At 40.5% G+C, this 60948-nt stretch overlaps 2 protein-coding genes across 3 annotated transcripts; both read left to right on the top strand.

Annotated features, from left to right (window-relative positions):
• Positions 1-367: 367 nt before the first annotated feature.
• Positions 368-15457, top strand: prpf6 (PRP6 pre-mRNA processing factor 6 homolog (S. cerevisiae)). Its single transcript, XM_047377123.1, has 21 exons — positions 368-597; positions 1600-1762; positions 2928-3046; positions 3135-3213; positions 5137-5313; positions 5697-5825; positions 5929-6023; positions 6129-6285; positions 6504-6666; positions 8871-8989; positions 9485-9703; positions 10524-10646; positions 11684-11805; positions 11950-12088; positions 12209-12328; positions 13030-13206; positions 13324-13457; positions 13753-13844; positions 14349-14463; positions 14600-14726; positions 14900-15457. The coding sequence occupies exons 1-21, from the start codon at positions 410-412 to the stop codon at positions 15050-15052; spliced, it is 2910 nt and encodes a 969-aa protein (XP_047233079.1). The 5' UTR covers positions 368-409; the 3' UTR covers positions 15053-15457.
• Positions 15458-29374: 13917 nt separating this feature from the next.
• Positions 29375-35388, top strand: aar2 (AAR2 splicing factor). 2 transcript variants are annotated; one of them, XM_047381593.1, is made up of 4 exons: positions 29375-29529; positions 29771-30538; positions 30624-30853; positions 35076-35388. In XM_047381593.1, the coding sequence occupies exons 1-4, from the start codon at positions 29523-29525 to the stop codon at positions 35241-35243; spliced, it is 1173 nt and encodes a 390-aa protein (XP_047237549.1). In that variant the 5' UTR covers positions 29375-29522; the 3' UTR covers positions 35244-35388. The 2 variants fall into 2 exon arrangements, with proteins under 2 accessions (XP_047237549.1, XP_047237634.1); XM_047381678.1 differs by having other exon boundaries at positions 29377-29529; positions 29633-30538.
• The last annotated feature ends 25560 nt before the right edge of the window (positions 35389-60948 follow it).

Raw genomic sequence — 60948 nt, 5'->3', positions numbered from 1 at the left:
CAGAATTCATTTTTTTATATTTTTTAAAGTAATCTCGTGACTTAGTTCAATACTTTTAAAATTAACACATTGACTGAAGTAAAGCCTTTTGATCTTGTTTAAGGGATGTGACGCCCCCTTGTGGCTACTTCAAAACGCGGTTGACATACGTGTGTGAATAAATAGTTTTCCTTACTAAAAGTAATCACTCACCGAGCCACAAAAACACGTCAGGAAAAAATAACATACCGTGCCCACGCATGTTATTTTAAGGTTGAATTTCTAGGTTGAATGAAATGGGGAAACAAACCGCCTGACCTGTTGGGGCGCTGTTTTTAACACACCTTGTTTTAAACCTACTCGCCGTTCCTTTGAAGCGGAAGTTAGGCTGTTATTCATCCGCCAGTGAAGCTTCTTCGTTACAGGAACGATGGCTAGCACTGCTGTGAAACAAGCCTCTAAAATTGTCCCCAAAACAGCAGCGGGAGGCACTGCGGCTGCGGGGGCCAGTGGAGGACCCCCTATAATGCCCCTTGCTTCCCCGCTCATGGGGAAAAAGAAGAAGCCGTTTTTGGGGATGCCCGCTCCGCTGGGCTACGTTCCCGGTCTGGGCAGAGGGTGAGCTAAGCTAGCTAGCTAAGCTATGTTGATATGTAATACTACGTAACAACTAAAACCAAATTCTGTAATGTTTGAGTCAACTTGTGAACTAATATCTACTTGCCTGTTTATTATAACAAATGTGGGCTTAGTTATATCTAATAACAATTTAGTTAAATTAAACTATCATTTTGACATTTCACTGATTGGTTCATGAGGTTAAACGTTAATTATCTCGAGCTGAAAGTCAGAAGCTTTCGTGTTCATCGAATAAATTTATTTCAGTTTGTTTAAAGTATACAAATCCACGGCAAAAGTCATCTCAATGCACCATATAAGACAAGCCTAGTTTATTCAAGACTAGTTCGGTGTAAATTCAAATTACCTACAGTCTGATTCAACCCAAATTGTAATCCAAAACAGATTCAACATCCAATACTAATTGGTGAAAATGTGTTACAAGTTACATGGCTATACGTAGTAATTTGACCAACAATTTAAGCATGAGTAAATGTCTATGGATAGGTTTGTAAAAGAAAAGGCAGAAAAATACTTTTCCACTGATGTTAGGTTTGCTAGCAAAAATCTGTAAGAGTTGTTAGTTTAAACAAACGATTTCCACTGATAGAGCATTAATAGTGGAAACTTTCAAATTACATAGAACTTATGTGTAGATTAACAATTTAGTCATTTAGAGGTTTTAAAGCTTAAATTATTAGGTGATCTATGTATTTATTTGAAATAGAAAAAAAAGCTGTGACCCTCCATCACAGAATTGACTGAATCTTTGATGAATGTTTTGCCTTCTTAGTTGGTTAAAATAAATTGTTAATTGGCTTATAATAATCCATTTATTCTGAGGAAAATCCTGTGATTTTGTTTTTTACCACTAGAAGCAGAGACATAGAAAATTATTTTCAGAAACAAAAACATTCTGCTTATTTTCTTTTTGTCAAAGCAAAACGCCTTAATTTCTCTGATCTGAATGTTGGAAGGTTTTAATCAGTATCTGTGTTCTAGTGCTACTGGTTTCACCACACGGTCGGATATCGGTCCTGCCCGTGACGCCAATGATCCAGTGGATGACCGTCATGCACCTCCGGGGAAAAGGACGGTTGGGGACCAAATGAAAAAGAATCAGGATGATGATGACGAAGACCTGAACGACACCAACTATGATGAGGTTTCTATGACTCAATCTTTTGTGTTTAGACTTCATCAGACATTTTACGTTGTTAAGTTTAATATGTATTTAAATAGCCTATGCAATGTATGTGGGAATAGGAAAATTGTGGTATTTGCAGATGACACTAAATTGTTTTTGGTTGCAGATGATCTGGAACAATTCCTCAGGGATGTAACAAAAAAATGGACAAAATTGTGGTTTAATGGGAAAGGGTTTCCCTTAAATCTAACCCAAGCAATAATATTGCTATTCGGGAACTGTAGGTCACACATAGGAATCCAAATACAGCTAAATGGAGTAAATGTACATGAATACAAATTTCTTGATGTTATTACTGATGATAAAATAAACTGGAAACCTTAAATTAGAAACACACAAAGTAAACTGTGAAAAGGTATCTTTACATTGAATAAAGTCAAACATGTCCTGGAGGAAAAAGATCCCCATATTCTTTACTGTGTCCTAGCTTACCTTTACTGAGTTACTTTGCAGTAGTTGCAGTAGTTATCTGATATGGTGCAGTAGTTACAAAACTTCACTACAGTCATTAATAACATTGCAAAAACGAGCAAGAAGAGTAATCAGTAAAGTCGATTATTTGAATCACACCAACGCACTATTCATTCTGACGTAGCGGAACTACAAACAGTTATTATCTTGTTTAAAGCCTAAAATAAATTCTTACCTGGAAACATTCAAACTTGTTTAAAACTTGCAAAGTCAGAACTACAACAAAGAGCTTTAGTATATTGGTACATGGGGTGAAGCGATGGCACGGTAAAAATGTCCAAACATTTTAAACAGTTTAAAGCATTATTCAAAAGATGGTCATCACCAGCATATAAACATGATAAATAATTATTCGGCTATTATTACTTTTGTTGTTGTATTTAGTCATTGACACTATTAGTTATTATTGTTAATATCATTAGCACACACAAATAATCATGAGTGAAAATACTGGTGCTTTTTTATACTGGCATTCTTCTTCTGTATTGTTTTTTTTTTTTCATCTTTTTCTTTTGTAATACATTTAATAAAGATTCAAAATTCCATTTGATTTAAGTAATTTACTTGAAAATGTAAGAGGAATTTACAGTAATTGCTTTTCCATGGCAAACTGTTCAGTTAATAATTTTTTCTGTTTCATTTATTCCTAAAGTTTAACGGGTATGCAGGTAGCTTGTTCTCCAGCGGCCCCTATGAGAAAGATGACGAAGAAGCAGATGCTATATATGCAGCTCTGGACAAGAGGATGGATGAAAGACGCAAAGAAAGAAGGTTACGGATGAAATTAGAACAAAACACTCACTTGTAAACAAAATGTTGCATGTGTACCTAACATTGCTTGCTTTATGTGCATTTATAGGGAACTGAGAGAAAAGGAAGAAATTGAGAAATACCGTATGGAGCGACCAAAAATCCAGCAGCAGTTCTCAGATCTGAAGGTGTGAAATTTTCTCTAAAGTGTCTAAAATTTTGAATGACTTGTTTGGATTTTACATAAAAAAAGGCCACCGCTTTGTAGTTTGTATTTAATGTAATTATACAATGTGCAGATTGATTGATTGATTACTTTATTCAACAGACTCATGGTCCACAAGAAAACAACAACACGACATATAAAAAGAGAAGAGAGAGAAAAAAAATTTTTTTTTATAAAAGACTTGCATACCAATGTTTCCACAGAGCCGACTGGTATCTTAGCGCACTAAGAGATGGATGTGTAAACATTACAATAAGACTGTTCAATGAGCTGCACAAACGACACATAAACTTATATATCAGATTTCTCACAAGTGCCTGGAATGTTCTGACATGTGCATCACAAAACATCTCACTTGCTCTGCTGAACCTGGGTTTCTTGAGCAGAATTCTCAAAGAGTCATTATAGGCAACCTTAAGCTTCTGCATACTAGCTTTTTTAAATTTACACCACAAAGGAGCTGTATACAAAGATGTACAGTAAGCTTTAAATAGGCTTATTTTTACCTCATCAGTGCACATATGGAATTTCCTCCCCAGAATGTTTGCCTGGGCGTACAACTGCCGATAAATGTCATCATCATCACAGAGCTGGTCTGTGATGTAGTGACCCAGATATTTAGTTTTGGAACAAACATTTAACTTTTGCCCTGACAGAAAAAAATCAGGGAAGCAAAGTTGTTTGTCAGCTTTAGTCCTACAAACTAGTACAACAGTTTTCTTAGCATTATAATGCACATCAAAACTGCAGAATGACAGACTACACAAGTATCAATGCTTTGTAAATTGTAAGATACACAGGCTAGCAAAAGCTGTTTTAAGAAATTGTGATGATTTGAATAAAAAAAAAGCCTGTGCAAACTCACACTGGCCAATCACAGCATCCATTTAATCTAAATTTGACACCTGACATTATTGTCTTGCACATCACAGTTAGGAATGGGTACGGAATCCGGTACTTTTATTGGTACCCACCAAATTCCGTCAGTACTACCGAGTACCGATTCACGTAAAATCAAACGGTACCATGTTTCGGTACCTAAACGCATCATTGTGACACTGAGGGAGTGGAAGAGTGGGCGGTTTTCCATGCTGGACATGAACACAGCGTTGCATGCACAAAAGCGTAATGACGTCAGTAGCTGCTGGTACCGTCAACTAAGCATGGTTGAAGGAAAGCCTTTTAAAGTATGGCTCCACTTTTAAAATGTGATGGAGATTACACTTGCTGCTATATTTGTGATGAAGTGCAAGGCCAATAACAGGAATGCTTCTAATCTGAGGAAACGGCAGGGTTCAGCTTTCATTTTCAATTGTCAATTATACAGCTATCCTGTTTGTTCTGAAGGCATGCCAAGACAGGTTTATCCTTCAAACCTGGATTTTTACAATTGAGATTTACAAATCAAAATTTTGTTTTTCTCCTGTGTTAAAACAGAAAGTTACTTTTGACGTTCCTCACTCCGCACTTTCTGCACATGACTTTGTGATAACATGACTGGATATTTAAATTTTTTTTTCTGAAGTAATTCTCAGCTCTGATATTGTTTTTCCTGTGACCCGTTTTCCCTTCTCTTATGACATGACAATTTGCAGGAACACGGTTGTTTTCTCTTAACTTTATTGGCTGTTCTACAGTTGCATTAGTACATTGTACTTGTTTTTATTAATGAGAATCCTGGAAATAATGTTTATATGCAGAGGAAATAGAGCTGTTATACTCTTGTAGTTGCTTGGGTGATGCTTGCTTTAAGAGGCAGATTAGACGAAGTTCCAGGAGTGAACTTTTTTTCAAGTTTGTGCATATGGAGGTTTTGTCTTATTTTGATTTCTCCCCTAATAGTTGTGATTATATGATGTTGGACATTTTTCCTATTTATTCACAGAGGAAGCTGGCAGAGGTGTCAGAGGAGGAGTGGCTGAGCATCCCTGAAGTTGGAGATGCACGGAACAAGCGTCAAAGGAATCCCCGCCATGAGAAGCTGACCCCCGTCCCTGACAGCTTCTTCTCGAAACATCTGCAAAGCGGGGAGAACCACACTTCTGTTGATCCGTTGCAGGGGGTCAGTATTTATGCACATCCACATATGTTCAAATAAAAGCCTATGACTGAACATTATTTGTTGTAGTTACAACAAGTTCCAGCAGGAGGCAGAATATCTCAGAGAAAACTGCCATATATTATGTTGACAACAGATGCTTGCGGAATGTGACACGGTCACATACTTTCTTAATAAAACATAAAAAAGGCAAATTGATTGGTTGAGCTGGTGCCTGCATATGTAAGTTGCAGCATACCTTATCATAAAGAAATGCAAACACAAAGTAAAAAGTTTCAGCACATTCTTTTAGCACTCATGTCTGTGTTTAATATGTTGTTTTGTTATGCACAAAGAAAATGTTTATAATGTTTCAATTCATTATTATGGCTTCCCATCTTTGCTAGCTGGGAGGCCTGAACACCCCATATCCAGGAAGCATGACTCCAGGTCTGATGACTCCAGGGACAGGAGAGCTGGATATGAGGAAAATTGGCCAAGCCAGAAACACACTCATGGATATGAGGCTCAGTCAGGTGACCTTTTAATAAATTCTGAAATAGGCCATTGTTTCAATGCCCTGTTGATTTTTAGATTTAAAATGTTTATTCCTATTTTCTCTCTTTGTTCACCCAACAGGTTTCTGATTCAGTCAGTGGACAGACAGTTGTTGATCCCAAGGGTTACCTCACAGATCTCAACTCCATGATTCCCACCTATGGAGGAGACATCAGGTATGGAAGCTGCTCTTAACAACATGTGATCTGAGAGAATTTGTTTGAAATAGGCTTTTGTTTGTGTTTTCTTGGTTGACGATTCGTGTTTGACTGTATATCTAGTGACATTAAAAAGGCTCGTCTACTGCTGAAATCCGTGAGGGAGACCAACCCCCACCACCCACCTGCCTGGATTGCTTCTGCTAGGCTGGAAGAGGTGACAGGCAAGCTGCAGGTGGCCAGAAACCTGATCATGAAAGGCACAGAGATGTGTCCAAAGGTAAAGATAATGAATAGATTGAAAACAGATTCAGTTTATACATTAAAGGGTCATAGACATTTGGAATAGTATCTTTAAAATAAGTTATATTTCACTGGTTACAGTTTTCAGTGACTAGTTGAGACAAGTTAAGGCTTGCTATTGTTGCTGTAGAAAAATACATTTTGTGCAACTGTCCATACCTTTCTGCTGAGACGAGCATTTATGTTCTGAACCAGAGTGAGGACGTGTGGCTGGAGGCTGCAAGGCTCCAACCTGGCGACACAGCTAAAGCCGTGGTTGCTCAAGCTGTCCGCCACCTACCGCAGTCCGTCCGCATCTACATAAGAGCAGCTGAGCTCGAGACAGACATCAGAGCTAAGAAACGAGTCCTCAGGAAGGGTAAGGTATTGTTTCTTAGTTCTGAAGGGAAAAGAAACAGGAAACTAATTATTTTTATTTATTTTTGAAGATGTAATGTTGATGCAGAGAATACAAAAAAGAAATGGTGACATGCACAAAACTGATGTAGATATTCAAGGGTTGGGGAGAAGTGTGAACTTATAGTGACCCAGACTCACAACCACAGTGATCTGTACCCAATTACATGAAGAAATCCTCTTAAAAATGTGCTGAAACTTATACATATTCCTTTTCTATTTTATCTACATATTTACAAGCAACATATCGGCAAGAGTACTACTACCAATAAGAGCCGCAGCAACAACTGCAATAATATCAATAATGTTTTAAGTATGATATCCATTTATAATCCTTTTTTATACCACAATTTAAACTGAGCTTCACACTGAGACTGTTCTAAACTTCACCCCACACACAGAAAAGCAGAACGTTTGCTTTGTTGTTCTGATGAACCTCTTAACTCATAACTTTAAACAGTTCTTGAATGTTTTCTGGTATCTGGTTATTTGGGGCTTTGAACATAATTGGTGATGCTTGTAGTTCAACTATATCCCCAAATCTCCACACAGTAACTGAAATACGGTAAAACTAAGAACAGTACAGAATGTAAAGCACTTTATAATCTAATACGTGTTTGGCTTTGTGCAATACAGAAAGGCTTTTTAAAAGTTTGTTTTCAGCATGTTTGATGTGAGGTTTGCAGTTTAGTTTGTCATCAATAATACCAAGAAATTTGTTTTTATGTACCATTTCAATACTCATCTCATTTATCTGTATTTTAGCTCCATGTTTGGCTTCACAGTTCCCAAATCACATTAGTTTTGTTTTATTCAGATTTAAAGACAATTTATTGCTATCAAACCATGATTTTAATAGATGTATTTGTGTAATTAAATTCTTTAACAGTTCCAAGTTATTTTTTCGACACAGAAAATGTTTGTGTTATCAACTAATTACACAAACTTCATTATTTCAGATATTTTGCATGTCATTTACATACAGTATATTATGAAGAACATGGGTACCAGTACTGATCCCTGAGGAACACCACACGAGCAATGTCCAAACACTCAGAGCATGCATCTCCCAGTTTTACGTTTTTCCATTTTCTACACTCATTTTCCTGTGATCCAGTTGTTTTGAAAATATACATTGCTGTTGTTAGGTTGCTGTGCCTTCGCAGCACGGCGTGTGTGACTGAGTTGGATTCTGCTGCCTAAAGGAAGACACTAATTTCTGCAGGGCTAACATTCAAGGCCAGTCTCAATCTGTTGATTGTCTCATAAAAGAGCCCACACAACGCTATCACAGTAACATTTGGCAGCCGTGTTGCTGGCTCGCCTTCAAGGCCAGGCCCTATATTTAACCATAGTGTCAATGCCCCAGCACACACATGCACGCACAGGCACACATGCACCAGTGTTTCCCAGCAGCATACTCCACTGACAGAGATGGATCAAAGCTGTTTCTGAGGAGGAACTTTTTCCGCCTCTACATGTTAGAATGCCTTTGCTCTTGTTTCCTTCATTACATGCATACTACCTCTTTTTCTGCTTCCCACCCAACTCGACTACAATCGTGCTACATGAACTGCTCTCACACATGGAGTGTTTTTCAGATTTGGTAATTTTGGTAATCAGTCTGTCCCTTTCATGTCTTAAAGAGCAGCCTGATGTCTGTTCATTAAAAAAAAAAAAAACGTTTGTGGAAATTTTTTTTTAGGTACAAACTAATACAAGTGTAAGTCTCACATGCATGCAGAGACAATAGCACATCTTTAAAGGTGGAATTGAAAGTTAGCACATGTCTAAACATACGTAGTAAAACCCTTATGGGAAATAAGAAATACTCTTGATTCCCCAATTTGGCGAGTGTTCACAAGTAACATCAGGTTTCTTTAAAACACAGACAACCAACTAGGTATTGTGTATAGAGCTGTTTATTGTTGCACTGAAATTGCAAACCCAGTTTTCAAACTCTTGATCATTGGATTTTGAGCTTCCAGCTCTACATTCCTACACGGCTTGTTTGGTCCAGTATTAAAGCTCATCAGTGGCTTTCCTCCGAAAACTGGCAGCTTTTTCTGACCGACTAAAGATTGTTGAAGACAATACATGTATGTGTATACTGTGTCAAAGTGTTTTATATGCTGTCATCACACAGTGTGTACTTGTCTCCCTCAGCTTTAGAGAATGTATCAAAGTCAGTTCTACTGTGGAAGGCAGCTGTTGAGCTTGAAGAGCCAGAAGATGCTAGGATCATGCTCAGCAGAGCTGTTGAGTGTTGCCCTACAAGTGTCGAGGTATGCTTTAAAAATGCTAACATGATAGTTGGTTTATACATTTTCTGTTCACTGGAATCGATGGGTTTATCAGCTTGATCGTCCCCGACCGGTAAGCAGTCTGAAAATAAAAATATCTGATCTTTTTTCAGTCAGTTAATTCACCATACACCAGTTTTACACTCTTCAGAGTGGCTTCTGTTGCTGAGTGAAGAGAGTATATTTATTCATTTTCAGTAGCAGTGAGCTTTAGGAACCTGTTTAAAAGAAAACTCTGTCCTCGGTTATCCTGAGCCGGAAAGGTTAAAAACGTGTATAATTTTTATCCAGTTCCTATTTCTTCTTGTGTTTTAGTTCTTGAGCAGAAATCGGCATCAGCAAGTCAAAGCTTTGCAAAAACTGGAAATTAGCCACAGAATTCTAAACTATGCATCTTCAGTATTAACATTTTATGTAAAACTAGATTTTATACAGCACCTTACAAATATTAACGTTTACCTCATTTGTTTTAATCAGCTGTGGCTGGCTCTGGCCCGCCTAGAAACCTATGAGAACGCCCGCCGTGTCTTGAATAAAGCCAGAGAGAACATCCCCACCGATCGCCACATCTGGATCACTGCTGCCAAGCTGGAGGAGGCCAATGGCAACACTCAGATGGTGGATAAGATCATTGACAGAGCCATCACTTCTCTGCGGGCCAATGGTGTGGAAATCAACAGAGAGCAGTGGATACAGGTCGGTTGGTCATTATATATCAGATGAAACAGGTTTCAGATGGCTCAGCAGCTTCCTGACCCTCGGTTTGCTTGGCCAATCATTCTTTATTTTATAAAGATGCCCAACTTTCTGAAAAATTTATAGAAGCTATAACGTTTTAGACATGTAGCGCACATTAACTTGAAATGCATCTCAATAAATTTTTATGTACAGTCACAAAAAAACTTGTTGATCATTAAATTTGTATTTTCCGTGTAAACCCCAGCCTATCATATCATAAAGTGTCAAATACTGTGACTGCACCTTTAAACCTCGGAAGGGGAACTGTGCCATGCTTGGATTCTTTCTGATTTGACAGTATGCCAGGATATTGGCTAAGTGGTCCTCTGTTACTTCATGTAGAAGCAACTAAGCATGCCAGCACGCTGACATTTATGTTTAGCGTTCAGTTATTTTGCAATCACCGACTGCTGATTTTTTTTTTTTTTTGTAAAGTAACTGGCTTTTTCTATCTTGCTACATTTAGTTTGAAGTTTAAATGATGAAAAAATAACCAGTAATGTAGCCTGTAAAACAGTTTTATGTTAAACAGAACCTTATCTCATGGTGCCCTAAAGTAGTCCTTCTGTAAAAGACGGATCATATATATATATATATATATATATGCCCCTTACACCAGGTGTGTAAATACTCCCGTTTAGATTTTGTCATAATTCCAGTCTGATTGCTAGATTAAAATGGGTGCCGGGGGTTCATGCCTGCATTTTTTCTTTTTTTTAATTCTTCCTCCTCACCCAGACATGTTTCTCTGTCTTAAATGTTTCTACTTGTCCCACAGGATGCAGAAGAGTGTGACAAAGCAGGCAGCGTGGCCACCTGCCAAGCGGTGATAAGGGCTGTCATAGGGATCGGCATCGAGGAGGAGGACCGCAAACACACGTGGATGGAGGATGCAGACAGTGTACGTTTAGGAAAAAAGATTTTAGTTTTTATTTCTTTTACACTGGGCATTTTCTTATTCTGACACTAAGAAGATTAATCGGAGGTTTACACAATCCATCATCATTATGAATATCACTTTAATTTGGAGCTTTTTATAACGCATTTTAACTCTTGGTTTTGTTTGGGTGGGGTGAGATTATTGAACAAATAGCTTGACAGAATTTTAAAGCAGTTTTGTGTACATGTTAGAATTTATTAATGATTTTCTCTGATCCAGACAGGTTGAAATATACTAGGTTTTTAAGCATGGATCATACATTTTTAGTGGGTTGAGGTCAGGGCCATTCCAGAACCTAGGTGTCATTTTTCTTTATCTCAAAACATGTTTTTATATGTGATTAGGATCATTGTCAACCCTATTGTGTCCAATTTTCAAACATATAGTTTATCAGTGGTGAAGTTGAAGAACTTGGATGTAGTCCTCCTTGTTTTGCTGTGCACCAACAGAACTGACAGAAAAAAAGTCCCTCGTCATGATGTAACCACCACCATGCCTGACATTTATTGTCATTCGGTTTGAAAGCTGCACTTTGACTTCTCTAAACTTAATGAACCCAAACACACACCGAAGCAAAGTTTGAAATGGATAAAAGCCGGCTAACATTTAACTTCTCGAATGGTCCTGACTTCAAATCAATAATTATGCTTAAATGCTGCGTCCATGCCAGTAATCCAACCAGTTTTTAGTGTGCTCTGTCATCCTTGAAGAAGAGAGGTCAATATCCTGCTAAATGGGTTGTTTGTCTGTTCCTGGCTGAGGGACCAAATATTAATGGGGGTTACATATCTGAACCTTTATATATAATTTTAAACCTGAGTGCATTGGAGGTATTCTTCATTAGATTCAAACTTGTGCATCAACTCATACAAATTATTTGTTGTATCATCAGTCCACCCTGGAAAAATGATTCAAAAGCATCACTAAAATCCCTATAATGAATGACCAGTACAGTAGATGCTGTTTGCTGTTTGAGTTTGAACTTGTTTGCTCTACAGTGTGTGGCCCACGGAGCATTGGAGTGTGCCAGAGCCATTTATGCCCATGCCCTGCAAGTGTTTCCTAGCAAGAAAAGTGTTTGGCTTCGAGCAGCCTACTTTGAGAAGAACCACGGCACCAGGTGATCTGCTTTGTTTTTGCTTTTTTTTTTTTCTACAACAGTAGCCAGAATGTAATTCTCATTTGCTTAATAATCAAATTTTTCTCTTCCTTTATTCTCACGGGTCACATCAAATGCTTCTGTGTCTCCATTCATCCCTCTTAGAGAGTCTTTGGAAGCCCTTCTGCAGAGAGCAGTAGCTCACTGTCCCAAAGCAGAGGTCCTGTGGTTGATGGGCGCCAAGTCTAAGTGGCTGGCCAATGACGTTCCAGCTGCAAGAAGTATCCTCGCTCTTGCTTTTCAGGTGACAACAAAATCATTACAGTCTTGACCTGTCACACTTTGTTGTTGAACTTGTGTGTTCCTGTGCTACATTCAGCCCTCACCCCACGTCCTCTGTCCTGCTCCTTACTGTTTATTCTAGGCTAACCCTAACAGTGAAGAGATCTGGCTTGCTGCCGTCAAACTGGAGTCGGAGAACAATGAGTACGAAAGAGCACGTCGACTGCTGGCCAAGGCTCGCAGCAGCGCTCCAACTGCCCGGGTGTGTGAGAGTTAGTGTGTGAAAGAGGGTGTTGAACTAACAAGCAGCCATATGATTGTGACTTCGATTTAAAAGATGAACCTTAAAACGGTGCATTTGTTTTTCAAAGTCCCTCATTTTAACAACATTGCTTGTCTGGGTTAGCATGCTTTCACCATAACCTGTACAACCCACTCTATTACGATTAGTAGAGATTTTCAGAGATCCTTGGTTCACAAATGACTTGATAATAATATTTTAATTTATTTCCTAGACAGCCATGTTTAAAAGTAGGTTATTAGTGATTCGTCTTTCATTTGGCTTGTACATTCTGTCCTCTTCAGGTTCAGGCTTGCAGTGTTTCTTTACTTACAAACATCCAGGAACACTCAGGTTGACAGATGCTCATAGCTGAGCTCACTACCAATCAACCCATCTGTTTGACCTGGCTACATTCCTTTTGATTGCTGCATTATAGGCTCACAGAGATGGCTTAATGTTTTCTGTTCTCATTCAGTTGTCAGATGAGACATCTTTATGGGTTAATGACTCTGTTAAACTCTTAACAAGGATATCAGATTATTTTACAACGTGGTTTTTCTCTTTTATGGTATTTGTTGATCTCTGCCAAGTGCATTGCAAGGTCAAATGGGAGTTTCATGGGAATGCAGCTATCCTTATGTTTCTGACTGAAAATAATCTTTTCTCTTTAATATTCACAGGTATTCATGAAATCAGTGAAACTGGAGTGGGTGTTGGGAAACATCGAAGCTGCACAGGAGTTGTGCACTGAAGCTCTGAGACACTATGAGGACTTCCCCAAGCTGTGGATGATGCGTGGCCAGATAGAGGAGCAGTGTGAAAATATGGACAGGGCCAGAGAGGCTTATAACCAAGGGGTAAGGCAGAGAAAATGCTGCGCTTATGATTGTTAACAAGTCTTTTACCTGTGCTTACACTAAAGGTGAGTGTGTTCTTGTAATTAGAGCTGTTGTTTATTGTTTTTGCTGCTGCAGTTAAAAAAATGTCCCCACTCGGTTCCTCTATGGTCGCTGCTCTCTCGTCTTGAAGAAGGAGTGGGCCAGCTGACCAGAGCCAGAGCCATTCTGGAGAAGTCACGACTGAAGAACCCACAGTCCCCTGAGCTGTGGTGAGAAAACACAAGTGAAATGGTTTCTCTGAGGTTAAGCTGGAAAGGATCACCTTTGACGTCTTTTATATTTTGTGTTATATCTTTTAGACCTCGCATTGACTTGAAGAAGTTATTGTTTTTTTCTCCTTAAGGCACCATGTTTTTTATATATATATATATATATATATATATTTTATTTTATTTTATTTTATTTTTATTTTTTTTGCCGTTATCCTGCAAGCCATATTTTCCAAAAAAGAAAACATGTTTACCCCGGAAACCCTAAAATAACTGAAGTATTTGTGTTTTCCAGGCTAGAGTCTGTCAGGCTGGAGTACAGGGCCGGACTGAAGAATATAGCCAACACACTAATGGCCAAAGCCCTGCAGGAGTGCCCAAATTCAGGTAAAAATAAAAGCCACACCACCTTGTCTTTCATAAATAAATGTTCTGTCTTAGAATTAAAAAAAAGATCTGTTTTGGTTATTCAATATTATTGAATAAATGTAATAGAAATGACCTCAACTAGTGTGTGTCTTTAGCAGATTTGTGTTCCGAAGCAATAGCAAACATTATATTATACCTTTTATTTAGAGCTTTTATTTCCTTTGGTCAAACATCTCATTAGATCTTTAAATGAGTCCAAATATAAAAAAACTTAAACTGGGTTTAGTGACTAGAGTTTTACTCGTTTCCACTGGAATAAAATTTATTTAAAAAAATAAAAGCGTATTCCCAGAAGTTCCCCAATAATTATGTTTTTGGGAAGTAGTTTTTAATTTTGTCACTGCTATTTTTGCTTTGACAGCAGAATAGACATAACAAAATCTGATTTCTTTCAGTTTGCTTTATATAAAGTTTTAGAATGTCAAATTATCTTTTTTCTCTTTCTCCAATTTCCTTTGTTAGGTATCCTGTGGGCCGAGGCAGTGTTCTTGGAAGCCAGGCCCCAGAGGAAGACCAAGAGCGTGGACGCTTTGAAGAAGTGTGAACATGATCCTCATGTCTTGCTCGCCGTGGCAAAGTATAACTGCAACTTTTTTTACTGCTTCCTTCTTTAGTCTTGGAAGCAATATATCTTTTCTAACTGCCTTAAAGTTCTCAGAAAACGTTTATGAGATATTTGACGGTTTTCAAATGTAAACTTGTGCAAACCTCAGGCTGTTCTGGAGTGAACGTAAAATCACCAAAACCAGAGAGTGGTTCCTCAGGACGGTTAAGATTGAGCCTGACCTGGGAGATGCTTGGGGTCTCTTCTACAAGTTTGAGCTGCAGCACGGCACAGAGGTACAGATCTCCCACTCAGACTTGTGCTACCTTGTGAATGTTAATATCTAAATTTAAGCTACATTTCTCTGTTAACCACCAAACGCTTTTAAGAATAACGAGTGACCCTTAAACAGTTCATGACTTGTCCCCGTGTTCTATTGTGTTTAACTTTAATGCTCTGCATCCATCAGGAGCAACAGGAAGAGGTGAGAAAACGATGTGAGAACGCAGAGCCGCGCCACGGAGAGCTTTGGTGTGCCGAGTCCAAACACGTCCTGAACTGGCAGAAGAAGACAGGAGAGATTTTAGCACTGGTAGCCAGCAAGATCAAGAATACTTTCTGAAACCTGAAGGTTTCCCTGGAGGACTCTGGCAGTCACCAGTCGAGCCAGGAGCAGCTATGGACACGCTTGTTCTCTACCTGGATTTGCCCATCTCACACAAAATACATTTTTTTTTTTTTTTTTTTTAGTCTTTGTCATTTCACAAACATGAGTCGTTTTTTGTAATGGCAGAAAATAATGATTTAATGTTGGTCTGAGAATGACAAATTTTAAGTTGTTACTCCTCTAAATGCAACTGTGTTGCAACAACATCTGATAAAAAGCTATCGAGTTTTTGTGACATACTCATTAAGAACCTTTCAGCACCACATGGATTAAGGTCTTTGCTCAGACGTTTAAGGCCGTCATTTTTGTAGGCTTTTGTCATGTTTGTCTTGTTGCATAGTAAACCTCTTCTGCAATTTACCTAACAACAGCTTAAAGGTGTCCTCTGTCTCTTTTTTTTTTTTTTTCTTACAATTATTTAAAGGTCTTCCTGGAAAACGTTTCAAGGTCCGGTCCTCAGCATGATGTTGCCATCACCAGGCAGCCTACCAGAGATGAATTATGTATAGGAATGAGAGATTCATAAACAGTGGGCCATGATGTTATATATTTAAAAATCTAATTACTCTCATTAATAAAATGTAGTTTTTCTCAACAGTCTGAAATGATCAAAAATCGCTTCTGGACTAAATCTTTTTACTTCATCTAATCTATGATAATTAAGTGCATACTTTATGAAAGGAATGAGATCTATTTATTGCAAAAAAATACATATTTTTTCAAAATCACAATATTTATTTTACAATTGAAATTAAATGATTTTATTGGACTTAGTCACTTATCAAATCAATAATCTATTTGTAATCATAGTCGCATCTTAAATAAATTTGAACGTGAAATCTAAAGGTGGAATTTTGAAGGAATTCAGAATGATTATTTTTAGCTGATTAAACATCTAACTTTATTAAAGTAATCAACAGTGTGTCTCTCTTGAACCTAAACCCAAAAGTCTATATATGAGTTCCAAAAACCTGTCTTTAAGGAACAGTTTTGAGAGTAAAAGGAGAACGAACTCCCTTTGTATTTCATCTTTAACAAACGGCTTATATGCCCTGATCAAATAGCTTTTTTTCAATTTCATGCTACTTGTGAAAATGATGAAGAATATTCTAATCCAAATGAGCCACCTATTGTGGTTACAATAGCTGATTATCAGTCTCCTTATTCTGGTCTGGAATCAGACTGTAGTGTTAAAGGAGGAGGAGGATGGTTGGCATACTGCTAATATGTTGCAAGATTTGGTCTTAACAAAAAAAAAAAAAAAAAAGCATCTTGGAAAAATTGTTATCTTTGGAAAAAGCCCTAGCTGCTGTTCTTCTCCAGCTGAAGGCACCCTAATATTTCTGCAAAATTCATAAACATACGAAGGGAAGACAACGTTGATCACATAGGCTTACACTGTGTGCAAAGCCACAGTTAAGAAAAGTTGATTTAACATGAGTATTATGGGATTTCAGGTAAAGATATAAACACAAGATAAGAAGAGGGTGTCGTTGTTTGCTTTGACGACGTGCTCACCTTTTACCTGCTTGATCTGCAAGTAGGTGAATCAAGTCATAAACAGCCTCAGGCGGCTTTGACTCGTGAACTGAAATTTCTGCGTCACCATAATTATTTGGATTTTTCATCAAAAACAATAAACCACATCTATTTAATGACATGGAAGTAGAAACAAATGTACAGTAATGTCTATTTTGTATTGTATTGCACTGACTACGCCAAAACAAATTCCTTGTATGTCCAAAAACGTACTTGGCAATAAAGCTTTTCTGATTCTGATTCTGATTCTGATTTTCTGATGCCTAGTATCTAATTTACTTTTAAATCCCTCTCCCTTCACAATGTGAAAGACAAAAGATTGGTCACTGAATTTTACAGATATAAAGGAACACTCAGTTGTTTTATCCTATTACCCTGGTGTGTTTTTTTAACTTTTTTTTTCTAGCCGTCTCATACATGTAGATGATTATGTCTTGTATGAGAAACCAAGGTGTATTGTGGCAAAGGCAGTTTTCCCCAAGCAAGTCATATTATTTGGCATTTGTTGGGATTTAAATGTCAAATTGTGTTTGAAAGCACAATGGCTTCATTTAGTAGGAAGCTTTCCCAGACCTTTGAGTCTGGCCTTAACCCCCCCCCCTCCCCAAGCAGTTCCCATACTTTTTTGTTGGATATTTGTGGCTTGGCTGAAACTCGGCTTCATTGTGTGATGTTTATTATTTTATTTAGTAATATTCCGAAATCACCCAAGAGAAAAAAAGAAAACAAATCATTTTAAGAGTTTAATTGCTCCATCAAACCTAAAACGACCCTGTGGAAGTGTAAACTCTTAGCAGCGCTTAAAAAAAAACCCAACAACCTGTGTTTTGGGGTCGCGTCTTTCAAACGAAACCGAAAGGATAAAGTCGAGTGATTTATTGCAAACGTTTTCCTCGACTTGATCGGACAGGAGTTTGGAGAAACTCTAAGCCCATCATCACCCATCCATGACGGGGATGGAAATAGGAGCAGCTGTTACGTTGGGGATGTTGAAAACCACGGAGCACCACGCTGGACTGTTCGCAGCGACATTAACCTCTGCACCGGAGGGAGTGCAAAAATACTAAGGAGGGGTGAAAGAAAAAAAAAAGCAGGTTTGGTTACAATGAGCCCTGCCGAATCCAAGGCTATTCTTCGGAACTCCCAGTTGCTGACAGAGATGGGTTTGCTCGTCTGAGGATCCTGCAGAAGATCATGATAAATGGTGAGTGGGGCGCATGAATTGACAAGCCCAGATCTTTCAATGTTCCGCCGTTCATGGATATTTTTTGTCTTTAGTGACCTTGATGAGGAGCAAGCTGAGCTGTGAAGATTTGTTTCCTCTCATTGTCCATCTAGCAATGTATGTAGTTAGTTTTTTCTTTACACGTCTCTCTCTTCCTTACAGTGTCTGACCGGATCTTTGCTCCGTAGTGTCCTGGTGCTTCTTGTTTTGGCCAACTGTTGTGGTAAACGTAGATGTGACTATAAAGAAATACTGGACTCCTACCGAGAGGTCATCTTCGTTGAGTTGCAAAATCTGGTATGATCAAACTACACAAAGGACTCCTAAGGGTTTGCTTGTTTTTAATTATTTTATTGGCTTTTTTATCAGCTTTGACTTTCAGCTGTCATTTTACAGCATGAGTTCATACTTGGTTTTTAATGATAGGCTGCCCTCCAGCGTTAGATAAACAAGTAAAGCTTAGGGATCTTTAGTTTTCTTCTTCATGACAAGCCAAATACACAATTACTATATCTGGTTAACTCTAATTTTGTTTCATCCTGCAGAATTTGACTGGCTCAGCCACTACGTTCAAAGAGAGAGACCCCTGTCCCTCAGGAAGAGTAAGTGGCAACACACCAAGCAAGCACAGTAACATTTCAGAAAGCAAAACAACAAATACCAGAGGATACCTGATAGTGCTTTTCATTTTCTCTTTATTTTACCTTTTTAAAAACAAGAATGAAAACATCTGAACATTTATTTACTTATATGTATATTTATTTAGTGTTATTTGTAATAAGAAAATAATTAGATTTATTTAGATTTTTACTTAAATTATTTTATTCTTTCCTGTTAATTTTTATTGTTCAGTCACTTGTTTTTTTTTTAACACAGTGTATAAATATGCATATTTTTCTTTCAATTTTTCAGCCTTTTTCTCGTATAGTAAAGACAATGTTTCCTCCTCTGCAGCTTACTTCCAAGTAGTTGATTAAGTTGTTTATTATTGTGTCTACATGTTTTTTGGTATGCAGGAAGGTTTTTTTCTGCATATTTGTTTTCCAAGTCTCATTTGGGTGAGGGATTTGTGTTTAATCTACAATGCATTTAGCTTTACTTTAATAAAGTGCCATATATTAGAAATTTTTATTGACTGATTAAACTATAACAGTCTGTCATTATAGTCTGTTTCGTTATTGGACTTCTGTGCTAGTCACGGATTGTCCATAATGAACACCATGTTCAAACATAAGGGCATCGGTGCACTTGGCACCAGGACACCCTAGGCAGGAGGTCAATGATCGACTTTGTTGTCGTGTCGTCAGACTTTCAGCCGCATGTTTTGGACACTCGGGTGAAGAGAGGGGCTGAGCTGTCCACTGATCACCATCTGGTGGTGAGTTGGATCCGCTGGAAGAAGAGAAAGCCGGACAGAGTTGGCAGGCCCAAGCGCATAGTGAGGGTCTGCTGGGAACGTCTGGCAGAGCCCTCGGCCAGGGATGTATTTAACTCCCACCTCCGGGAGACCTTTGACCAGATTCCAGGGGATGTTGGAGACTTAGAGTCCAAGTGGACCATGTTCTCCGCATCTATTGTCGATGCTGCTGCCCGTAGCTGCGGCCGTAAGGTCTGCGGTGCCTGTTGCTGCGGCAGTCCCAGAACCTGGTGGTGGACACCGGCAGTAAGGGATGCTGTCAAACTGAAGAAGGAGTCCTATTGGCTGTGGTTGGCTTGTGGGACTCCTGAGGCGGCTGACGGGTACCGTGGGGCCAAGCGTGCCGCGGCCCGGACGGTGGCAGAGGCAAAAACCCGGGCCTGGGAAGAGTTCGGTGAGGCCATGGAGAAGGACTACCGGTTGGCCTCGAAGCGATTCTGGCAAACCGTCCGGCGCCTCAGGAGGGGGAAGCAGTGCTTCGTTAACACTGTTTAGAGTGGGGGTGGGAGGCTGCTGACCTCGACTGGAGAGATTATCGGGCGGTGGAAGGAGTACTTCGAGGATCTCCTCAATCCTGCCATCAAGCATTCCGTGGTGGAAACAGAGGCTGGGGACTCGGGGTTGGACTCTTTCATCACCCAGGCTGAAGTCACAGAGGTGGTTAAAAAGCTCCGCGTTGGCAGGGCTTCGGGGGTGGATGAGATCTGCCCTGAGTACCTCAAGTCTCTGGGTGTTGTAGGGCTGTCATGGTTGACACGCCTCTTCAATATTGCGTGGCGGTCGGGGACAGTGCCTCTGGACTGGCAGACTGGGGTGGTGGTCCCCCTTAAGAACGGTAACCAGAGGGTGTGTTCCAACTACAGGGGGATCACACTCCTCAGCCTCCCTGGCAAGTGTATCGGAGAGGACAGTCCGGCTGATAGTCGAACCTCGGCTTCAGGAGGAGCTGTGTGGTTTTCGGCCCGGCCGTGGGACACTGGACCAGCTCTATACCCTCTACAGGGTACTCGAGGGTTCATGGGAGTTTGCCCAACCAGTCCACATGTGTTTTGTGGACCTGGAGAAGGCATTCGACTATGTCCCTCGTGATGCCCTGTGGGAGGTGCTCCAGGAGTACATAGGTGGGGACACTTTATTAGGGGCCATCCGGTCCCTGCACAAGCGGAGCAGGAGTTTGGTCCGCTTTGCCGGCACTAAGTCGGACCTGTTCCCGGTGCATGTTGGACTCTGGCAGGGCTGCCCTTTGTCACCGGTCCTGTTCATAACTTTTATGGACAGGATTTCTAGGTGCAGCCAAGAGCTGGAGGGGGTCTGGTTTGGGGACCAGTGGATTTCGTCTCTTCTTTTTGCAGATGACGTAGTTTTGCTGGCCCCGTCTAGCCAAGACCTACAGCATGCGCGGGGGTGGTTCGCAGCCGAGTGTGAAGCGGCTGGGATGAGGATCAGCTCCTCCAAGTCCTAGGCCATGGTTCTTGATCGGAAAAGGGTGGCTTGTCCTCTTCAGGTTGGAGGGGAGTTCCTGCCTCAAGTGGAGGAGTTTAAATATCTTGGGTCTTGTTCACAAGTGAGGGAAGAATGGAGCGGGAGATTGACAGACGGATCGGTGCGGCTGACACAGTAATGGGGGCAGTGTGCCGGTCCGTTGTGGTGAAGAGAGAGCTGAGCCATAAAGCGAAGCTCTCGATTTACCGGTTGGTCTACGTTCCTACCCTCACCTATGGCCATGAACTTTGGGTCATGACCAAAAGAATGAGATCCCGGATACAAGCAGCTGAAATGAGCTTCCTCCGTAGGGTGGCTGGACACTCCCTTAAAGATAAGGTGAGGAGCTCGGCCATCCGGGAGGGGCTCGGAGTAGAGCCGCTGCTCCTCCACAGCGAGAGGAGCCAGTTGAGGTGGCTTGGGCATCTATACCGGATGCCTCCTGGACGCCTTCTTCGGGAGGTGTTCCAGGCACGTCCCACCGGGAGGAGGCCCAGGGGATGGCCGAGGACACGTTGGAGGGACTATGTCTCTTGGCTGGCCTGGGAACGCCTTGGGCTCCCCCCGGAGGAGCCTGGAGGAGGTGTCTGGGGAGAGGGACGTCTGGGCGTCTCTGCTGAGTCTGCTGCCCCGCAACCCGGTCCCAGATAAAGCGGAAGACAATGAGTACAAATCTGTCATTAAACACTATAACCTGACAGAACAAATACAAGTTTAGTAAAAGATTCATGGTGTTAAATAAATACAGTAGGTTCTGTCAAAGCATTAGAGAGGGACTCAACAGGCTTTCAAAATGAATCATTTGAATCTTTGTTCGGTTAGTTTTTTGTTAGTATTAATATTTACTGCAGAAATGTACATTGTGAGATGCTCTGATCTCTTTGGTTTTGTTATGATTTTTGTTGTGATTGCAACTTAGTTTCAGCACCATGGACAGGGTAGACAAACTGCCCCTGTTTGTAACAGACTTCTAATGTTGGTAAATGTTGAGAAACATTTATCTGAAGATCTCATGTAGTTTGACTTCAACCTGGCATAATCAACTAATTCAAAAGTTTTTCCCTGTTCTTCTCCTGTCATGTTACAACAGGCACGTCGCATCCTGGTGTCCATCTATGGTATGACGCAGCAGATACTGTGTCATAGGAGTGGCAAGCAGACTGACCTGGTAAAGCCAGTTGAGAGCATGGAGCTCCTCATCAGCCACAAGTGCAGTCCTAATTATATGGTAACAAAAAAGACCAGTTTTGAGCCTGCTCTTTAAAGCCTCAACCTCCATTCACTTAGTTCAAGATAGTTAAAATAAATCTGCTGTATTTTCTTGTTCTTTTTTCAGGCAAAGAAAACCTCGTGTTCAGCTGTCAGAAAAATACAAGGAAAAAAGAGGAAGAGGTTGAGGTTAATCAGAGTTATAAAGCTGCTGATCACTTGTTGGGAGAAACTTCACAGTGTCGTCTCTTATTAGGACAAACTGTGCCACCCTTTCTTGAAGATACCAGTTGACTTGCAAGAATGTTCACTACAAAACCAGATGACCGATTTTTTTAATGCACAACTCTCTTTCAAATGCAATACCATGAATGTTTACTGCTGTCAAGTTCTCAGTGTTTTGTGTCTTAACTCTTCTTGCCTTTTGTATCTCAGCAATGCTCCTTGTTAAATGTTAGATTTTCATTATAACCACAGATAAGCTAAAGTATCCACAGTGCATTCAATTACTTTAAGAATATGCATAATTTTAAGGTCTCTCCTGATGTTCCAACATTTATGTATCATGTTTGTAAGCTGTATGTCACCATAACCATAAAATCTTTATACCACATAATAAAAATGCTAAAGACTTGCTAATAGAAGTTCTCTTTGATTGGGATTTCAAATGGACATGGTAATCAAGTTTGTGGGAAATAGTTGTGTTTATTACATAAAGTTGTGGGGGTGTTTAGGTTATTAAACAAGAAGCTCTGCACATCTGACCGAGCATTTAAAAAGAGTACACCACACCATTCAGCTTTAATTTGCAAAACTTTTTTTTTTACCGTGCCCTGTCTGGCAGAGTATCGCTCAATTGTTGTCTGAGTGCCAAGAAATTACCCAACAGATTTACTTTCACAAGTGGAGCATCACAGCTAATGCTTTAAAGCTCTGCTTGATATTTATAAAAGAAACTTTATAATAAACTTCTTTGGGAATATTTCAATTGTTACGGACACGGAGACTGAAATGAAAAAGATAAAAGAAGCTTGAAAAACAGAGAGATGGGGAAAAAGGGGAGGAAAGTGGAGAGAAAGAAGGATGAAGAGAATACAAGATTACACCCTGCTTGCTTATACACCTGCAGCTGTTTTTTTTTTGTTTGTTAACAAAATAGTACACAGTACCTATGAATGTAAAATGTACTTAGTGAGAGGTGCAGCCCAATATAGAACACCTGTGTATCTGTCAACACCTGAAGCTTAACTGTGAGTATGAGTGTGGACGCGCTTTTGTATACAAGGTTTCTCCACAAAAATATGCAATAGCGAGGGTGAGGACCCACAGACCTGCCCCATGGTTCCTGGACGGACACTGAGGAGATCTGAGTCACAGACATCTAAAGCCCCACCAAAGCACAGGAACCCCAGGAGAACCACCGCCGGGACTACCGCAACCCCCCCAGAGAAGAGTAGTGGAGAGTCCCAACCTGTCACAAAAAAAAAAACAGGCACACACAGTCACAATCACCCACTCCCACCCTCATGCATACACATAAAATCATTCGCACCCACCGTAAAAACAAACAACAATGGATGTCATACACTCACTCACACTCCCCATTCATACTCTATACTCCCAGGTCCGGGCGCAGGTGCCCCCTAGGGGCAACCAGCCCCCGGACCCAGGAGGTGGTCTCCTTCCCTCCTGGGGGAGAGACAGGCAGACAGCGCCGGCACCGCCCAGACCCGGGTGACCCCAGCCTGGCCCCTGCCCCCCAGCCCTGAACCCAGTCCCCAACAATCCCCATCCACCTCCGGAGAGGGGGCTGTGTACAAAATAGGGGTCCACATGGCTCAAATCAGCCCGCCAACCGGAGCTGCCCCAGGACGGAGTAGTCCCGACCCCCCAGTGAGCTCTGATCCCAACCACATGAGTCTCCCACCACCAGTGAACCCCAACATAAACCTCCCCACAGGACCACCCCCAACAAGGACACCGATATCGAACACATGCCCCTGAACCCAGACGCCTCGACTCCCCTCCCCCACAGGGGCACACCCCCACAGGTGAACTCCATAGCCAAGAAGCCGATGAAGCCACACCCGTACACAGCGCAAGCTCCACACACAGCCCCGCTCTAAGCACCCCCGCCGCACCCCACTCCCCCACCACATAGCGCGCCACAACGGCAAGGCAAGGGCCCCGCGCAATGCCACCCCCGCCCACTGGTGCAACAGGGCAGACCCCACCGAGCACCGAACCAACAACAGGACCCCCAACCCCGCACTATGACGGGACAAACCCATCCACCAAGAGGTCCCCGGCCAGGCACCCAGGGCCAGTGTCCCCCACCCCCTCAGCCACAAAAAACACTACATCGCTGCCACTGCAACGACAGCCCAGGGAGAAACACTATCCAGCTCAGCTCCACCATCACCGCCCAGCTCCTCCTGCTGAAGGCTCTAAGAATACAGTGACTAAATATGTACAAACGTTTCGTGAGCGCCTCTGTCATGCTAACACCCTGGCTAAGAAACACTTAGCTGATTCTCAGAAGAGAATGAAAAATACTTATGATAAAACATCCGTTAAAAGGGAGTTTCAAATGGGAGATCAGGTTGTTGCTCTCCTTCCTGTTCTTGGCTCAGCCTTATCTGCCAAATTTGATGGACCTTATGAAGTCCTAAAGAAAATAGGGGAGCGTGATTATGTAATTGGTACCCCTAATCGGCGACGCAAGTCTCGTGTTTGCCATGTGAACATGCTCAAGTTGTACCACTCCCGACCTGCATCAGAAACCACTGGGGTGTGTGCTCCGGTTGCAGCTACTGCTCAATTAGAAGTAGATGAACTGGGTGATATTGATGGTATAAAAACGAATTATCTAATCTGTTCTAGTCCTCGACTTACAAATTCAGATATGTTAAAATCTCTGAAGAATCAACTTGACCACTTGTCCCCCAAACATCAGGAGGATGTAGTGAGTATTGTGGCTTTGTGAAACCCTGTTTTGTAATAAATCCTTTTACATTCCACTTGTTTCCTCTGGACACATCATTATGTTACCGCCCCTGAACCCCTAGACCTGTGTGGGCCGTAACATAAGTGGACCCCACGTCCTAGAAGTGGACACAACCCTTCCACCCCACAGGCTGCAGCCCCTCCACGCCATCCCCCAGCCCACCATCCAGATCCCCCCCCAGTCATGACAGCCAGCAGAACAGCACACCTCCAAGATCCAACCCGCCCAGACAGCACCAGCAGCCCCAGCCCACCAGTCCACGAGAGGGATACATGTACCAGCCGGGTACCTGGGCCATGCAGGCCAACCGCTCCAGGCCAACCACAACCCGCCAGCCGCCCCGGTGCAAAACATTTTTAAAGTGATTCTTCGTTTTTCTCATCTGTGCTGGTTTGTGACAAAACAAAATTCCCAATACAATAACTTGAAGTTAATGGCAGTAATGTGACAAAATCTTTAAAAAATAAATTGAAGAGATATAAATAATAAACATATTGCATCGATTCAGAACAAATGTCGTCTCAAGGCACATAAAAAGGCAAACAGATCCAGTCTGCATGCACAATTATGTTGTCAATTCAGTACAATTATATAGACAGATTCAAAGTCAAGTAGGCTAGATTACAATTTGATCCTAGTAATAAAACAAAGCAGTCAAGTTCAATTTATTATGGCAATTAGGAAACAGTTTTTTTATCAGAGGAAATTCAGCTGATTGCATCGAATCACTGACTGGTGTTATCAAAATCTATTATCAATAGAGTGAGATACTGCTTCAATAAATCGATTTCTCCCAAGACTTGTCTTCAGAGTGTTTATTTCAAAGGCTCTCAGCGTTTGAAAGGCACAAAACACAGTTCAGTGAATGCACACTGAAGGCAGTCTTCAGTGCTCCTTTATACATTACAAAGCTAGATAAGAAACAACTCCAAAAAACAGCTCCCTAATTAGAGACAATAGAGTGTTCTTTTCACATGGCCATCCCCTCCTGTCTGAAACTGCCCTGGCAGTTTTTACTCCCTTCCTCTACAAATCTCAGCAAGGTTATAATAACATTTTAATTAACTCTTTTGCATGCATCTATTATAACTGTTGGTTAAAACAAAATCACTTCTTCATACCTAAAGCATGAGACAATTTTTCCACTACATTTCCACCCTTTTGATTATTCATTAATCACAATAAAACAAAAGAAATACTAACAAACAATAAAAAGATATTTGTACAAAAAAAAAAAACCCAATGCACATCATGTCAGCATGACGTAGGCTTCTCCACAAGGATCAGATGCTTTCAGCGCTTTAAGATCACTGTTTCATTAAGTCATGGACATTTTAAGCAATGTAATATTTATCATCCACATCTTCAATGTTTTCTGCAGAACTACGATAGGCAGAAGGTTTAGAGAAAGATAACGTGATATTATACACTATTCTGAGTGGACTGCATCATAAGGCACAAACAGAACATGTGAGTTTACTGTTCTCAAAAGTTATCATCTGGAATTCGTCCTCAGTCATGTTCACAGAGGGATTAATATACTGGGGATCTGAAACATTATAACAGGAGGACACGCAATCCGTAATCTTTCTTTCTCCTGGTACAGCAACATAAGTAGAGGGGAGATGGTGTGTCATACAGATAAAACAGTTTTCTGCTGTGTTAGTTTTAGCTGAAAAGTTTACAAATTGATATCACAAGTTTCATTTCACCCATGTTGCCTCCAAAAGATTTTGCACTGGCCTTGATAAAGCTTTTCGTTCCACTCGACCAATTGGAGGGCCAGTGGAAAATGTGATCATGAAAATGAAGAGGGCAATAAATCCCAGCAGGTTGAAGAAATCTTTAGCCATGATTTGACTCCTCTGGTGGTTCTCCGCTGAACAGCTTGCAATGCAACACGTGGACCCACGTGGATCTTTCAGCAACTTTCACAGCAGTGTGAGTGATGAGGAGCATCTGGAAAGGTCCCTGCCACCATCTGGACTTCCAATGCTTCCTTTGGAGGTCTTTAATCAGCACCCACTGTCCGGGCTTGAACGCATGTCACGGTCCCTCAGCTGGGCTCGGGAGGGTGGTCCTGGTTTTCTGATGAGAAGCACACAAAGACAGTGACAGATTTTGACAATATACCAACATATGTTCGTACAGGAGCATAGAAAAGTCATTCAGTGGTCTAGTTGGGGTGCTTCCCATGTGTGCTGGTCTGCCAAACAATATTAATAGGGACTGAGATTTACCCGTGCTCTTTTTCTTATTCTCATATACATTAGTGCGTGGGGCAAAACTTTTGTCCATGAGAGACCTGTCTCCTCACACATTTTGACAATTTAAGCTAAAGTGTGCCATTCTCTCTCTCTACAGCCTCTTTAGACTGTGGATGATAGGCACAATGTGTTTCTAATGTGAAACCCAGTACTTGGCTTCCTTCCTGTAAAGCTTTATTTTCAAAATTTGTGCCATTATCACCACTAATGACCTCTGGTATTCCTCATCGGGGAATTATTTCAGAGAGTAAGGCCTTTGCTACTACACTGCTGTCTGACTGTTTGCTGGGGAACGCCTCTACCCATTTAGAGAACACGTCTACCACCACTAGACAGGATTTCTTACCTTCAGGTGTTATTTCATAAAAATCTATCATTAAATGTTGAAAAGGGCCTTCAGGTGGAGGATGTGCTGCCAACCTTTTTGTCGGAATTTTAGTAGGATTGTGCAAGGCACAAATAAAACATTTTTTAATGTGATTTTCTGCTACTACTGAAAATCCTTTTGTGAACCACTGTTTTGTTACTATATCAAGCGTTCCCCCTTTGGAGACATGGTCTAACCCATGATTCCACTTTGCAAATCAGGGAAAAAACGTTTGGGGAGGCAAGGTTGTCCATCAACTGAAAACCACCCTTTTTCAGAGTTAAAACATCTATCAAGGTGAGGTCAGAGTTTGGAATAGGTTCATCAGAGCGGTCTGGTCTGGGAGTACAGACTGTCTGTAGCACTTCAGCACAAGAATAAGGGTATCCATCATTAGCAGTTGGAAGGAAAGTGGCTGGGTTGAGAATGGTGCAATGCTTTACAGTAACATTGGGCATGTCAAGAAGGACAGAAGTGTACTGCCGCCAACAAGCAGCTGAAAGATGTGATGATTTTCGTTCAAGGAGAATAATCGATACAGCGTGTGGCACATACACCGTTAAAGGTGAAAAGCCCACAATGTCTGTGGAAGCCAGAACAGCTTTTTCTGCTGCTGCCACAGCTCTGAGACATCCAGGGAGGCCTGCAGCTACTGCATCAAGTTTAGAAGAGAAATAAGCAACAGGACTAAGGTGTCCACCATGTTGTTGTAGGAGGACGGAGGACATGAAACCTTTCTTTTCATCCACCATTTGAATAAAATGTTTTGCAGGATGGGGCAAAGCCAAAGCTGGTGCTTGTTGGAGTGCATTTTTTAAGTCTTGAAATCCTTTTTCTGCCTCAGGTGTCCAGGTAATGCAATCCTGGCAGAGTGATTTTTCCCATAGATCAAAGAAGACAAAGGAATTTCCAGATTAGAGTAACTGGGAATGAATGGAAGGACATCATTTGCTGTTTTGTGCGCGGTTTAGGAATGTTGGCAAGTGCTTGAGTGCACGGTACCAAGGCTTTGTTTACTGCCTGTAAATCTTGCACAAATCACCATTCAGCAGGCTGGCCTTCAGGTCTGATTTTTTTAACAGGAAATAAATGTGCTCCAACTGATGAGGTTGGACATGGCAAAAAAATTTTCACTACACTGCGTAGCAAACACCCTCCAGAAATTAATCAGGTGTTTGTCAGTCTGCATTAATACCAAATACTGCACAATATATAGAACCATAGTATGTGTATTGAGACTAAATTATATAATAAATAACACAGACATAAAAAAACAAACATTGTATTTTGTAATTATTGCTAATAATCATGTGTCAATAGCTTCCTAGATTGGATCAATAAAAATCTCTTACAAATAATCCTTACAGAATATGTGAAAATATGAATGTTTTGTTGATTTTTAGTTTTTTTATTTCTTTATTTCCTTGCAAAAGCATATTACAGGGAGATGTGACCGAGATGGGGAGGATGAAACAATATAACATGTTTTACTGGAATGTAGGAAATATAAGCATGAAAAAAGATATTTATGGAGAGAATTTGAGAGGATTAAAGAAAAGTTTAACATAATAGACACATTGCAAAGAAATTCAGGGAGCAAATATATACGAATTATTATTCGATAAAAAAAAAACGAAATTGATTTATAGAATTTGATTATATAGTAAATACATAAACACACTTGAGATATCAAACCACATTCCATACCAGTTGGTGGCGGTAATGCGCACGTTCAGTTTGTTTTGTTTTGCCAACCGCCTCAAGAAGAAGAAGAAGAAACGGAACACTTTAACGACACAAGTTCCACCCGGAAACAAACCGTATTACGCATGTTACAGCAAACGAACTCCCAACGTTTGAAAAAATCTGCCTAAAGGCTTCGTTTAAAGGTGGTGGTGTATGGAGTTTATGAATGTTCGGTAAGCCCTGTTTGAAATCATTCCCATCGCTTAATATTCATTTTCATAGAGTAAAATAGTAAACTGCGACTAAAGCAAAAGGGTAAACTAAATTTAATTCTAGCTCAATAGGTGAACAGCAGCAGTCTGTGTTTTACATTTCGAGGCGAAATGCTCTGGACATGAACAGCTCATTTCAACCGTGAGACAGACGCCAGTGTTTAAATTTCCCTGCTGGATTCGGTGTGTTGTTCTCAACCAGACATGGCGGGCAGCAGTGGTGTGGACATGGATCCAGATGTCGCTCTGAGGCTGTTTGAGGAAGGAGCTACCCTGGTCCTGCTGGGTGTTCCTCGGGGCACAGAGCTCGGGATTGACCTCAAGAGCTGGCAGGTGGGTCCTCGCTTCCGAGGAGTGAAGATGATACCCCCGGGTCTCCATTTCCTCCACTTTTGTTCCGCTAACTCTCCAAGCTGTGGTGGAGAAATTGGTCCCAAATCAGGCCTCTTCCTCACTCTTAAACCCAGAGAGATTCTGCTGGCCCACTGGGACCCCAAAGAAGAAGATCTGGACTTCTCAGCCTCCAAGAATGACGAGGAGGTAAATCGGATCCGGGACACGTTGCGAGAGCTGGATTCTTACTTGGGTCCCTATCCATTTGAGGTGATGAGGAAGTGGGTTTCCCTCACTGACCAGATCAGCCAGGAGCTGGCTGTTAACTTGCAGCCTCTCTCAGGTCGAGTGTGTGCTTTCAGTGATATCATTCCTGAGGTGCAGTTCAGACACACCAAGGACCGGGCAGAGCAACCAAGGAATGACACAGCCTGTCAAAGCATGAAAGAGGGACTCGACAGGCTTCCAAAGATGAAGCAGAGGGAGGGCACAGAGTTGCGCTTCTCAGTTATTCCTAAGAAGACCTACCCTCCTGGAGCTTCTCCTGCAGAGATCACCCGATGCAGCATGGACCTGAGTTACTCACTGGAGTCGGTGCTGGAGCAGAACTACCCAGAGCAACCTCTTAACCTGCTTGGTATGTTAACTACACTAATTCTTGCTCATGACCATTCTGTTATGTTTCTTTTGAAATGTAAACTCTTAAATCTGACCTCTTCCAGGTGAGCTGCAGTTTGCATTTGTGTGTTTCCTGGTTGGAAATGTGTACGAGGGCTTCGAGCACTGGAAGTGCCTCCTGGCTGTGCTGTGCCGCTCGGAGGAGGCCATGAGGAGGCGGAAGGAGCTCTATCTGGGGCTCATCACTGTGCTCTACCACCAGCTTGGAGAAGTACCCCCCGACTTCTTCGTTGACATCGTTTCACAGAACAACTTCCTCACTAGCACACTGCAGGTAAAGGGGGAGTTCATAAATCTGAAATCTGATTGGATGGAGGAAATATTAGCTTTGTTTTCTAAATCCTGGCTGTCCAAAAGTTGATTAATCATTTATTGGTTGATCGACAGTCTGATTTATTAACTCGCTGAAACACAATGTAGCTTGAATTTTACAGCTCTAATTTCTTTGATGGGTTTCACAGTGATGCGTTCGAAATAGATTTTTTGTGATCTAGTAAAATATTAATATTTCCAATAACTACTTCAAGCAAGTTTCAGGTTATTTGCACAGCATCCAACTAAAAACACGTCATTTTAGGATAAAAAGGTCAAATTATTACAGTTTAATTATATATTCGGATTAAGATTTGAATACAATCAGCACTATCATATTTCTGTAAGTTTTCTGCAGATTCAAACCAGCCTTTAGGGCTGTGTTGTTTTGATCTGTTATGGACCAAAATCTAAGTCAGTCTTAGTTGCTATTTAGTCAATTATAATTATTTTTTGTTCGGTCTATTTTTAATTAAGTCATTGTAAATGTAGTCAATTAGGGTGAGGGGTCTACATGGTTCATACTTGACAAGCAATGCAAAGATGTATTTTAACCCAAGACCATTTCATGGTTTATAGACAAATAGCAGAATTTTAAAACCTCTTCCTTGGAGCCAGTGCTGTAATTTAAGGATTGTTTGGATATGATTCATTTTCCAAGTGTTGGTCAGAACTCTGGCAGCTGCATTTTTGACAAGCACCAGCTGCCTGTTTTTTTTTTATATACAGGTCCTTCTCAAAATATTAGCATATTGTGATAAAGTTAATTATTTTCCATAATGTCATGATGAAAATTTAACATTCATATATTTTAGATTCATTGCACACTAACTGAAATATTTCAGGTCTTTTATTGTCTTAATACGGATGATTTTGGCATACAGCTCATGAAAACCCAAAATTCCTGTCTCACAAAATTAGCATATTTCATCCGACCAATAAAAGAAAAGTGTTTTTAATACAAAAAACGTCAACCTTCAAATAATCATGTACAGTTATGCACTCAATACTTGGTCGGGAATCCTTTTGCAGAAATGACTGCTTCAATGCGGCGTGGCATGGAGGCAATCAGCCTGTGGCACTGCTGAGGTCTTATGGAGGCCCAGGATGCTTCGATAGCGGCCTTTAACTCATCCAGAGTGTTGGGTCTTGAGTCTCTCAACGTTCTCTTCACAATATCCCACAGATTCTCTATGGGGTTCAGGTCAGGAGAGTTGGCAGGCCAATTGAGCACAGTGATACCATGGTCAGTAAACCATTTACCAGTGGTTTTGGCACTGTGAGCAGGTGCCAGGTCGTGCTGAAAAATGAAATCTTCATCTCCATAAAGCTTTTCAGCAGATGGAAGCATGAAGTGCTCCAAAATCTCCTGATAGCTAGCTGCATTGACCCTGCCCTTGATAAAACACAGTGGACCAACACCAGCAGCTGACACAGCACCCCAGACCATCACTGACTGTGGATACTTGACACTGGACTTCTGGCATTTCCTTCTCCCCAGTCTTCCTCCAGACTCTGGCACCTTGATTTCCGAATGACATGCAGAATTTGCCTTCATCCGAAAAAAGTACTTTGGACCACTGAGCAACAGTCCAGTGCTGCTTCTCTGTAGCCCAGGTCTGGGGAATGCAGCACCTGTAGCCCATTTCCTGCACACGCCTGTGCACGGTGGCTCTGGATGTTTCTACTCCAGACTCAGTCCACTGCTTCCGCAGGTCCCCCAAGGTCTGGAATCGGCCCTTCTCCACAATCTTCCTCAGGGTCCGGTCACCTCTTCTCGTTGTGCAGCGTTTTCTGCCACACTTTTTCCTTCCCACAGACTTCCCACTGAGGTGCCTTGATACAGCAATCCGGGAACAGCCTATTCGTTCAGAAATTTCTTTCTGTGTCTTACCCTCTTGCTTGAGGGTGTCAATAGTGGCTTTCTGGACAGCAGTCAGGTCGGCAGTCTTACCCATGATTGGGGTTTTGAGTGATGAACCAGGCTGGGAGTTTTAAAGGCCTCAGGAATCTTTTGCAGGTGTTTAGAGTTAACTCGTTGATTCAGATGATTAGGTTCATAGCTCGTTTAGAGACCCTTTTAATAATATGCTAATTTTGTGAGATAGGAATTTTGGGTTTTCATGAGCTGTATGCCAAAATCATCTGTATTAAGACAATAAAAGACCTGAAATATTTCAGTTAGTGTGCAATGCATCTAAAATATATGAATGTTAAATTTTCATCATTACATTATGGAAAATAATGAACTTTATCACAATATGCTAATATTTTGAGAAGGACCTGTACATGGTACTCGACCGGAAAAGGGTGGCTTGTCTTCTTCAGGTTGGAGGGGAGTTCCTGCCTCAAGTGGAGGAGTTTAAGTATCTCGGGGTCTTGTTCACGAGTGAGGGGAAGAATGGAGCGGGAGATCGACAGACGGATCGGTGCGGCTGCCGCAGTAATGGGAACATTGTTCCGGTCCGCTGTGGTGAAGAGAGAGCTGAGCTGAAAAGCGAAGCTCTCGATTTACCGGTCGGTCTACGTTCCTACCCTCACCTATGGCCATGAACTTTGGGTCATGACCGAAAGAACGAGATCCCTGATACAAGCGGCTGAAATGAGCTTCCTCCGTAGGGTGGCTGGGCACTCCCTTAGAGATAGGGTGAGGAGCTCGTTCATCCAGGAGGGGCTCGGAGTAGAGCCGCTGCTCCTCCACATCGAGAGGAGCCAGTTGAGGTGGCTCGGGCATCTATACCGGATGCCTCCTGGACGCCTTCCTCGGGAGGTGTTCTAGGCACGTCCCACCGGGAGGAGGCCCAGGGGACGGCCCAGGACACGCTGGAGGGACTATGTCTCTTTGCTGGCCTGGGAACACCTTGGGCTCCCCCTGGAGGAGCTGGAGGAGGTGTCTGGAGAGAGGGATGTCTGGGCGTCTCTACTGAGTCTGCTGCACCAACTGCTTTGACAAGAAACTTATAATTCTGGCATTGTTTTGAACGTGATAGGAAACGGATTTAGTAACAGACTTTGTGATTGTCAAATCTGGGAACAAAAACCTGAGCTAGTGGATCATATCGGTGTTAAAAGTGGCCCGAGAACGGACCATTGAGAAACCCCACAATTCATTTTTGGTCATCCAGATTTAGAATTACCAAGTGACGCAAAGTAGTTCCTGTCTGCTTAAGAAGATCTGAACCAATGTAGCGCAGAACCAGAAAATCCCAAAACCAGAAAATCCCACCCATTTTTTCAGCTTATCAATCAGTAAGCTATGAGCAACAGTATGAAAGCCGGCACTGAGATCAAGTATTACAAAGACAGAAAGTTCTAGACTCATCACTGTTAAAAAGTATGTTCAAAACTTTTACCAATGCAGTCTCAGTACAGTGGTGGGGTCAAACGCCTGACTGGAAAGCATTAAAGAGATTATTTTTTTTACATATGGGTTTATTTGAGACAAAATTGATACATTTTTCTTTGATTTAAAAAAAAATCTGCTCCAACACTGCCGGAGGGGCCTGTGGGCTCATCGTTGCAGCTCCCTGAGGCTTCTGCATTGTGGCTGCTGGGTTGTTCCCCCAGGGCTCTCCCCGGCTCTTCTCTGGGGGGGTGGGGTAGTCCCGGGCTCTGGGGGGCCTTTGGATGTCTGCCTCGGGTCCTGGGGGGGCAGGTCTTCTCACACCAGCTAATGAATATTATTATGGAGAAACCTTATAGACACACAAACCTTATAGATTTACCAGTGAAAGGAAAATAATACTAGTTTCTTAAAAATTTGAACAAAAGCTGTTTTTACACCAGTGACTCAGCTTCCTTAGTTAGAACTCAGTGATTGCTTAGTTAAATTTCAATGGATTGAAATTACTGTTATTATTGGACTACAACTGCATAATACCAGCGATCCCAAGGATTATTCTCTCTTAGCACAAGATGCTTTCACCTACATAGAGGACTTAATGATATAATTATCACTTTAGAAAGATTGGTTTAGAACCAGCTCTTACCAGTAAAACCTTGTTGCTGTTGCTTACCGATATTTTTTCAAACCCTTTTTGTAAAAAAAAAAAAAAGACAAAAAGTCTGGTCCAAAAATGTTTACCTTGTTTTGGTATTTTTTTAAGTTTTAACTTCTTTCCAATTACTTCTTTTAACCTCCACATTTAATTTCAAACCCCAACATTGTTCGACTTATTTTTCAGGATTTCTTCCAGTTTGCCACCGGAACTGGTGTGGACAGCACCCTTCGAAAGAAAGCAGAGAAGTTCAAAGTTCATCTGACCAAGAAGTTCCGCTGGGATTTTGACGCAGATTTGGAGGACTGTGCTCCGGTGGTGGTGGAGCTGCCTGAAGGCATCACAGTGGACTGAAATGGCTCTCTTTTGAAAATGCATCATATCAATGTTTTTTGTTCTTTTTAAATATTGTGTGCTGTGTGACATCTATGAAAAAGGGCAGTTTGTACTGTTGATGTGAAAAAGCAAACATCATTAAATCAGCTGTATTGTTACAGTCTTTGTGTAAGTAAAATAAGATGCTTTTTTTTTTTACATGTTTAGTGTAGTTTTAACTGACATTTAGTCTATAGGAATTTAAACAAATGTTTGCAACTATAGCTTTTCTAATTTAGGAATAAATATTTAACAACAAAGAATACAAAGCATTGTAATGTCTCAGGAAAGTGGTGACATTTAGATGAATAGTTACAGGTTTATCTCAGTATAGTAGAACAGTTCATTAACAGCTAATGAAAATCTAAAATTAATTTTGTCAGCAAATTGCATTACATAGCTCAGACTCCAGTTACAGTCTGGTTTCCCTTGAAGGAAAAGGCTAAAACATTTCTTGAGTTAAGTGCTGCACACTAAATAATCATTCAGTGTGGATTTTGCGAGTTCTTTTATTCTTCACAACTGTTTCACACAAGAGTTCTGACGAAAATTAAAAAGAGAGATCATATTTCTCCTGTTTTAACTTCCCTTCATTGGCTCCCTGTTAAATTTAGAATAGAATTTAAAATTCTCCTCACATATAAAGCCCTTAATAATTTAGCTCCATCATATATCAGAGATCTGATTGTTCCATATGTTCCTAACAGAGCACTTCATTCTCAGACTGCAGGTTTACTGGTGGTTCCTAGAGTTTCTAGAAGTAGAATGGGAGGCAGATCCTTTAGTTATCAGGCTCCTCTCCTGTGGAACCAGCTCCCGGTTTTGGTCCGTGAGGCAGACATCCTGTCTACTTTTAAGGCCAGGCTTAAAACTTTCCTTTTTGATAAAGCTTATAGTTAGAGTGGCTTAGTTTATCATGGAGGGAGCCTCCCTCCCTGTTGGTTGGAGTAAGGGGGAGTCAGGTTTAGCCTAAACCGGCTCAGTTATGGTTGAGGTGCAAACACACCCTCCATTTCTGCTACCTGTATGACCCCTTTTCTTTTCCAATGGTTATAATCAGTCAGACAGAGAGAGGTATCCCAATCCTTGTGTTTTTTAGTATAACAATGACCATCAGTGGGACCCTTTGTGAAGTGCCTTGAGACAACATGTGTTGTGAAATGGCGCTATATAAATAAACTGAATTGAATTGAACGCCTGGTCATGTCAACATCCATCACAGGCCCTAATATTATTAATTTATAGTGGAACTGAATTGATTGAAATAAATTTAGCACACATTGCTTTACATGAATTGTTGGCTTCTCTCACAGGCTAAATAATTTATTTAGCACAAACTTCAATTTATTTTATTGAAAATTAATGTAAGCAAAGATAATGCATAAATGTGAAATGGAAGGAAAATGACAGATGCTATAAAAAAAAATTATAATAATTTGGGAAGTTTTGCAAGCATGTGTATTTAGCTGCCTTGGCATGGTACCGATAAATAAAATACAGTCCAACCATTGACCTTCAGAAGTAATCTAATTAGTTGAAAGTCCTCCATGTTGGGGCTGCACGGTGGCACAGTTGGCAGCACTGTTGCCTTGCAGCAAGAAGGTCTTGGGTTCAATTCCCAGCCAGGGGTCTTTCTGCATGGAGTTTGCATGTTCTCCCTGTGCATGTGTGGGTTCTCACTGGGTACTCTGGCTTCCTCCCACAGTCCAAAGACATGCCTGTTAGGTTAATTGGTCACTCTAAATTGCCCTTAGGTGTATGAATGAGTGTGTGCATGGTTGTTTGTGTGTTGCCCTGTGATGGACTGGCAACCTGTCCAGGGTGTACCCTGCCTCTTGCCCATAGACTGCTGGAGATAGGCACCAGTTCACCATGACCCACTATGGAATAAGTGGTAGAAAATGACTGACTGACTCCTCCATGTTGGTATAAATCCAGCTGATCTGTGGTGAAGGACTCTGAGGTTCACTAATAGAAAACATGAATAAACAATCAGAACTATAAAGACTGAGAAACACAGTTCAGGGACAGAGTTGTGGAACTGTTGGTGAACTGCTGCCACTACATGCTTCTCTTGTATCAATAACAGAAATGGAGCCTGATGGACTATTTACATAAAACAGAATTGTTGTATTAAAATAAAACAAACCAACAGGTAGGGGGAATGTAACTATATTTAATCTATTCTGTCACATAAGCAACCACTGAACCAAAGACAACATCAGAAGCTTCTAAGAGAAATAAATGGACTGTTACTCCACAGTCCAAAGTCCACCACTGGCTATCTTTCCAGGGTGTACCCTGCCTCTTTCCCGTAGACTGCTGGAGATAGGCAGCAGCTTCCCCATGACTCAGTATGGAAGAAGCGGGTACAGAAAATGAATGGATGGATGTAAGCCAAAATGATCCAAATAAATACTTGAAAATTTTCACTCTGTTTCTAATGGATTAACACACATTTTGAATTAAATTACCGAAATCAATCATCTTTTTACAAATGTTCTACTTTCTTGATATGCACCTGTATACATGATTCATTCCATTAAAAAGCACTTAATGTGCGGCTATTACGGGGCGTTGTTACTTTACAGTCCACTAGATGGCGAGCATGCCCACAGGAAGTGGGTTTCTATGGTTTATCATTATAGATGTTCAGCACTCTCCTCAGATGAAGTCAATGGAGATACATTGCAATGACTTAATGTCTCTTAACTGGTGTCATTAAGTCATTGTATGGAATTTGGAGATTGTTAATACATTTTCTCTGATTTAAACTAAAGAACTGAGATAAATGTGTGACAGCAGCTTGGTGACAAACATAATAATTTGTAGTTAATGAGCTATGTGTGCATCTGTGTATGTTTTCATTAAATGGTTGTGATTGATAGGACAGACATTGTATTTTCCTGTTAGCTCATTAAGCTCGCCAAGCATTAATTGTGCTTCCGTTTATCTTGAACCACTTTCTTCCACAGCAAGACCTCTCCTCATTGACACACAACCCCAGGAGCCCATGTGTAATTGTAAAGCTGCCATGAAAAGGATGGAAAAAAAAAAACCCACTTAATGCAATTATGTGAATCAATAGACTCTGGGGCTGTTGATGAAAATCCAAAATGTCAATACAAGAAACCAGTTCTCTTCCCTGAAAACAGATGGTATTGTGAAATATATTGTAATGCTAGTCTTGGTGAATACAATTCCCTCCATGGAAATGTATGCCCAACTTAAAAGATCAGTGCAGTGTTTGTGGTCTACTGTGGGCCCACTGAACCCCTTTGTTGGTTGTAACTTTTCCTTCTGAAAACAATTAGATGGAGAAAACAGCTTGGAACACATGGCAGATCCATATAAGCACAACACAGAGGGGATTGCACGTCAAGCGTTTGTACATAGATTTTCCTCTCTGGGGATAAAATTATGTACATTGCACAATAAGACCATCACACAAATGACTGTTGGGATGTCCTTGGCATTCCAGCCCCTCCATTAGTGTAGGAATTACATACAGTCAGCAGACAACTCATCAAGTGTCCCACGTTTCTGTGATGTGTGTACCCACTGACCTTAGGAGGATAGTCAAGGAGACCATCTTCCATGAATGGCAGCTTCTTTTCTGCTGATCTTTCAGATTTGTTTTGTTTGATGAGGTTATTCTGGGAAGTAAGGCAGACTGGAAAACATGCTGCGTTGATTGTGCTGAACCTCAAAGCCTCGCTGGCCCCGTCTGTCACGGTGGAGCTGTCTCCAAACTAGATATGAGTTTGCCGTTCCCATGGAGCCTGCTGGCTCGTCATCCCGCCAGCGTAAGCACGTGTGGCTCTGTTTATTCAGTCACTAGGCTGATCTCTTTGCTATCTGGGAGAAGACAATATGGTTACTCCTGACTGCTTTCAGTCCAGTTGATGGAAAAACAAATTATATTTTATCACATGTCATTCATGTTGTCATCTTTAATTCATAGTATCTGTGTAATCCGACAAAACCTTAGTGTCTAAACAGTGTCTTCATGTGTTAGAGCCTTATTCTAACACATGAATATACTTTGATCTAAATTCTTTTATTGTAGCTCTCATTTCTCTCCCACTCAAGGTTTTCTTCCAGAATTGCTGTATTTATATCCATCCATTTTTACATTAACTCTGACCAGCTAACCTCTCCACGCTGAAGTCAGTCAGTCATATATGGGTGATGTACAATGATAGTTTTCTGCCATATATAGTTCTTTTAGATATAGGCCAAAAAAAAAGTGGTCTAATCTGATCAGAGCAAACTGCATATGAGAGTGGGATCTGCAGCTCCTCCAAAGTTACCTCTATCGGCCTCTTGGCTGCTTCTTTGATTACTGGTTTCCTTGCCCAGTTTGGAGGGACGACCGTGGATTGGTAGGTTTGCAGTCGTGCCACTCTTTCTATTTTCTGCAGATTAACTGAACAGTACTCTGTGTTCAAAGATATGGATATTGTTTTATAACCGCACCCGGCTTTAAAATGAGATTAAATTACATAAAGCTAAACTCTATTTACGAAGTAGGTAATTTCAGTAGGTTGCAGTGGGTTTATTTTGGGTAATACAAGTAAAGTATTTTTTGGAACTTTTCCTAACTTTACTTTTAAGAGCAATTTCAAAATCCTGTATTATTTTCCTTTTATTTCCAATTATGCTCTACTAAGTGTAGGGAAATCTGGATGCTGAGTGGAGAGTAAAGCTTTAAATCTTTTCTTTTTAGCTATTTTGTTTTATTTCTTCTGTTCTTGAGTTTATCATCAGGTTGCATGACCCAGATACTGCCCAACCTGAGAATTCAGGGCTGATACCATGTCCTGGCTAGTGGGTGCTAGTGTTCAACAGGTGGGGTACAGCCTAAGAAGGCTGCCAGTTGATCAAAGGGATAATGCAGAGACACAAACATTCATGCTCACCCTCACATCTGAGGCCAGTTTAACAACCACCAGTTAACCAAACATGCATGCGTCTTGGCTATGAGAGGAAACACATGCATATTTCATAGACCTACAGGCCTCTACAACTGAGATTTAAATATCCTCTCAGGGATCATGTGTTTTGTTCAGACTGCAAACCCAAAATGTTCTGCCATGTTGGGTTGAGAAGCGCCTTTATTCTACTAACTCTTTCAAACCAGCCATACTTGATCATTTGTTTTTATTGAAACTAGGGCCTATGGAGTCTGCACACTCAACGTTCTGCTTACCGAATATTCAAACTTTGTGGCGGACACACTGGAGGTCCACCCCGGGGAAAATTGCCTATTTGTGCTCCTTTTTTGAATAAACCTTCTCACTGTAGAATGATAGTTTGGGCATTGTCTTTAAAGATTGATGGAGGTTATAAATGCCTTCTCTTTTCTCCTTGGCAATGACCTTAATGCTCCAGACATTTGCTTTAGTGGGTGCTCACATTCTCTGATTGATCTTCTAAACAAGTTCATTTAATTAGCCACACCTTTCTGCTACTTTCTTCTCTTATTTTAGTTTTTTACCATTGTGGGCTGTTGTTTTGTTACTTTTATGATGTAAGAAAAAACATTTAATTCCAGATGAGGGTTTAAAGACCTGCCCCCATAAAGTAAACATTGTGTCATAAGAGTTTTTGCTTGCACATCTGCAGTGTGTATTTAGTTTGCTGTACACACCCAGTCATTCCCAGCTGCTAGTTTGTCCCACATTTTGATTGTGAAACTGTCTTCTAAAAACTTTTCACTGATGACCAGGGTGTGATTATTCTGTAATCCCCCTTCTGCTGTAGTAACAGCGAGGACTCACATGTTTGACTCAGATGACCTTAATATGAGTCAGGCACGTGTGCTTTTTTCCCAGGATGCACGGCGTGGCTCTGGTGCCCAAACATATGGAAGTGAGGGTGATCTAGGGGTGCTGAAGGCTGGATTCGGGGGAATGGATGAGGTTAAAAATCTCTCTTAGAAATTGTAGAAAGCTAGCACAAAGTGAGTGCACAAACAGTATGTTCTGCTATGGTCATCTGCTGAAGTGATTAAAGCCAGGAGCTAAAAACAAGGTGGCAGACGTTTCAGGTGGTGGCGGCAGGCATGTGTGTCTTTTGAATCATGTACTAAATGAGTACACAACAGCTGCTCAGTCACTTTTTGAGCACAAGCTGCTAAATTTGTGGAGGTGAAACAAGTGCAGGCTTTGATTAGCAGGCACACATCCTGCTGAGCAACAGAGGCAGAGATCACCTTCGCTGGTTGTTGTTACACACTTCATAAAAGTGTCTACGTCTGCTTTGGAGGAGTTTATGGAAGCATTGGATGGTCATTTAAATTCAGGATCAGTTTAGATAGCCAAAAGTAAAGACATTTCTTTGCCCTTTTTTGCCATGCTCGGCTCATCAGTTACGGTGCCTTGCAAACTTATTCACACCTCTCAGGGTTTTTGCATTTTGCTATGTCCTGAAAAGTTGAATGTATTTTATTGGGGTTTTAGCCATAGCCTAACACAAATAAGTGCACAGTGGTGCTAAAACAATTAATTGTAGCTCTGTATGTTTAGGGTCTTTGTCTTGCTGGAAGGTGAACCTCTACAACAGCATACCACAGTTTTTCTTCCATTATTGCCCTGCATTTAGCCTCATCCACATCCCTTCTTGGTGTAGCAGGGTAATTCTGTGCCTTGATACAGTGGACCTGGGTATGATTCCTGCTTGCATCAGGAAGGCTATCTGGTGTAAAAACTGTGCCAAGTCTGTATGCAAGTTGTGTTGATTTGCTGTGTCGACCCCTGATATGGGAGCAGCCAAAAAGACTCCTCCATTTAGCTGCAAACATCTTCCCATGAACTCTGACTGGTTTTCCTGTCCCTAATGAAGAAAGGCATCTCCACAGCATGATGCTCCCATCGCCATGCTTCAACAGGAACAATTGGTTTTATCTGATTAAAGCACCATCGTCTTCATGGTTTGTGACTAACTTCAAAATGGACTCAAAATCTTTTTCTTCTTTCCACTGAGCTGTGGATCTCTGTAGCGCCTCCAGAGTAACCGCAAATTTTTTAGCTGCTTCTTTAATTATTGCATTCCTTGGGAAAGGTGGATGGGCATATCTTAGCAGGCTTGACATTGTGCCACACTCTTTCTATTATCAGATGATGGATTGAACTGAGAAAGAAATCCCATTTGTGGTTGTAATGTTGCAAAATGTGTACTTCAAGGAGGTTTGAATACTTTTTTAAGGCACTGTAAAAGTAAAGCTATTTCTTGGTTCTTATTGTCTAGGCTCAGCCCACCAGATATCTTTCATTCTCCACCTGACCATAAAATGACTGATCTCTGACTTCCTTTAATAGTGAACCCATGTTGCTTTTGGCTGTAGCACTCAGAGCCAAAACACTGGCAGACGTTGTCAAAGCACAGAGAATTTAAATACTCCTGCACCCTAAGCGCACACACACTGGACCTCTCCTTCTTCTCCTTCTGAAAGCATTTTTTTAGAATATTGGTGTGTTTGTGTGTCAGAAGGCCCTGAGACTCAAAAACACCCCTTCTGGTAGCCCCACACCCAGGGGAGAACCTCCCTCATTGGTGGGAGCTAAAGAAAAGGAAGTGCAAGAGGAAAACCCTGCAGCAGTGCAGAACTTTTAGAAAATGAATACATTCATCACCTTTTGTTTTCCACTGGGTATTAGAAGAAATCCATGCTTTCGTCTTTTTTTCTGTTTTATCTCAACTTTCAGTGCTTTTCATCCACCTTGTTCCTCTTCACTCTCTGCCGCCTGCACTCCACCTTGTGAATAATTCACGGGTTTCGGATGCATTATTTAAACTTTTTTTGTCTGATTTGTTGCCCTCAGAGTTAAAATATAGAAAGCCCTCCTTTTTCAGTAGTTTTTTTTTTATTTCTCCCTCTGCCTTTTCACCAAGAATGAAATGCTTGACAATTACTGGGATGAATATTTTCAGCATTGATCAAAAGAGAGATTTTGTAGAGAACAAATGTTTATAAAACAACACTCCAGCACAAGTTTACACATTTCAAAATGCAATGTTTTTCCACATTTTGTAATGATACAACCGCAAACTTCCATGCAGTTAAACTGGCCATAAACAATGACTATAGACCATTGAAGAATATGTAGCAAGACATGTTTATAGTGGCTTTATTTTTTGTTCATAGTGGCTCTTTATCCTATCTGAGTGACCTTAAGCTAATTTGCAAAAAAGAATAGGCAAACATTTCAGTCTCTAGATGTGTAAAGCTAAATCAAAAGTGCATGCCAAACTTTTCAGAAAAACATTGTATTCGTTGTTTGTTTGCTATATGACAAAATGTGAAGACGTTTGAGCTGTATGAATACTTATACACTGGCTGTGTGGTTGAATGAAGGGTGTGTGTACTGTAGCACAGAAATACATGACCGTTTATCATTTCAAACTGTGGGTTTAATTCCTAAATATTCCTATCAACACTGTTAAAAAAGATTATAGACCGAAGCACTAAAGTCACTGTCTCCATGTTAAAATTTTCGGTTGGAATTTGTTCTATTGTAAGAAATGTTGAGATAAGAGCCTTACTTCTGTTTTTCCAGTCATTGTATGCGTCAACATTTAAATAAATTATGGTCAAGAATGGTAAGGTTTTGGATAGAAAACTTCCTGCATTCCTTCATTATTCCACAATTTGAAAGACATGGATTTTATTTTTTTATCCCGAGCTGTTTCTTTTTTAAAGTAGCCTAATAAAATCCCTAGATCCATTTTATTCATGTATCACATCTTCTTTCCGTCTCCTTTGCAAACTTTTATCCTCTCCTAGTACTTTCTGTACCTCTTTCCACTTCATTCCAAACCAACCCCCCACCACACCCCCACCTACCTTTCCTCTTGCTGCTCAAGTTGAGAGTAAATGAGCAAAGAGCAAGACAGAAAGCACAGTTAGATTTTTTTTTCCAATTTACATGAGAAATATAAGCTTTCAAAAATTGGCTCCCACACAATCACAGATCCAAAATAAACTTCACCTCTCATCAGTATGTTTATTAAATAAATAAATAATTTACAGTAAACGTCTTCTTTAAAGCCTTTCCATCTGTCTTTCCAGCTCTAATTCTCCTTCAGTTTTACTGGCTGGAACCTAGACCCATATCGGCTCATTGTCCCTGATCTTAGCCCTGACTGTCTCCAGTCCGATCCAGTTTCTGTCACCACTATTATTAAGTCTGTCTAAGTGAACCGAGCTCTTTCAGTGTGTGTGTGTGTGTGTGTGTGTGTGTGTGTGTGTGTGTGTGTGTGTGTGCGTGTGTCCATGCTGTGGCTAGGCTCGCTGGAGCCAGGTGGCCACGTATTTGGCTTGCACTTGGGAGACTTTTATTCTATCAATGTTGAACCACAGGCAATATACAGTGACGTGATGAGCACAGAGAGCAAGACTTGATATGAAATCAAAGACTTGCAACACATGCAAGGGGAGACATTGGATATAACTGGGAATGGGATATTTGGACAATACGTTTAGACTGTGGCAGTTATATTTCGATTGGTTTGAGCATTCTCCAAATGTTAACGGGACTGCGAAGAAGAGAAAATGCTTTCAGATTTCAGATATGCAGCTCAGTGACTAAAACATTATTGGGCCATTGAAGAGAAAATATCAAATATCAAGCTGAGACTTGAAAGGTCCAAGATTATAGAACAGACATAGTCAAACAAACATTGAGTTAAACAGCAAGAACCTTTTAAATAAAGCTCCTTTAAGCAACAACCCAGCAATGGGTTAGGTGTGGTATGATTGTGGTATGTCAGCTAATCAAGCAGCTTAAGTTACTCAACCCAAGCTGCAAACAACTTGCAGAAGCTGCTAATTTGTCATGATGTCATTTAAACCTGCAGAGCAAATTTTTGCCTTCAGCAAGCATCTACTCATCCAAGAGGGAGTATCGCAACACAGAAAATCCTTTTTCCCAGTATGTTACTTTGTCTGGTGCTGGTGTTTACTTCTTTGAACCATGATGTCTGACCAATAAACACATACTGGCAATGAACATACTCTGGACCGGCTCCTAGTTTCTCCTCTGGGTCCTCTACATGTTCCCGTTACTACAGATCAACAGCTGGTTAATGAAAGTCAGGCCTTGAAAAGCCATAGAATTTCCTCACAAGGAGTAAAGTGTTACAAGAGGAGCTAGAGTTTGTGCGTTTATGCAAATAAAATAAAATAAAATAAAAAAATCTAGTAAATGATGTCTAATTCCTTTCCTTTGCTCTATTTTTGTTTTGCTGGTGTGATATAGCTGCAGACCAGTTTCAGTATTTGAGCAGTCAGTATGCAGTACTGTATTATATATTGTCCATAAAAATACTCAAAATGATCAACAGAAAGGACAAATTCCCATATTGTTGTAATTAAAGTGATTAATTATGCAGATTAATACCAATTAATTAGATTAATTAATCAACTTAAGTAGAACAATATGACCCAAATTAAGCAGAGATTAGCAGTACCCATCTGCTGATGGCTTTGTGCCTAAATCAGTAGTGAAATTTATTGGGAAACCAGAACATCCTTTTCCCCATGGACAGTTTCCAGATCCTCCAGATCTAGAGCCTTCCTAGAGCTAGAAAGAATATATATTGCCCATATAAGTAAATTCATTAAATAAACTTTAAAAGTGAACACATTTATAATGCTTCATTATACAGATAAGGTGATGCATGTCAAGCCTTTGATGTTTTTGGCTTAGAGCTAATTAAAAACCCAAAATATATATTTGTAAAGAAAAGCGTAACACTACATAAGATTAATAATGATCAAAATAATATATGCATCGTTTTTAATACCCAATGTATGTTAAAGTCATGTTAGGCCTGCACAATCATTGTGAAAACGGGTGACTTGACTGTTTTTCAGCAGACAGTCAGTGACAGCCTTTAAAGTGTGCTGGATGCAAGCATGGAAAGTTAAGTCCAAGGAAGAAGTGTGGTTGAAAAAGTTGCATGAGCAACAGGGATTACTGCAGCTTTGAGAGGACTGTGAAAAACATCACATCCAAGAGTTTGGCCGAGATTGACAGGCCCTGGATTGTAGCTGGAGTCAGTGCTTCAAGATTCACCGCAAAAAGACGTAACCTGGCTAACGTGAAAAAGAACCGGACTGTGGTTCAGTGCTCCAACATCATCTTTTCCAATGAAATTAGGTTTTACATTTCATTTGGAAATTAAGTTCCCAGAGTCTCAAGCTGCTTGAGGTCCAGTTTGATGTCAGTGATGATTTGGGGACTCATATCATATGCTTCTGTTAGTCCAATGTAGTTCATCGAGTCCGAAGTCATCTTAGGCTGCAAGGAAGAATTAAATTACTTCATGCTTCCTTCTGCTGGCAATCTTTTTGAAATGCTGATTTCATTTCCCAACAGAACATGGTATCTGCCCACACTGCCAAGTACCAATAGCTGCTTTAATGGCCATGGTATCACTGTACTTGCTGGCCTGACCTAAAGCCAACAGAGAATCTATGGTTTATTGTCACAAGAACCAACATTACAGACAAGCTGTAATGCCTTCCTTAACACCTCAGCTAAGCCACAGGTGGATCACTTCCATGCTGTGCTGCACTGATACAGTAATTAATGCATGGTGACATACATAGGACCACATATTGAGACACAGTTTTTGGCTACTGACATTTAACATTTCTGCGTTTAAGATCTTGTAATATTCAAATTTTCTGAGAAACTGAATTTTTGGTTGTCATTAGCTGTAAGCCCCAATCATTAAAATGAACAAAAATAAATGCTTGAAATATATCTCTCATAATGAATCTATATAATACATGATTTCTTGAGATGAACCAGAAGATTGGTGCTGGTTTCCACCTTGTATGGATGCCCAAGGTATTCAAAACAATAAAAAAAGAACAGGAATTTTTTAAGAGCCTAAAAATTTGATGTGTGTTATGTCCTCAGAGAAGAAAAAATATGGAATCATAAAACAAAAAATTACAACATTTGGTGAACTAATTGTTAAGAACTTTGTTCTTTATGAAACATGTCCTTTCTAGTTTTGTTTTAATGAATGAAACACTTTCACACAGCCTTTGCCACCTCTAAAAATCCTTTTCTAGACTTTCAGAATAAAATCTGTTGTGATTCTCTTTCAGTCTCTGCGTATGCATGTATTTGCTATTCTGCTCTGCCTTGATTCCTCTGAAAAGCAGCTCACCACTCCCCTTTTCTTTCTGACAGTCAAATGATTGGCAAATCAGTGGCCGTCACACCCAAACCGTTTAGAGTCCAGCTTTTCACACAGTTATTTCACACGCCCGGGAGGGACCTCAGGCTCTGACAAGGACATAGGAGCACACTGAAAATGGGCTTGTTCTAATGGTAGAAAGAAAGGAACAACACTTTTCATGAGTCAAAGGGACTGGTGACTGTGATTTGTATGCTGTGTTGACATACATTAACATAATTCCATACAAAGCCATTCAGCTGGAGTGAGGCCGGCATGCTTTTGACACAACTGGTATTTATCTTTAAAGTTTAAGGTTGACTCTTCTCAGAAGGGATTCTTTTGGTGGCCTCCACACCTTAAAACACTGCCTGCGCCTTGTTACAATAAGGCTATTAATAGAAAAGGCTTATAAAGAATGAATAATCACGTAAGTAATTATGGTGTAAAAATGGTAAACTATTAAACATTAATAAACAGAACTTATTGACACTATTAGCAATTCAATTAAAACACTATCAGAAATTGATCTGTTGAGATTTCAGCACGTTGGATTAAAAACATTCTGTCAGAGTTTGAAAAATCCTCCTTGGGGCAGGAAAAGTAATCTTTTACAAGGCTAAATCAATAAGATTAATCAAAATCTAGTAATGGAAACCCTCTGTCTGAGATTACTTGAAGAAGAAACTGAGGACGATATTCTTACTTTTACCTCCAGACATAAAATCAAATACTTTGGCCTGATATATGTCTGGCTCTTGGGTTAATTTGACGAAATGGTATAAGAAAAAAATTGGAATAAAAAATAAAATATATTAGAACCGGATAGCTTATTAAAGAAGTTTGGTTCTCAACAGGCGTGAAGGCTTTTCTATGATTAATGTGCTGGTTTGATAGGGAGCTAGATAGGGAACTTGGGGTCAAGGACAAGGCCATGGGAATTAAGCAGTTACTGCATTTAGTTTGTTAGTAAACCACTCTGTTTTGATGAATTATTGTTGATGCCAAAGCAGCATCCTGGTCTTACAAGGTTCTGAGTAAAGCAACATTTTTGACCAACATACTATATTTTTGTAATATTTCACTTGGCATATCATTTAATAATACAACTACAATGTTTTTTTTTGTGTGGCACCAGCGACCTTTCTTGAACAGCCATTTGGAAAGAAGGAGAGTGAAGAGAGAAGTTGAAGACATGCAGCAAATGGCCCAGGATCAGGAATCAAACCCTGGACAACCGCATCAAGGACTATAGTCTCTACACATGGTTCACCGGCTCCACCAACTAAGCCACCCAGTGCATCAAACTGTTTCTTTTACGTGTTTACTGAATCAGGGAAAAGTTCCCTTTCACGTTTTAACTAACGTTTGAGTTCAACTTCAACTTCATAGACTCCAATGCATTCCTAACGTGCGGTTGGCTCTATTCAATAGAATTCAATGTAGAGGAGACCTTACCATGAGAGTGAATGGAGTTATCAGAACGCTGGTTTGTAGTGTATTAATAAAGTTTGACTGACTGACTTATCTGACTGTTTTGTTGACATTCTCTTTAGCACATCTCCATCTAGTGGATGCATAACGCAACCCCAGTCAAACGTTTGACTGCAGTAGCTTCTATTCTATGCGCCTTATAATCCGGTGCGCCCTATATATGAAAAAAGTTCTAAAATAGGCCATTCATTGAAGGTGCGCCTTATAATCCGGTGCGCCTTATAGTGCGGAAAATACGGTAATCCTCTTCAGTGTTACCGAACATTGACTGTATCAGTTAGAGAAATTTACAAATTTCCAGCAAAAGCAAAACATGCAATAATGGATAAAATGAATAAATAAATAAATAGGTGAAAAACTTCAGTTTAGAAGAAAAAGTCTTAAAAACAAGGTGCTTTAATTAATCTGCCTGAAAGTGTCCTTCTGTGTGGTTGCTAGACTGCACAAATACACATTTTACTATCACACCACACACTGCTCAAATCATCAAGCTCCAATGGCCTCCACGGTAGCCAGATCTCAATACAATAATAGAGCACTTTTGGGATGTGGTGGGAACGAAGATTCGCTTCATGGATGTGGAGCCGGTAAATCTGTTGGAAATGCCTAATTTTATCATGTCAATGTAGATTAAACCTTCTTAAATCTATGCTACAAAGAATATATGCAGGTCTGTAGGCAAAAGGGGGGCGAACTGGGTCTAGCATGGTGTACCTATTAAAGTGTCAGTTGACTGCATAGTCAAATACCTAAATAACTGATGTTAACTTCCTTCACTAAAGGACGTGACTAAAATATTCTATACTTTAAATCTACGTAGCAGGTTTTTATACTCTAAGCAAAAACAATATATGTAAACCTATTCCTTCACACAGCTGAAAAAGATGTTCAACTAGTTCATTTCCCTCTTTATTAAAATGAGATTTGTCTGGCTTGTGCTTTGCCAATAGAAGGATAACGATGTCAGACAGAATATTCAGTTTCAAAATCTCTGGGCCTGTCTTGTAGCTCCTCTAACTAACATGCCTCAGCTCACAGCACTTAATCCGTACAGTTCATTATTGATTTAGTGGCACTGAGGCACCAATCAAGTAGAATTACATTCCAAACTATATTATGGTAACAGTCTTTCTACACTGTGTGAAAGCTAAGAGTGGGGCTTGTGGGCTCTGCTGAAAGTAATATATGCACAGAGCTGCATGCTTTGGATTTTTCAAGGATTTGATGAAGTGCAGTACAGTGGGGTGAGTGAAGGAGAGGGACCAGCAGCAGCTGCTGTGTTGTTATGTGTTCTATCCATTACAATAGCTTGTATAGCTTTTACTGTGCCATTTCAACATTCTTCTAGTGTGACAACAGAAGGTCAAACAGTGTAATTATTCACTCTGTACTTACATGAAGACAGCAAAAACCACATTCAGATTGACTTGAATGTGATTGTTGCTGTGGTCTAACACAATCAGTGATGTCAAGTTTGCAAGAAAACTTTTAATTCATGATGTTTTCTGTAAAAACAGCCTAGCACAAAGGTACACTTCAAAACTCAGAGCAAAACCAGTAAAAGCTAATAAAATGTAGCACTGTTTGAGGAGCAAAAGCATCTTAACAAAGCCACACACTGGTACAGATGAAGAAATAAAAATGTAAACAAATCCTCCTGTGAATCACCATCCTTCAATCCACCATTTTTCAACCACAACAGAAGACAATAGACTTTAACGCTAAAGAAGAACTCTGACTGTTTTGCCCAGAAAGAACATTTGGATTTTTCTGCAAGTGGCTCATGCTATTTAAATACAAGAAGTGGCTTTAGCAGATAAATACAAATGGCAGTCTTCAATAGAGACACAGTAAAATGTATCTTTTTCTGTATTTTATAGCTGTGGTCTCCAACCTTGGTCCTAAGGGCCCACTGTTCTTTATGTTCTAGATGTGTCTCTGCTCATCTAGATTCAATTCAATTCAATTCAGTTTTATTTATATAGCGCCAATTCACAACACATGTCGTCTCAAGGCACTTCACAACAGTCAGGTACATACATTCCAATTTAATCCTAACAATTGAACAGTGCAGTCAGAGTTAGCTTTTTATTCAAATTGGATAAAAAGTTTTTCTGTCTAAGGAAACCCAGCAGATTGCATCCAGTCAGTGACTTGCAGCATTCACTCCTCCCGGATGAGCATGCAGAGACAGTGGACAAATTACTGGCGTTTACTTTGCAGCAATCCCTCATACTGAGCATGCATGTAGCGACAGCGGAGAGGAAAAACTCCCTTTTAACAGGAAGAAACCTCCAGCAGAACCAGGCTCAGTGTGAGCAGCCATCTGCCACGACCGACTGGGGGTTTGAGAGAACAGAGCAGAGACACAAAGAGAACAAAGAAGTACTGATCCAGGAGTCCTTTCTATGGGAAGGAAAAGTAAATGTTAGTGGATGTAGCTCCTTTAGTCGTTTCACCTAGAAAGAAAGAACAGATAAACTCTGAGCCAGTTTTCAAGGTTAGAGTTTGAAAGAGAGCACATATAATTAGTTACAGTATGTGAACACTGCTTTATAGTATACAGTCATATTCATTAAATGTATTATTGTTTTTACTAAGTAAAACACATTAAATAGATTAACTACACACAGCCTGATGTTTTTATGCCCTTATTTCAGTTAATTATAACGTTTTGCTTCCAGCTAATGAAAACACAGCAATTTACACTATTACATCAGACCAATAAAAAAAAAACATTTTTAATCTTAATGAAATGCAAGATTAATACCTGCTTAAAGGCTGGGATTTCCAAAAGTTACTTTAATCTGACAAATGAGAATTATCAGAATGCATATTCAAATTTGCTGAATATGACTTTATACATTTGAGATCTACAGCTGCTGCCAGTTTAAAAACAATCTAAGAAATCACAAATCTCTCCCTTTAAATTGGGAAGATGTTGTTGTTTAAATTGTTCAGATTTGGCAGAATAAAACATTGTCCAAGGTGTGCAGTGCCTAGTGCCCAATGATTGCCCCACCTTCCCAATACATGACAAGTACAGACAATGAATGAATAGGTGAGCATTTCCATATTACCAGCTTCATTAATTTGAGAAACATTGTGACAAATTGTGTTTTTGTAATATTTTTCAACTCAAAGGTGTGAAAGTTAGATTTTTGTATGTGTGACTGAACCTTACTGAGGAATGGACCCACTCAAAAAATATGTTTGATGGTTGGGTTACGGACAGCAGTTGTTACATTATTTCAGCTGTCCTTTCATATATGTGATTTGCTCAATAACGCCTGGAGACTGTATATAAGAATGTTTTTTTTCTAATGCTTAAATAAAAAATAACAGTGATAAGCTCATGTTATACCAATTTTTAAAAGAGAGTAACCCAACTTTTCATTTTCATTCATTATATGGAATAATGAAAATAAAATTATTATAGATTTTTGTTCTTAGATCCGCTAAGAGTATTTGCTGAGCTCTTTCAAGAACGATTTGCCACAAACACACACACAAACTGACTTCAGGATTTTGACAGCTTTTGTCAGTTTCATTGTGGTGAAAGCCAAATTTCTCACTACCTAAACAGGGTAGAAGCTCCCAGCACACATGAACACACACAGCAGCACGTGACCTGGCCGCCCAGCTATCAGATCTGCCTGTGCTTCGCCTGTGTTCTGACTCTGTGCCAGACGCTGTGAAATGAGATTATTATCTGTGAAATGATAAGCCCTCTCCCTTCTCCTTGTGATCCAGACAGGAAAGATTTGGGTCAAATGCAGATGCTGAGAAATTGCTGCAGGCCAAAGCTGCACCTCTATGGGGGGAAACTAAATTCTTCAACCTCATTAGGTAAATCTTTATTTGTTTCCTGAACCTTGAGTTTGAGATGAAAAGCAGGAAGCCAGTGAACCCATGGATATCTCTTTTTTGCCTGGAATACTTTATAAATGATCCCGGGTTAAACAAACATTCAGGGTGTGAATTGTCATCTCTACTCCCTAAATGCTGATCCCTCCTGCTCAAAGCCTTCAGCAGCAATATGACTACTAATGGTAGGATTCCCTGCATACTTTTGCTCTCAACTAGTAGAAGCACATATAAAGGTCACAGGGACACAATAGGGAACTGATGTATGCATATTCCTGAAAATGTTAAATGGTAATACTTTGCCCCTTTAGTGGTATGTTAATCTTTTATGGGTGAGAAAGATAAGGTGACTGGTAGCAACAATGAGGTTCTTCATTCTTGTTTATTTCAACCCTAGTGAACTGTGACCTCTGGGCACCCTCCTCTGGCATCTTGAAGTGAGCTCAGTGGAGGCCATGCTCCTGTGATGGAGTAATTAGCGTGAACAATAACATGCAATAAGTTACAGCTGTATTAACTTGAGCTCATCTAATAAAGCAGGCGATGCACCAAGTGGCTCAGTGAAGCGCTCAGTTTGGGTAATGATAGACATTCTTTAAGTATAATGAAAGGCATGTCTCGCTGTTCAGTTTGCTCAGTTCACTACCTGATTGATGGCTATATGCGATAGACATAATGATAGATATAAGTATGCACTGAAAACAAAACACAGATATTAAACAAATTATCTAAAATATGCCACAACACACACATAGATCAAATATTTTTATGTCTTAGTAGGATATTAAAAAAAGAGCCCTGGCTGATACTACACCGTCAAAATAGATTATTGCAGTCTCATCAACATTAATTTGGCACATTTTAATGTTTTTACTAATCAAAGGTTTAATAAGTTGGAATGCCCAGGACAAAAACACTTTTTAGCATCTGTATCAGCATCTGTATGATCTTTACAGTCTTTTTCCCCTTTATACGTTAAGACAGCCCTACTGTCTCAGGACCCCCGATATCATTCAAATCACAGTAATTTTGGAAAACCTAACTTAAGTGTAGAGGCAATCATTAGGCTACTCCACTTAGTCCTAAATAATATTTATTGGTATAAAGCAATGAACACTGCCTACCCTGGCACCCTATGCAATACATTTAACATGGGGCAGTGCTCTTTGAGGATTGATACAATCCCAGGGACTATCTTTGACAAATAGATTTAACATTTAAACTCTAGTCTGAAAAATTCACAAGTTTCTTCAGTCAGAGAAACCAATCTATGTGCAATTTGTAGGTGATCATGCTTCTTTCCAAGTGAGAACATTGTTTTATAGGGAGTGCGGCATATACCGATCTCCGTTGCCCCTTTTCCACTTGTACCTAATATAGTCGGGTTGGGTTGAGTTGGATCAGTTTAACACGGTTTGATTTATTTTCCATTATAATTGTGTACCATCTCAATAAGGCCGGGCTCGTTAATAGTAAATCGGCCCCACAGTCTGAAGTGATGTGATTTAGAGACAAAAAACACAACAACAGTCTAGACTGCTGCTCCGTTTTTGTCTGTTGTCAGATTCAAAGTGAAAGAAGAGAGTCAGAGAAGAAGTAAAGGAGAGCAAGGGATGCCATGCCATATCAAATGGAAGGATACGAACTAGAGTACCTGTGAGTGGAACCTAACGCTACCTATTGCTACCTTGCTGTAATAGTGCCTAAAATGATTTAACAGTTGAAAATAATAGTTACTATAATAGTAATATAATACAATAGAAATATGCTGTGACTACTAACGCCCCTAACCAATCAGTGACTGACAGTCTTCTGATGTTGCATTTTCAGTGCGACTCGGAATGGTTGGAACCACAAGCAAGCAAGTACCTTGAACAGTAACGGTTCCAAATAACACGTACTAAAAGCGAGTCAAACTGTAGCAAACACCTCTAAGTAGGAACAAGTAGAAAAGGGACATATGTGCAAGGTTCCTGATTGTGGCACTGTATTTGTTGGCATTGAGATTGCTTGGTTAGGTCCTTTAAATTGAAGCCAGCACATCAAGTAATGGTGCAACAAAACTGTTGCACCATTACTTGATGTGCTGCCACTACAGCATGGATATGGTGAGGTTATGGCTTTGCCATTTGCCTAGCTTAACCAGGCCTACTGCGGTTTCTCTAAAGACCTCATGGATAACTGTGCTCCTGCTGCTTGGTTCCTCCACAAAGCATGCAGGACCTTGACAAGCCACCACAATTATAAACATTGAACGTTAGTCATTCTATTTGAAAATTCAAGTAGAATTCATAATCATATAATTGTTTCTAATTTACCTCTTTTTATATGCTGGTGGTCCTGTTTTTAATTCTTTAAAATAGTATTTATACCTCAAAGATACCTGTTTTTGTCTTCCCCTTATCCAACAAGTGCTGAATTATTCTCTTAAACCACCTCCTGCCAAATTCAAAAATAGATGTTAGGAATAACCTTTATTCATATGACTCATAGCTGGTTTTCCCATTTATACCATAGTAATATAAAGTACAAGTTCTAATGTTTCTCTTTGTTAGAATAGGATAAGAATGCTCATCGACACACATTAACAGGATAAATGGCCCAAGGTTTATCATGAATGACCGGAGGCTGGGGCACTGGGTTTAATAGTGGAGCAGCTGGTATAACTGGTTTGATTCGGATGCCTCGGCACACTTAGATTAAGGATGGACACCCGCTACTACACAGCCTACCAGATAGAAACCACAATGGTGACACATAGTCTACTGATAATCACTGAGGGAGAACACATCCATTGCATTGGAGTGCCAGATATAAACCCACATGTGACCTTCTTTCGGGGCTCTTCGTCAACCTTTTACAGACCGTGACGGTCTGAGAGGGGAGCCTCAGCGCTGATCTCTGTAATCATTCTTCTGCCTAATTTAGATTAAAGGAGCTTAAAGTTAGAAACTGTTTGAGAGTCGTTCATTTAAGAGTCCGTGTAAGATAGAGTTTGTGATCGCTTCTGGGGATCAAAGACTGGAGGAACACCGAGACGTCTCACAGCCAACAGGGTGCGGTAGCTCGGACATAGTAGAAGAAACATAAGTTGGAAAATTTCCTTGCATATATTGAAAACAGTTTACTGCATTATAAAATCAAAGGTAAATGATGAACTGAAAATGTATCCACTTCCCCATGGCTGTTTCTTTTACTGAGTCAAAAGCTGCTTCACTGATTAGAAGAATATAGATGATATAATGTAACATGCTGCTCACAATGCAATGAGAATTATTCCCAAACAGTTTCAATACGTTGTGCTGAAATAAACCCAAGAACCGTTTCCTACAGGCATCATGCTAGTGTAGAAGACATTTGCATTTGATTAGGATAAAAACAAAAGCAGTGCCACCCTGAACTAAACCCATGTTTCTGCTTTGTTGTGCTTTTTTTCCTTGGATCCACTGGTACTGGTGCTGCTTCTTTGCTGTTATCTTTCTGCTACTCCAAGTTTTTAAGGTATTGCCCCAAATCCATGTAAAATGTTTGATCTTTGTTTGGATTGATGTTTTTGATAATATTCAACATGTCAGTTTGTCAGTGTCATACAATGCAGTCTTACTCAATGTTTCCTTTCGAACACCATCATGCAGCTCAGCAGCACACCTTAAACAATGACCTAGATGCAATAGGGATGTGATCACATTGAATATGCACTGACAATCATCCCCACACAGGCCTCTGAGGCTGTTTGGTTGATCTACTCCCTGAAGTGCTGAATGATTGCAGCTCTCTCAGTATTTACTGTTGCAGAGCTGATTTCAGCATTATTAAAACAACCAAATGGTCTCCAGACCTCTACACACCAGCTTCTGGTGAGCTCTTATTTTGTTGCTGCCTTCAGCTCCTCAACATTTTCCAACCAGCTCAATCTCTCTTTCACTCAAACCATTAAACACAAAATCAAATGCCTGAACAGATGGCAATTGATTGTAACATATTCTATATTTCCGTCTCAGTGTTTCCAACACTTCCTTTCATACTACACTTTCCTTTTTGAGTTACCCCTAAATGCTGGCAATACTAACAGGATTGTATCTTGTTTTGGCCAGCTTTGTGTTTCCAGGAGAAAAACTGATGTAAATTTGTTGCATTTAGGTTGGTTGGTGGTGCACTTACTATTCAGTCCCTATAGCTGAATGTCTGAGGGGATCAGTTATACTGCACTTTCCTCTTTTTCTACAAATACCTTCAATTAGGACAAAAGGGCAATTATTATATAGAACTTTCATTTGCAAGTTAAATAATTTCCTGTGTCAAGTGAGGCGCATTTCAATGTACAAATATAGCCAGTGTTGTGCAATAATAAGATCAGATTCTGTGGTGAAAGACAAAGGCAAGTCAAAGACAAAGTCTCACAACAAAAATAACCAACCAGGGATTTATATCTTATTCCAGCAGCAGCCTTTAATTAGAACAGGGGTGTCAGGGGAGGAGTAGCCTCTATGACTCCCGACTGGTGAGGCTGAAATTATTTTCATTCCTGCATCTATTAGGTTTAATGGTAGAGGACACATCTGTTTGTGGTTACAATGCCTGGCACTGAAATATATTTTACCCTCTATTATTCCTTCCTTTTGGTGCTGAAGGGGCTTTGTTTTAAAATGGGCGGTAAAACAGGATTCAGTATAGTAAGAATAACTGGGTCCGAGGGTGTACACATAACCTAAACTAAACTCTATTATACACTGCTCAAACAAATAAAGGGAACACTTAAACAACACAATATAACTCCAAATAAATAAAACTTCTGTGAAATCAAACTGTCCACTTAGGAAGCAACATTGATTGACAATCATTTTCACTGCTGTTGTACAAATGGAATAGACAACAGGGGGAAATCTTTGGTGATTAGCAAGACACACTCAATAAAGGAGTGGTTCTGCAGGTGGGGACCACAGACCACTTCTCAGTACCTATGCTTTCTGGCTGATGTTTTGGTCACATTTGAATGTTGGTGGTGCTTTCACACTCGTGGTAGCATGAGACGGACTCTACAACCCACACAAGTAGCTCAGGTAGTGCAGCTCATCCAGGATGGAACATCAATGCGAGCTGTGGCAAGAAGGTTTGCTGTGTCTGTCAGCGTAGTGTCCAGAGCCTGGAGGCGCTACCAGGAGACAGGCCAGTACACCAGGAGATGTGGAGGAGGACGTAGGAGGGCAACAACCCAGCAGCAGGACCGCTACCTCCAGCTTTGTGCAAGGAGGAACAGGAGGAGCACTGCCAGAGCCCTGCAAAATGACCTCCAGCAGGCCACAAATGTGCATGTGTCTGCACTAACGGTTAGAAACCGACTCCATGAGGATGGTATGAGGGTCCAACGTCCACAAATGGGGGTTGTGCTCACAGCCCAACACCGTGCAGGACGCTTGGCATTTGCCAGAGAACACCAGGATTGGCTGATTCGCCACTGGCGCCCTGTGCTCTTTACAGATGAAAGCAGGTTCACACTGAGCATATGTGACAGAGTCTGGAGACACCGTGGAGAGCGATCTGCTGCCTGCAACATCCTTCAGCATGACCAGTTTGGCAGTGGGTCAGTAATGGTGTGGGGTGGCATTTCTTTGGATGGCCACACAGCCCTCCATGTGCTCGCCAGAGGTAGCCTGACTGCCATTAGGTACCGAGATGAGATCCTCAGACCCCTTGTGAGACCATATGCTGGACAATGCTAGACCTCATGTGGCTGGAGTGTGTCAGCCGTTCCTGCAAGATGAAGACATTGAAGCTATGGACTGGCCCGCCCGTTTCCCAGACCTGAATCCGATTGAGCACATCTGGGACATCATGTCTCGCTCCATCCACCAACATCATGTTGCACCACAGACTGTCCAGGAGTTGGCGGATGCTTTAGTCCAGGTCTGGGAGGAGATCCCTCAGGAGACCATCTGCCGTCTCATCAGGAGCATGCCCAGGCGTTGTAGGGAGGTCATACAGACACGTGGAGGCCACACACAATACTGAGACTCAGTTTGACTTGTTTTAAGGACATTACATCAAAGTTGGATCAGCCTGTAGTGTGTTTTTCCACTTTAATTTGTGTGTGACTCCAAATCCAGGCCTCCATTGGTTAATAACTTTGATTTCCATTGATGATTTTTGTGGGATTTTGTTTTCAGCACATTCAACTTTGTAGAGAACAGAGTATTCAATGAGAATATTTCATTCATTCAGATCTAGGATGCGTTATTTGAGTGTTCCCTTTATTTTTTTGAGCAGTGTATTTATAATATGACTATAGACATATTGAACAGCACAGCACAGGATTTCATCAATGATTAGGTTGTTTACTATGTTGGATTCCAAAACAATGCAAATTATATAATTAAACATTCAGCCTATCTCTGTAAATCAAGTTAATTGTATTAGGATTATTTTAATGACCTCATCTCATTATAGTGAAATATGGGTGGAGTTTTGTTATGGGAAGGGAAATTTATTTGTGAATTTGAGTGTGCGTGAATGATCGATGAACAAACAAAAACTTGTTTAGCTGATTGTAAAAATTGAAATCACCTCCTCAACCTTCTGCAATACAATATAAAAGTCCAAAGCAGTTTTCTCATTCCAAAACAATATGTGAAATAGTTCCCTGAGGTCCTCAAACACCTTATTATGGAGCTGAGTAACAATGATTGTTTGTTAAGGTCTGTTCACATGGTATTTGATCCAAATTTATTTAAAAAAAGGTTAATTATGGTTAGTAACAATTATTGGTTGTACCACTGTACCTGCATCACTGGCAATGGATGCAGGTCCATTTATCCCCGTTTCAAAGCAGCAGACTTCTTTTCAATCCCCATAAATTCAGGTAAGAAATGACCAAAGGTGGGAAAGAGGGACATTTTGAAGAGGTGAAAACATCAGCACTACTTGAAATTGCTCTGTGTAACTGTTAGAATTAAAAACTGACAATGAATGAAGGAAGAAGCAGCTGACAGGTGTGCCTTGGGTGTGCCAGTCAGGGGACAGAGATCCAGGAGGTTGTTATTGTTGTTAAACGTGAGTCAGAGTGCTTGAGCTTCATCGAGGAGAAAAACCAGAAAGCCTCCAGCAGGGAACCTTAAAAGGTGGAAGAGAGCCCAAGGTTAGGTTTCTCAAAAACTCAATAGCAATCAAAGAAGTCACAATGAGGGGTAGACTAAGGTTGACAATCAGATGAAAAATGTTCATCATCCATCTTCTCTTAAGCTTCACTAATAAGCTTTATGAATTGCAGGTGCGAAGGACTGAAGCAGCTAATCTCTGCCCACCAACTGAACCTGTTTTCTCAGTGAGAAAGAAGCAAAACACAGAAAGCACAAACCTGGATTCCTGTCAGTAACACTGGATTCACACTGAAAATGAGGTTCTTGGTTTTGTGGCAACTTGGTCTCACTGCATTTTAAGTTACTACCTTATTTAGCAGGTATATTTACGTCATTGTAGGTAATAAACTAATTCAAGCAACAAAAACCTTAAGAGCCCCTTAGGAGCAGAAAGAGTTGTCTCTTTTAAGTGAGTTGAGTCAAAAGAACTAGTTCTCTAAAAGGAACCAGAGTTCCCATCACTACTGTAATGGTCAGGGGCATTCTGTACTGGATCTAGGTTTGAGGCACAGGCCTTCCCGAGCAAAATCTCTATTACCCTCCTATAGGCTCTACAAAAGGCCATCAAAGCCTTCTCTTTATCTGATTCAAATGTGACCATTATCATCCATCCATTGTGGGGGGCAGGTCCCCATCTCCAGTGGTCATTGGACAAGAGGTGGGCTCCACCCTGAACAGGTCGCCGGTGCATCCCAGGGCAACACAGAAACACACAAAACAAATAACCATGTACATCTAAGGACAATTATGAGAGACCAATTAACCTAACAGTCAGTTTTTGTCCAGTGGGAGAAAACCAGAGGGAGGCCAAATATGCACAGGGAAAACATGCAAACTCTATACAGAAAGAGCCCAAGTCAGGATTCAAACCCAGAACTGTCTTGCTGTCTTGCATTCAAAAAACAGATTCAATTGAAACCACATACAATGTGTAAAGACACTTTCTTTTCTTATTGTCTGACTTAAAATCTAATATTAAACTTTTCCTTTTT

The sequence above is a fragment of the Girardinichthys multiradiatus genome, chromosome 1 (assembly GCF_021462225.1).
Source record: "Girardinichthys multiradiatus isolate DD_20200921_A chromosome 1, DD_fGirMul_XY1, whole genome shotgun sequence".
NCBI classification, from domain to species: domain Eukaryota; kingdom Metazoa; phylum Chordata; class Actinopteri; order Cyprinodontiformes; family Goodeidae; genus Girardinichthys; species Girardinichthys multiradiatus.
This window is presented reverse-complemented; position numbering and strand designations above follow the sequence as displayed.

What these genes read in the sequence shown, in the direction of transcription:
- prpf6 (XM_047377123.1), top strand. Translation starts at nt 410, where the DNA reads ATGGCTAGCACTGCTGTGAAACAAGCCTCTAAAATTGTCCCCAAAACA. An exon ending in ACCTATGGAGGAGACATCAG is followed by an intron (nt 6,024 to 6,128) that starts GTATGGAAGCTG and finishes CTGTATATCTAG; the next exon opens with TGACATTAAAAAGGCTCGTC. An exon ending in ACAGAGAGCAGTGGATACAG is followed by an intron (nt 9,704 to 10,523) that starts GTCGGTTGGTCA and finishes CTTGTCCCACAG; the next exon opens with GATGCAGAAGAGTGTGACAA.
- aar2 (XM_047381593.1), top strand. An exon ending in GCAACCTCTTAACCTGCTTG is followed by an intron (nt 30,539 to 30,623) that starts GTATGTTAACTA and finishes GACCTCTTCCAG; the next exon opens with GTGAGCTGCAGTTTGCATTT. An exon ending in TCCTCACTAGCACACTGCAG is followed by an intron (nt 30,854 to 35,075) that starts GTAAAGGGGGAG and finishes CTTATTTTTCAG; the next exon opens with GATTTCTTCCAGTTTGCCAC.